Genomic DNA, 71,555 nt, shown 5'->3' with positions numbered 1-71,555 from the left:
ATAATTGAGCTGCTTTCAGGACAGTGGGTGGTGTTATTAGGCATGTGAGGAAGCTTTAATAGCACATGCAGTCAAAGTAAAAACCAACATACACGAGGAAAGAAGAGACATATTTGATAATGACGTTTAAAAGGGCAATGTCCCTACAAACCTTGTCATGTTTACCGAAAGAATTCAAAGAAAGTATGATTCATTCGATCATAGTCAGTAAGTTTCTGTTGCAAATGTGATGCACCGTATTGACAAAAGTACGAGGACATAAGAGAATTACAGTAGGGTTCAACACTAACTTTTAAAAAAGTCGTTGCCAAAACTGAAAATATGGTTTCCAGTTTTAGTCACCTTGCATTTGGAGAAATTAAGATACTACACAGTGATACATCATCAGTGTAATTGTGACAACAAGATTATTAAAGCTTTACTAGAGTAAACCAACAAGATTCTTTGTAGTTTGTGATACTTCACAGAATTTGAATCTTGCTAGTTATCACATTTCCATCGTTTTTTAAATTATTTTTTATAAGTTCGAAAGTAATTGCCACTGAAAGCAAAATGGTTGCCAACGTTGACCTGGCAATGGTTCCTGGCGAACTCTGTGTTAAATGGTTAAAGAAGTCATTTCAAAACCTCACTCATTAAATAAGGCTGCAACTAACAATGTTTAATATATAAAATATTAGGAAATAATGAAGGACAAATCTTTTGTTCTGCCTAAAACCCAAATATGAAAAGTTTTTCGGTGAATCTAGTACATTCTCTTTAAAGAAAAGCTTAATTTCTTAATCATTTATCAAAGTGAATGTCTGTTAATTTTCTTTTGATTAGTTAATCAGTTGAGAGGGTACCTTCCCCAACCTATTGCCACAAAGTTGGCAACAATTATTGTCTGAAAAACGAAAAGCTCCAGTGTGTAAGATTTAGGGAGCTCTATTTACACAATATGGCAGAAATATAATATAATATGTATGTGTCCAATAGTGTATAATCACCTAAAAATAAGAATTGTTTTGCTTTTGTTGCCTTAGAATGAGCTTTTTATATATCGACAGATGCCATGGGTCCTCTCCCGTGGTGTACCATCGTGTTCCTACAGTAGCCCAGATCATAAAAATGAACCGCTGCTTCATGTTTTTCGCACATTTCATGACCACCATAGATTATTCTCAGTGCTTGTAAATGGAGGGCAAGTGGAGGGTGTTGCAATCAGTAACTACACTGCTAGATGCCACTTAATATTACACACCGCTCCTTTCATTTTATAGCATTAAGACTGGAACTACGAAGCCCAAACCATGAAAACCAGCTCAAGAGGTTACTGTTACAACCAACACAAAAGCCAGTTTGTCCTTTTTCACTATTATATTCAGTTATGCAAGTGTAAGGCGGGGTGAATTCATGTTTGAATGATTAATACCCCTCCACACAGTGACTGAGAGCTTTAAGTGGGTCCGTGTATTTGAGTTGCCCATTGTAATGTTTACTCATAGACTGCCGGAGCTCAGCTGAGTCATCTATTCCACCCGCTCAGTCACACAGTGACAGGCTCTGCTTGGTTTGCCCTGCCTCAGTATGCCTCTTTGAAACTGGGTCAGACAGAAACATGTGTCACATACATGCTGATTGGCTTTATTATGCAACCCATCGAGGGATTTCCTTTTGATTCACTTGGGGGATTTCTACCTTTCTTCTGTCTTTCCTTCCTTCCTATCCCATTCTTCTTTCTTTTCTTTTGTGTTTGCTGTGTTATAATTACTTCACTTGATTTATCTTATCTTTCCTTCCCTTCTTCCTGGTTTCAAATAAGTTTGACCAAGCCTACTTTACCAGAAGCATTGTAAGTGGCGACACAAGGTCACTGTCTCTTGAAAGACTGTTTTGTTCTCTTTTTATGAAGAACAATTTACAAGATTTACAAGTGTGCACAGCACTTTGTACAGATTTGCAGTACTTCCTGGTTGTTCTGCCTTACAGTTATTGCCTTGTTATATAATACAGAAGGTCAGCGCAGTGTTTTATTTACTAGTTCAGTTCCTTTTAAGATAGTTTCTTAAATAAGCCAATAATACCTTTTTTATTTATTTATTTTTTCTATATTTTGGGTGTTTGCTAAAGTTGTCAGAAAGTGGACGTCATTCAATGTGCAGTATTTAAGTTAGTGTGTATGTGTGGAATGCAGCACACATACCAGCTCTGTTGTTGTTGATCAGAAAGGGAGGGAGCTATTCTTAAAACTCAAGATAAAACATGTTGAGCAACCAGTTCTCCCAGGCACCGACATATTCATCTTAGCAGGTCACTATCAATTTTTCTTTTTTTCTTCTCTTTTTACTTGATGAAGATCCTGGCAGCACTGAGTCATGCCTCAGCTTGTATCTCCCTACTGTTGTTGCCCTCACAGGTCCGCTCAGGATTTTTTTTCCTCAGTGGGTGGAAACAACAGGCCTTTTCTTCCTCACAGAGGAACATTTGTTGCAAATTTAAAGAGACATTTTTTTCCCATGACTTTGATTTCCAGGGAACAGTGGAACATATTACACGTTTCCTAAACAATTCTCCTCTGCTTGCACTGAACATGTTCCTACATGTTGGAAAGGATCATCTCACTCTTTTATTTTGATTTTCTTGCTCGCACAACTGTCATACGGACCTAACATGTCATTCCTGTCTGGACACTGTGACTTTCACCTCTAAACTTTGTTTAAATTGAGCTTTGCCTCGTAAGCTGCAGCTTTAAGAATTCCCTTTTTGGTCCGTCTGTCCATCCAACACTCTTTGAAACATTTACATTTAAATAGTTCATGGAGTGGTTAACAGCAAGTCATCTCACAGCAGGAAGGTTCCTGGATCGAACCTCGACCTAACATGTTTGCATGTACTTCCATGTTGCGTGTTCTCTGTCTGCGTGGATTCTCTCCAGGTTCTCCAGCCAGTCCAAAGAAATGCACTTAAAACCTCTAAATTGTCCGTAGGTGTGAATGTGAGTGTGAATGCTTGTTTGTCTCTATGTGCACTCGCCCAGAGTCAGCTGGGAAAGGCTCCAAGCTCCAGCCCCACCATGACCCTGATGTAGATAAGTGGTTACAGATAATGGAGAGCCAACTTCACTTGTTTTACCTGTTCTACATGTGTGTAATGACAGCTTTTGATCTTACTGATCTCGTGATGTTAGGATCGTTCTTTATCACTGAGCAGTCTGCCCTTTCTGTGGATATGCAGCTTACATATAGTATGTTTACAGAGGATAACCCACCATTACTGAGCTGATGTAGTGTTGTCTGCAATTAGTATTATCTATGCTACTGGTAAGGCAATGTTCAGGTCACTATGTTGTTTTTTTCCCCATCCAGTGTGTTTATATTGTTAGGTGTATTTAACATTTCTGCTTCTAGGGCTCCCTAATTTACCTCTAGACTTTAAACTTTCTGTTGATGAGCCCCATTTATTAGTTTATGCAGCATGATCAACAGAATAGACCAAAAACCTTTACATACACAGCGCAGTTGGCCGAACACAGTGGCTTTGACCCCCCCCGCACGCCATTGTAATGTCAGGAATTAGCTGTCATGTTTACAAGTCAAAAATAATTTGCCTACATACACAACTACTGGCTAAATTCCTTCATTTGGTAGAAGCAAAGTACAAACCTCTGCAAATTCCTATGCTCTGACAGAAGAGAAAGTGAAATCTGTATGCATTTGTTTCTTAAAAATTGCTCAACTGATCTCCTTTTGTTGTTGTCAAGCTGTCTCTATGATCTGTCAGCTTCCAAGGAATTCAGCGGAGAGATAATCCAGTTGTTTTTATCCACTGTTGCCAGATCAGCAGCTATGACTGATTTATGTGGCTTCACTGTGCCCTCAGGGTGAACGTATCACTGGGTGGCAGAGTGCTTCAGTTATAGACAGATTAGCCTCTGTTGGTTTCTTTGTTAATTGTCCAAAAAAGACATTCTGTCCATACGCTTTTTATTGATTTTATTTCTTACATTGATGAGAAAAAGAGCACTAAGCTGAGAGGTTACAAAAGAGTTTTTCATCCTGATACAACTTGGACAAAGATTTGTCTACAAAAGCAATAACATAACAAAACATAACATGAAGTATGAAGTGAACCGAATATTTTTTTTTGGTGCTGTGTCTACACTCCTGTTATTATGTGGTGTCCTGCATGTTTAATTGGTTTAAGTCTTGCTGTATAAACCTCATAACACCACAGTGTCTTAAGGAGCTCAGCACTTCCCTTGGCATGTTCCTTTTGAATTGTTGTTGCCTTTAAAATAAAAGAATTCAACCGTTTCTCTCGCAGGTGATAGCGATAGTGATGGACATGATCACAGACCCGCAGATCCTACAGGACCTGATGGATGCGGCATTCCGTCGCTCCGTGTCCATTTACATCCTGATGGATAACCAAGCTGTGCCGCACTTCCTGGATATGTGCTCCAGGCTGCAGATCGGCTCACAGCACCTTCGGGTAAGATGGCACTTTTACTCAGAAGCTGAACGTAGCGCAGACACATAGCAAAAGAATGAACCTGGACACATTTTTACAAACACAGGGCTGCGATCATAAAATCAAACGTTCAAACGTTTCTGATTGTTTTATGATTTGTATTGTCTGTATATCTTTTTAGAGCGTTTTTTTTTTTTTTATGTCTATAAGTTCCTGTTTTTTTATTGGACATTGCAAGATATACACTTGGTTGCCACAGTACCAGAATTTTAAACTTTGATACAACAACCTTCACGCAGTTCTTGTACAGAAAAAGTCACTGAACACAGTTGCAGTGTTTGCCGTAGAATGGCATTGTGGGTATTTATATTAAGTTATTTCTTATATCATCGATTTAACTCTCCACCTTACTTGAATGTTTACTCACAAACCACTTTAATTTGCTGACCTTGCTTTTCCGTCACTTTTTTCCCACACCCACAGACAACTTACTGCGCACACAAACACAGGCTTGCCCGACCTCTTTCTTTTTCTTTCTCTTCCCGTATCATACAGGAACAGCCGTATGGATTAAATGTTAACTCAGGCATGTCCAAAGTCCTGCCCGGGGGCCAATCACAGCCCGCGGTCAGATTTCATGTAGCACGGAGCTTTATTTTTATAATTTATTATTTATGGCCTGCTAGGATTGGCAGATACTGTATGGTGTTTGGCTGCTGGTGTTATGAACCTGTAGATGTGACACAAAATATTACTTTCTGAATGATCTTGTTAAAGAAAAGAACAAGAGTGAAACGTTTTAAACTTAAATGTTAACAGACTTTGCGTTACTCATAATAAGTCATGTTTAGAATGAACATGAGGTGAAGATTTGCATCAACTTCATGCAAGTTTAACGTATTGCATACAATTTATTCTTTGTTATCTGACTGCAAATGTGAAAGAAAGGAAGAACTGGTTTTTAGATTTGTTCACACCTGATTGGCTTAGATTTGGTGACATTGTCCTTTAAAAAAAAAGATAATTGTGACAATGAAAATAAAATAGTTACAGGACATTTGTATGTAACTTTTATTGTTCTTGTTTTTTTTTTTTTCAAATGTTTGTATTGGCCCCCGGGCATCTTCACATTTTCAAAGCTGGCACTCCTTAAAAAAAAGTTTGGATACCCCTGTGTTAACTGGTCATTTTGTGACTGGGTCAAATTCCTTCCCTAGGTAGCCAATAGAAGGTTTGGGAGCAGTGAACCTTGATTTTTAGGGGAGAGGTCTGAAAATTGTCTCCTGTTTAAAACTTTGGCATGTCACCTTGTCTTGGCTGTTGATTCCCTGTCCATCATCTGATTGTGATTCTCTGTGGCTTCAGAACATTCGAGCCAGATCACTTCAGGGAATCGGCTTCAATTTGTCCTTCGGCAGACTTCCTGGTTCACTCTGTTATAAATACATGCTGGTGGACGGGGATAAAGTCATGTTTGGCTCGTACAGGTGAGGTCTGAGTATGTGTGAAGGTGTCTGTTCATGTGTACAGAACAAAATCACGGATGATAACTGTTATTAAACCTGTCTCTATCCCAGTTTCTCCTGGTGTACGTCTCGAATGGACCGGAACATGATCACTGTGATGACCGGACAGGTGGTTGACTTCTTTGACCGGGACTTTCGTGAGCTTTACGCTATCTCCGAGAAGCTGGACCTCTACAAGGAATTCCACGTCAGCCAGCCTGCTCCGAACACGACAGGAACACTACGCTCCAAAGTGGGGCCCAAACGTCCACCTTTACCAGCGACCACATCCCGCTTCCAGGTTACCTTAGGAGATTCACGGAACGCTGACATCCAGGTGCCTGCACACAAATACTACAATCCCAAATACTCACTGGTATTTGGGGACCCCCCGCATCGACCAGGGTCTCTGCAGGAGCGTGGACGCACCAGAGAGTCAACTCTGCCTGAGACTCCTGAGGAGGTGGAACCGGGAAGGCAACGATTGTCTAGCAGTGAGAAGGTGGACCGACTTAGTCCTCTGCCTTCAGAAGCCCCGAACGAAATCTTCAAGAAGCCCAACGGAGTCACGCAGGTCAAGAAGAGGTGGCCTTGGAATAAAAAATCCTCCACTGTCAAATCCAACAGTAAGCTTTCAGTTAACAGCCTGGCGAACAGTATGTGCCCCTCAGCTCCAGAAACCAGTCGGACTGATGAGAACGAGGACAACTTTGAGGTTATTGTGAAAACTCCATCTAAATCAAAGAGTAAGAAGTCATCTAAAACGCACCAGAGGACAGACTCTGCGCAAACCGTCAACACTGCACAAGACAATGAGAGTAAGTCAGGAATAAAGTGAACCCCAACAAGAGGGTTAGAAAGTGCTAAATTTAACCTAATAGTTCATAGTTCAATAATAAAACACCATGCCAGTCTCTTTTTATAATCATGTTACTACTGTTTCTTTCTTACAGGTGTTAAGAATCGACGTCAAGCAAAAAAATGTAACGTGTCCTGAGATGAACCTGCCTGTCCTCTGACCACAGAGCGAAGTGACATCCTTGAAGTGGATTACAAAGTGTTTTCCTTTTAAAAAAACAAAAAAACAAAACAACTAATGTAATCTTCTAGTGTGCAATATTCTAAGTATTTTATTCAGTGCCTTACAGACAGACCGAATGAATGTGCAGTCCTTTGCATGCAGTTTTTCTATGTTTGTTCAAAGTGTCGTGGTGTGTCCGTTGCCCTTGTGGGGTGCAGAAAAGTTTGTTGGGGCTTGAGGGAGGCTGGACACAGAAGAGTGTATAGTTTATATTTGAGAGCACAAAATGTGCTCCTTTGGCGGGGTATAAAGAAAGCAGTTGTCTGAAGTTACAAAGGCAAACTTAATTTTCCCTGATTAGGAATTCTTTGGAACTCTGAGCCACGCCCGTCCTTTAAAGACTCTGACTCTGCTGCAAGATGGGTGAGAAACACTCCGATCATGAGCGACTTGAAACAGGTCATTATCAGACCTTTTTTTTTTATTACTTTTTTTTACATGGAGACATGTTTAAAAAAAGAAGAAAAGGTGAGGGTGACTTTGTGCTATCCCTCTAGCAATGTATTGAGGGCCGTTGTGTGTACAGGACTGGACTACGAACTTTCTTATTTTGCTATGTTGTTGTTTACCTGTTAAAAATCTTAACAAAGAACTTATGTTAATGTCCATTTGATGCACTAATAAATTTTGGGACCTCTTGTTCACTGTGCTTAATGGTGATGAAGATTTCTTTTATTTATCCATATATATATATATTATAGTAGATATATTATATATATATATATATCATTCTATCTATCTATATATATATATATATAGACTTTATTTGACTAAAGAACTACCTATTTAATACACGTAAATTGCCTCTAGGTGTGAATGTGTGTGAATGCGTGTTTGTCTCTATGTGCCCTATGATGAGCGGGCGACTTGTACCCCACCTCTTGCCCCGAAGGCAGCTGGGATAGGCCCCACCCTGACCCTGATGAGGATAAGCGGTTACACATTTTGGATGGATGGATAGACGTCTGTTAGGTTAGGAAGTTTACTGTCCACATTGTGGAAAATCCTCTGGCTTTACAACAATACAGCACAACTGATGAGTAGGAAAGAATCACAAAACCAAATATATATAATGTAAATAAAGTAAAATGAAATGGGAGAAGGGCAAAATGTTTGAAATCATAAGTAAGCTGTTTGCTTTAGACGTGAGGCATCACTTTGATCGCAGCCCCACCTAGTGGTGTCACACAGCAGTCCTCCCACACTTCAGATGGGAAAACTCATGATTGCACCGCACAAACTGAACACTAGCTGCCTCCCTTGTCCTCTTTCTGCTCATCTTTTTTCTGGGTGTTTGCTGACAGCTCAGACCCTAAAGAGGAACCGCAGGCCTGCGAGCGCCTCAGGGTCGAGTTGAGGGGGGTGGTTGCGGGTGGGGGATGTGGTGCAACACTGAAACAGGAAGTCAGAGCAGCAGCAGGAAGAGGCGTTCTCACACTGCTTGACAAACTAATTTTACTGACACATAGCAGGCATAAAAATATGTTGTTTCCTGTCAGCATTGCATCTTCAATGTTCATCCTAAAACACTGTGACTGTCTTAGTTTCACTGGAAAACAGGAGAATGGATCAGATCTTGTCAGTCAGTGAGAGGTAATCTCATTGCAAGATGAATTGTATTTAACAGGCAAGATGTCCTCAAGAGTTTCATTAATGCAAACACACATTACAGTTTAGGACACTATCTTTTTACTGTCACAGGTTGCTGCATGTTGTTTCCTCCTCACGTGATTATGCTGACGTGACGTGCCATGCAAAAAGAAAAAAAAAAAGCACGTTATTGTTGTAACTTTAACTTTTTCTCATTTTCATAGAGTATAGATGCAATTATGCTTTTTCAAAAGCAGCTTTTAATGAATGTTTGTTCATAATAAGGAAGTTAAAAGACACAATCACAATTGTGTTGTTACAGCATCATCCTTCGAAAGCTTTACTAGTGTAGAGTAATGAAAAAATGGCTGCTCATTACTTCAGTGAAGCATCACAGAGCGAATGTTTGGTCGTGTGTATGTTGAAAACTGGCAGGTTCGGTAACTTAGAGCTAGTTTTATTTGTGTATACTGTCTTTCTCAGACTAAATATTTTTAATTGAATGAAATATTGTAATGTTGTTTACTCTGACTTTTCAGAATTCAGGAGTTCACACCTGTGGTGTGCTATCTTCGGGAGTTTTTGACAGGTAACACATTTTGAGAGTGTTAATGAGGTCATCTTATTATTTGTATTTCACAGATGAGCTTCACAGTAATGACATAAGAAATATTTTTGGGGTCCCTCCATCCTATTGCCTTACAAGGCAATAAAAGAGGAGAACAAGTACGAGTACCATCGAATTTAAATTCAATCTTCCACTTAAGTCTGTTTTGTGTGTTGTTTCTTTCGTTCAGTGTTGGACTTTGTCATACAAAAGACAAGTATTTTTATGACTTTACCAAAACTCATTGTGCTTGAATGCTGAATGAAAATGATACCGCAATGTTCACAATAAATACACCATAAGAGACCTTTAATCCAAGACTGCTTCCAAAACTTCAGGTGAGGTAATGTGTTTGTAAGAAGACAGTTAGCATGAGTTCAGGTGAAGAGATGTTTAACAACACTGGTTAAAATGTTGCTATGACTGTGGTTTAATAGCAGATAAGGTAAAAGCTGTATCTTCTCAAACTAATTTATCTGGTTTCAACTGTGGCATCTTGTCAACACAGCATCAGGAACAAAGTGTAAAGTATGTGCGATACTGCATGAAACCACAAATGTGGTTTTAGGTGTTTCACCGTTCAAGAAGCACATACAAGGATGTGGACCGAGCATACCGGCATGCTCTCACATACAAACACGGAGACGGCAAATATGAGGAAGTGAGGTGTGGCCTGATGGTTTCTAAGTGCAGTCGACTGAAAACACAGCTGTTAGTTTGCTCTTTAAATCATAAACAGGATCCAGGCTAACATGTCAAGGTACCTTTTTTGTTTTTTTTTTTATTAAATAATTAATTCATGAGAATATAACAAATACAGTACATATGCCTACAGTGCGTACATTGCAGTTAAATCAAAGCAGATAGAATTCTTATTGCACGTATTGCACTGTGCTACTAAAGGTAGATAAATTATACAATTGTTCTATTGCTCTATAAAGTATGAGAAAATGTACAACAACAATAAAATGAATTCCTCAAAATGCTTGAAAATATATCTACTGTATATTTACAACATGAAGCAAAAACAATCATCTTCAGATGACACTTGACACACAATGGTGTGGAGCTCTCTTTACATCCAAGACCCTACAGACAAGAGTGAAGCTGTTTACTTGTTTTTTTGAGCCTTATGAGAACTGTTACGCAGCTGAGAAATGCCTCTTGCCTTTTATATAAAACTGCTGGGACATCACATGCTTAATTTGTCTTCCTGATCCTAGAAACTAAATCTCATGAAGCCAGAAGTTATTAAGTATTAGAAAGAAAAACACAACTATCCACACACAGCTGTATCCACAACATGTATGACAGAGATTCAGGTCCTACTAACACCATTTTGTCGATAGATTCTTTGAAGCTTGTCAGACTGACGGTGAGAGGAACTAAAGTGAGTCAATGTTTTCTCCTTTGACACAGTTTAGTCCAGCCTGTGAAAAGAGAAGTGGAAAGAGAATCCCTCTTTTAGCCTGAACAGCCACAGTCAGTGTCTAGTGTCCGCTGTCCTCGCTCAACTTAAAAGTGGGACTTGGTCCTACTGTGGCGCACTTCCATAGACGTCCATGGGAGGGACGTTAGACAGCTCAGTCCTGCGGAGCTTGGTTTATCACCTTCTTCTTACGGACTGAGACCAAGTCGTAGAATGGATCCTTGGTGATACTCGCTCTGTTTGAAGTAAAGAAGATCATCATCAGACTCTAGCTATGGCTACAATGCAGAAATATTAGTGTGTATATGTGTGGCCTTCTAGTGTTATCTTCTTGTAGTAACATTAGTAACATTATTTATGCGTTGTGAGGACGTTGTGGCTCGTCTTCACTATTTCAAAGGACTAATTCCAGGTTAAGACTAGGTTTTAAGGTTATGTGGGATTAGGTTGGGTTAAAATATGGTTAAACTACATCCCCAAGGATGTGGTTTGTGGTGCACGGGCAAATTCAATAATAAAATGATAAAACATCTTAAGGCTCAGGGTTAGGCATTTGTTTGTGATGGCTATAGAGGAATTTCACCGTTGGAAAGATGGCCTTGTCATAAATCTATGCAGTAGAAAGATGCAAATATTTTTGAAGTTGGTGGTACATGACCAGAGGAAACAGAAAAGGGGCTGTGGTATTACATTTTGCTCAAAAGGCAGAAATCCCCCATCAGAAGGCAATGGACCGATAAACGCTATGGCTGGTGGGTAAGGTAGTGCAAGTTGGGTGGTTCATCAATACTGCCTAGTTTGAAGGTTTGCTAAGACACATAACACCAAACAAATGCTAAGTTGCTCCATCTGTCATGGATGTGTAAATAGGCTAACATATTTGCAGTGTAGATTTCCAGCCGCTAATGAGTGACATGTTATTGTTATTATATGTTAACTATAATTACAAAAACAAAAAACTACACCTAAAGAGCAATGATAATTGCTGCACTGCCAAGTCGTGGTGACTGCATGCCCTTTCCACATCCTGTGTAGTACAGCACTCCAAAGCACAGTAAAATTCTAAATCTGATCATGACTGGATGTGGTCTTAAAAGCGGAACAGACCACACCTGGCTTCACCCAGCTGTGAGGTTGGGTGTGGACAGAAGTTTGACACACTGCAAAAAAGTACATTATGTTTTCCCCCCATACAGTATCTAGTTCAGTAAGACGTAAACATGTTTAGAAAATTACCAACTTAATAATTGTTCTCCTGAGTAAACTAAACAAACAGGACTGCGAGAACATGCAGGTAGATGTATGCGTGCATTGCTACACAACAGAAAGTCTTCTCATGTCTCTGGTTACATGTTGCTATTTGTGTGGACGCTTGCACAATCGCGTACATATTTATGTGTATATATTCTTTATATATATATATATAGTGCGTGTGGTCTGACCTGATGGCCTCGATCCAGGCGTCCCTCTCCTCTGCACTGGCAGCACAGATGGTGTAGGACTGGTGCTTCCCCTCCACAACTCTGCCGTCTGTCTCCGTTTTACATGCTTTGATCTTTTGCCCTCGACTGTTGGGGTTGTACAGCTCCAGACAGTACTAGATAACACCAGAACCACATGATAATCAATCTATAAATCTATCTCTTGACCTAACTTGAGTACTATGCATCCACAAACCCAGTTTGAAAGAAAAGCCAGTACGGTATCTTACTGGTTTTCGAGGATATGGCACTTCTCTCACACAGAGGTTTTCTAGAGGGATGATGCCTCTGGGCTCTTTATCCTGCAGACATGTTAAAAAGAGATGGAGTGAGTCACGGTAATGTATCAGGAGGACAAGAAGGAAGAGAGTAAAAATGTCATTGCCGTCACACAAGAAGAGAAGCAGAAGTGATACAGAATCACAAATTTCTGATTTATTGACACTTCAAACGCTATTTGATAGTAAATGCCTCACTGATAATAAAAGAATTATGACTAAGATTTTTTGATCACATCTAGAATTTCAGAAAATGTTTTAGGGTTGTTGTCAACTTTAATCCAGCCAACGTCTACAGTGTTGATGTTACACGCTGTGTAAACCAAAATGAGCTCTCTTCTTTAAGAGGCTTTGCAGCACCCGAGTGAATTATTGGAGGCTACAAGAGGTCATTCTAAGTGTCGGAACAAACAACCCATGCTGTTGTCTTTGAACATCTCTATGCAGCCGTGTGGGAGCCTTACAGTGGTGAACTCAAAGTAGTAGAGGCAGTTGTCAGTCAGGATGAACCATCGCCTCTTCCACGTCTTAACCCGGCCTCCTGAAATACACAGAAAGCAAAAAAAAATAAAGATCTGTGTATGCACAGTTGTTTACTGCGCTATCAGTTGTCAGTGGAAACTGACAAGCACTCAAATGGACTCACAAATATATATTTTTTATATATATTAACCTTCTGTATAGCCGAACACTGACGTAATGTGGTTCTACATGCAAACACATGAGTGTGTACTCCACTATGGGGTCAGTTTCCTCTGTTCTTTCCTGTTTTTAACCTTATGTAGCAACTTCACTAAATAATGTAGCGCAGCAGCACGCAAACCTCTTCCTGTTTGGTGTCATAATTTTGGTGTTTAAATTTGTTAAACTTTGTTAAATTATTCATATTCATCTTTTTGCTATTCTTCTGTCATTGTTGTGTCAGTTTTTGTTTGTAGTGACTGTGTCTGTTATTGTTCTTCTCTATGCTTGTATTAGAGGGTTGTATTTTGTGTTCTTTACAAAGCCAAAGCAGGGACAAGGACTGCAAATTAGCTACTACGACTAGACACCATATACTCCAGTGCTTACACGTATTGCTTCTCTCAAATAAAATAAAATAAAAAGAATATTTTCTAATGGTGTTTTACCAAGTTTGAGGAGCCAGCCTTCTCTGTCAGGGTTGAAGAAGGTGTGAGTCAGATCATTCCCATCATCCTCTGGGATTTTGAAAGGCTCATTGCGAATGCTCTCATACAGTTTCTGAGTAGAAAAAAAAAGAGAAAGGACTAAAGTTCAAATGAGGATACAAATTACCAGATAAAATAATCCCATTCAATTCTAACTGAGACACTAAAGCACGTAGGAGTGATACTGTTGTTCTCCATGAGATGTGTGAACACACTGGGGAGTTCACTAATCTTTAATCTAACACCAGCCCACAGTGTGTGACGATGGTTAACATCACCACCTTCAGAAGATTCCATTTCACTGTGACTGACCTGCAGGTGAAAACTGGGCCTGAGAAAAACTTGGCTGTGGTTACATGTGTGTTTCTGTTCTAGATGATCTTGTGACTGAGATTGATAGTGGTACTATATTTTGGCAGAGAAAGTACTGCATGCTTTCACAAATTTTCTCATTTTCTCTTTTTAATATGGATAGCATGTATAATTTCTCTTTGTAGTCCCGTATACTCCCTTAAAACTACATACTTGGAAAATGAAACCTATGCTTCCAGAAATGAAAGTGCCATTTTCTGGTTTGCTAAATCAAGAAGAAGGGATTCACTGTAATAACCTAAATAATTCTATTCAGTACATCTGGCATCCTAAATTAAACACACTTTACATTGCATCCTGTATGTGTAGGTGAGAAGTGCAAAAAGACTCCACCACAGTAAATCCACACAAATAGACTTTTTCAGCAGAAAGGCTACTTTTGGGGGACGTAAAGTACTTCTGCTATAAATACTGTCTATCATGCGTGAATAAAAGGTAAAGGGTGAATAAAGAAAGCAACAAGTGCACAATCTATAGCATGGTCATGGTCACAAGCTGATTTCAGTTGTATTAGTACTTGGGTTATTACTTCTTGGTGTCTAGTTTGGACACTGTGATTGGTCAGTGGTTCTCACCGAGAGCAGGTCATCAGGTAGATTCCCTCCATTGTTGATGCCTCTGTTCATGGAGATGAAACGCTCCAGAGTGGTCTTGTCCTTTACATTGGGGTTGTGAAGGCTGGTGTTGAGCATGATGATGGCAAACGACAGGATGTAGCATGTGTCTGGTGTTACAGAGGAAAATGCGCAACCCAGAAAGAATAAGAGCAACATAATGTTCATAAAGGGTCAAGTAATGTAGTCAAGATATGTCAGTGAAGTGATGAAAGGCAAAAAGACACACACACACACACACACACACACACACACACGTCTTCACACACAGTCCAGACAGGAAGTGGACAGAGTATATTTAGCGATGCTCACCGGTTGACTGGAAGACTTGAGTGTTACAGTCACAGTAGCGTGTGGCGAAGGCCTCCATCATGCGGTCGATCTTCTGGGCTTCACCGGGCAGACGGAAACTCCACAAGAACTGTCTGTCTCACACACGCACACACACAACAGAAGAATATTAATCTCTGTATGCATATTCATTTATTTCAGGTTTGTGACCGGTATGCAAACTGCAGCTGCACCAAACCACACATCTGTGTACCCGCTGGATTCCGAGTAACATGCATGACACAAATAATCGTGTGATTTTATGATAAACATTTACCAACAAAGAAATACATATAACCAATTTTTCTTTACATTCATTATCCATATTAGATAGTATTGGTTTGTGATTTGCTTCTTTTTTCATGGAAATACTCCTGACACACATGTACTTTCACTTACTTACGCTATTTTACTTTACGCAGCTGAATTTAGACAAAATGATTGTACTTTTTTGTACTAAGCAGGTATAATGTTTACTGTTTGATGATGATGTGCTGTTTTATGTGTCATGGTTGAAAAACTTTCGATACTATATTCCCATAATGCAATCAGTGGTAACTTTTCATCGCACTCCTTCTGCCTAGTAAATGCCCATGTTCCAATCTGCTATAGGTAAAACATGATGTGGCTTGTTTGTATTTCTCTAAACAAATTATAATCTAAATGAAATGTAATAGCTGATAACTTGTAAACTGTAACTGTAACTTGTTGTCTGTATCTTTAGCAAGATTGGGGTCATTTGCCATTTTCAGCTCTGAGGTTGTTGTCTTCTATAGAGAAGTAGATTTTGAAAATGATACCATGCAGGCAGCAGAAGGGTGGGAGAATGTCACATATGCAGCCAATGACAGGCTTCATCTGTTGAGTCAGACTAGTCTGTCTCCCACTGACGGAGCTGTCACAGTATTACTTTCCACTGATGATGCACAGCATCCCCTCACATACTCCCTGTGGAAACTAAAACTAAACTTTGTGGCCTTAAGTTGGGGCTGATGACTAGTATGACCAGTGCTGGTTAATAAGTGACTGTAATGTGGATTATGCAATCATGTTATACAGAAGTGGTGATGTAGAGTAGAGTAATTGCATATCATCTACTCTGCCCTTATTTAAGTAAGTAAGAGTACTTTGGGTTAGACAGAAATTAAGATGAAGGGAGCTGACCTGAGGGCTTGCACCAGGTTGAGGTCTGAGAACTCGTGCAGCTCCACAAAGGCCTTCAGGGTCTGGAGGTGGAGCTCCTCCCTGTTGGAGAGATGGGGAGGGAAAACACATGAAACCAGAGGAAGCTATTTGCTTTCCTTGTTGGAACCTGCCCTCAAATCTTTCTCTTGTCCTCCTGCTATAACTTGGATCCTCTTTCCTCCCTTTTCTTCCTCCTTCACCTTCTTATTTTTCCTCGTAAGTCTTCCCTGTCTACATCTTCCCACTCCCAATAGCTATGTCTCCTTCCTCCACCTTTCTTCTTGTCTGCCTCTCCCATGATTTTCACTCAAATCCTCAATGTCCTACTCACCAATTTTCCTCTCTTCCTACTTGCTGCTCGCCATCATTATCTACATCATTTCAATACCTCTTCACGTCCGTCTTCTATCCTCATCCTCTTTTTCCGACTTCCTACCCAGTCTCCCTTCCGCCTTCCCCTTTTCCTCACCTTTCTCCAAGAAATTCTCCAATAGCTGTCTTGTTGAGTCCCTCCTCCTTGTAAAGGAACTCAGCGATGGATTGAGCACTTCCATCCAGCAGCTTATTCTCCACCAGGTAATTGATACCCTGCGTGCAAACACACAATTGAATTTGTAATTTCCCCCTTATTTTCTATTTTATTTTGGGTTTTTTTAGTGTATGACATAGTTCTTGAGACACACACACACTAAAACACATGCACACAATGCTACTGTGCTTGAGTGTGGTAGTTTCATAATGATCTCATCACCGGTTGGTGATAACCAGCTTCTGTAAACCTGATTCCTTAAAATCGTTTTCTCTTCCTCTTTCTCATCCAACACAGGTTTGGAGAGGAAAAGGATGATTCAAAATACATTCCTATGGAAATTTAAGAATTCACAGACGATCTCTAAAAGTAGCAATTGCTGTGTCAGCGTATACAATAGGCAATAACACATCTGCAGCAATAAATAAAAAAGAGAGAGTTATATTTCAAGCAAAGAGGTTGTTTCATGTATATGAGGTTGTGATTCCTTCCTATAACACATATGATCAATGCAAACTTAAATATTAACTCAATTATTGAACAGAACGCGGAGTGCAGAAGCCAAATGTAGCAGAGCAGAACCAGATATCATCATACTGATTATAAAGCTTATCATTTGTGTCTAATGTTGATCTAAGAATCTAAACTCAACATAACAAAATATAAACTCGGGCCTAAAGTTAAACCCTAAAAACTGTCAAAAGGTTCATGTAACATAAATATGCAACTGCAGTTCAGCATAGCTATTCCAGAAAGTAAAAGTGATCATGCTTTTACTTTGTATTTGTTGTCACAAACGTTTATGTCCTTGCCAAAAACAAGTTGACGTCTTACTGAAACCACAGAAACTGCTGTGGACCTGCATCAGCGTTCACACACAGCTCCAGTGTGGTGAGAGGAAGTCCACGCAGTCACTCACTAAAGATGTTCAGTTAAAAAAGTTCAGAGACACACGGTCTGATGTACAAGGTATTTTTAAAACCATGAAATGTTTTAGCCAAAATAATTCAATTTGTTTTTTTTACTTTCGTCTTAAAAGACACATATGCACACATGTCTGAGCTCACCTTTTTGGGATCCATGTTGAATTTCTTTTTCCCATTTGAGGACCGTTTGCTCTTCTCTATGATCTTGCTGCAGGGAAAACAGCATCAAAGAAAGTATTTAAAAATGATTGTAATATAATAATGCTATATATACACATTTAAGTACAAGCAATTGAAGTAAGTAAGTAAGGGCCAAAGTCCTGCGCCCCTTTTCAAGTTACCATACAATGTGTTTTCTCTCTTGGGGGTTTCGTTTCGCAGTCATTATGAAAAGCAACGTGATACTGTTTTATGTCCATATTCTTGGTAACATTCTGATATACTGTGCTCGAGTAACAACAACTTCTTCATTTTGGGAAATATGCTTATTTACTTTCCTTCTGAGAGTTAAATGAGTATGAATATTAATATTGATACCACTTGTGTATTTTTCCACTACAGCTACCAGTCATTTAGCTAATTCTAGCATACAGACTGGAAACCGATTCAAAATTCACCTACACGCACCTCTTAAGCTCACTTAAACACATTATCTCACAACATTCTTGTTGAAATTGCACAAACACTGATAAAACAACTATTTACCAACCAAACCAATGGACTATTAGGTATTAAGCCACAGGCAGTTTGATTTGATAGGCCGGTCAGAACGTTGGGATTGTTAACAAATTTGTGATTAAATTATTGGATGGATCTTTTAATTATTAACACCACTAAAGACACATTGTTTCTCTGGAAACTCAAGTGCCTGTTTTAATGGTATCAATAGACCAAATGTCATTTTCCAAATGAAATTCAATGATATTCAACAATTTCTTTTCTCTGAGAGTAAATACATTGCAAACAACACTGTGGAACAACAGGGTGAAAACTGTGAAACAGATACATTCATGACATTAAAAATGCTTTGTGGGAGTTCTATAACAAGAATGATTGGTTTTTAAAGGTAGGTGAGGGGGTTTTCGCAAATTCAAACTCACTTTTCCTCTGCAGACTCAAAGCTGAGTATTTCCGCCATGACGTTGTCTATTTCCATCTTTAACTTCTGGACAGGGCAGAACAAATGAAAAGACTTTAATATTTGACTTCTCATTATCAAGAGCAGGACAAGTCACCTTTCCCTTTGAAGATGAAGACACACAAGAGTGTCTAACAAAGTGTGTATGTGTGCATGTACCTGGATATCTTCCAGAAGGTCTTTCTTATGCGACTTGATGTTCTCAATCTCCATCTTCTCATCTGCGGTAAAATCTGAGGAAACTGTACAAAAACAGATTCATATTCAATAACCATCCCACACTACTTCACATCACATGAAGATATAGTATTACATTTTGTAAACCAACGGAAATGTGTAAAGTGTCAAAGTTGTAAAGTCCTGTCCATGTCGGCTTTCATTGAGGAGTCACCTTCTTTCTGTCGATACAGCTGTGTAGCTGTATAATGCTTTGAATAAATCTACTTACAGTATCTATATATTTAAAAGCTTAACCGCAGCAAGAGAAAGAAACATTTTTCTGGAAGGTATACGAGACAGACAGGTGGTGTGGTTTTTATCTGAAAATCTGAGACCACAAAATAGAACCATGAATAGGTTTCTTGAAAAACACAGGCATGCAAATACATGGATACAGCCAACAGGCTCTGACTTTTTAATCACACTTCCACTCACCGTCAACCACCACCATCCCTCCCGACTTTCAGTGACATACAGAAGTGGTGTACAAGTGTGACTCACAAAAAAACTTAGTCATACAGAGAAAAGGTTTTCATCTAGGCTTTGTGGTTGATTAAGAGATTATTTGAAGGTTGCTAGGTAACATCTAATGTATCCATGACCGGCCATACGCTTTACACGTTCAGCTTCTACCATTATCAAGCCAATGCTGTCATTGCATAAATGGGGTGGGTGACCCCCTACAAAGCTGGGTTTAATTATTTGGGAAAACAAATATTATGCAAAAAGTAAAGGAAACAAGAGTCATCAGCCACACCAAACTCTGAAGGCAGATGCTGAAATCAGCATTCTAATATCATCTGCCATGCTGATGCAAAGGATGTACAAGGTACACAAAGTACAGCTTTTCGATAATGAGGGTGTGATCTGGTCATAAACAAAGTACAGCTTTTCGATAATGAGGGTGTGATCTGGTCATAAACCAAACTATCGAAAAAGTTTGGACAAACGAAATCCATATACTAAGATGGTAAAATTTGCAATGTTCTATTTTATACTTGGTTGCTTCTTAGCTCTCTTGCAAAGCTTTTATGTAGGAAAGGAGCTTCAAGGAAAGCTTTGAACTGCAGCAAGCAGTTCCCACAAGACAAAAACAGAAGTGATATAAATCGACTCATCGACATAGAACAATAAACACTGTTCTTTTGGTGAGAATACGCCTGAGTGCCCTTAGCAGAATAGCATTTGTTTAGCCAGACCAAGTAAAAGATGCATGTTGTATCATCACTGAGCAGCAACCCCTGTGTAATGTAAAGTTAACCAAATGTTAACTTCTACTTCCTGTAGAGATCAGTGAGCTGTTTTGGCGTTAATGATCAGAGCACAGGACTTCCACTTCCCCACCCTTCCTTTTCACATCTTGTGCAACAAAGCTGACAGGCTTAAGTCATCGAACACTTCATTTACATGATTTAGATTTTGTTTTTTATTGAAAAAATAAAAATAAAACAACTGTGGACATACAGTAAATCGCTTAGCGCTTAGATTTTTAAAGGTGGATTGTTTGAACATCAAACTAAAGATAGTAACTTCTGTTTTTAAATTATAATCAGTGGTGTGTGATCCTGTGATCGCAGTATGACGGCTTCTTCCCTATTTCAACTGAGAAGCACATTGTATCTTTTTACACAGGGTTCATGTGGTAAGCAGTATACCAAGAACTGTGCACCAATGGCCAATGACGTATTTAAGAACTACCATCACAGTGCACTAGAAAGAACGACATACATTTTTTTAATTTCTGATTCTAAAACTTGAGAAAATGTGTTTTACCAATGAGCTGAGACATTGTTTAGGATAAAAGTTTTACTGTTTTCTTGTCTGAATCCTAGTGTGTTGATAACCTCATATTAGAGCTCTCATATTACAAATATCACATTCATGAGTTAAATAGCTTATCATTTCTAGGAATAAAGGAAAAGATAGTTCAGGCCGGAAAACAGCACAGTTTCTATTGTCATAAAAGACTGCTACATACCTCTGGTTAAAACATGAAATACTCATTTTAGACCGTAAATCCAAAAATCTGAATGAAAAATCTTTGTGGATATCTAAAATAAAAATCACAATTAAGTAAACAGGTCTTACCCATTTGGCAATCAGTCATTTATATCCAAGAAAAAAGGGGAAAAAATGGCAACAAGTCAAGTCAAGATATCACGATATGCAGACTACCATAGCCCATAGAGCAGTAAAGCTTGAATGAAGTGTATCTTCTTTTTAACCCCACCTCTTCCCCATCTGTCAATGTCAGGCAAGCATCAGCACAGAAAGAATGAAAAGTAGGGCCACCTTCAAAATAAAACGATTACTTAGTCAATGAAGTGTAGCAATGAAAGGAAAGTTAGATCGTCTTTTTAAAAACATATATATATTCAAGGGGCTCCAATACTGCTACCATGGCAGAACTTTCAAATCTTAAACCTAAAGAGAAAAGAGGAGGCAGCATTTCACCATGAAAAAACAACAGCTTTGTAATTTGCTTTTGTAGCTTGAATATGACATTTTGTATGCCAGAGATTTCTTGCAACACCAGTAGCACATCCATCATTGCATAGTGAAGGTGACAGTGTTTTAAAATGCTGTTGGACAATAAAACCTCATTGTAAAACACATTTCAGGACAGGAAGTGGGTTTCAAATGTCAGAATATCGTCAGATGGTGAAGTAAGCGCTGAAACCTTGACACTACTGCTACTGATATCAACAGTAGTGTTGTTAGGTGCTCATTTGGTGCCATATAATAAAACATGAACTCATTTTAAGTTCATTCTTTTTTAGCAAATTAGACACTTTTATTTTGAGGGCGAGATCATCCTCCCTCTTGTCTTATTGTGACATACTAAGTCAGGCCTACTTGACAGTTGAAAGTGGTTAACAGGATGGTTTTGCAAGCAGCATCCTGATCGGTATCTGACTGTTAACTTCTTTTGGTTGTTGAAATTGATGTGTGAAACGTCTGATAATGAAATGAAATGACTAAAATATAAAGACAACCTTTATAAAACTGAATATTAGTAATATTGCAACACAATAAGGACATTAAAGTTACTATAGGAATAACAGAAAGTTTTAGGAAAACTAGAAGTTTTCCATGACTGACAAATGCATTAGTTACTTGCCTAAAAACCCAAAATATTGTTCCTACGTTTGAAAGATTGAACTAAAATGCAAATGTGAAAGATTCTAGTAATAGTTGAACAGACAGCTTCTCTGCTGCACATGTTCTGAGTATTGAACACGATAATTAATGATAAAAACGATGCAGAAGTGCCATCTAGTGGAACATCGCAGGTATTACTGTCTACTGTGAATGATGATGAGTGTGTGAAGATGTGTTTGCCTATTACTGTGCCTTTATTCTCCATTTATTTATATTACAATTTATCACTTTACAAATTAAAATCAAACCACCTAAACTAAATCTAAACCAAAAAAAGTGTGTGTCTTAACAGTAGTGGTTTATTTCCCATTATTTACCTTTGTTTATTACAACAAAATTAAATTCAAGCTCAGATATAATTTAAGCTTAAATACAAATGTGTGGTTGTGTCTCTCTGTGTGTCTGTCTGGGTGCAAATCCACGAGCAGACAAAAGAGGAAGTTTCAAATAAAGCCCAGTGTTATTGTTACTGCATCTTCCTCCTTTCAAAACACTCTTGACACGAACATTTCACAGCTCTTATTTATTGCAACAGTGCCTCTGTCCACATCATTTACCACATAAACACTGTATCATATACCATTTGTATACTGCTTGCATAAGGTCTGTTGTTTATAAAAAGAAAAAAGAAAAAAAAAAAAAAACAAGACCCGGAAAGAGAGATTGGTGCAAAAAAAAAAAAAAGTGAAGAGAGAGTGAGGAAGAAAAAAAGAAGCAGCTCAAGGGAGGGGAGTGAGGGAGGTGTGTAACAATTTCCTGTAGTTGCATGCTGATCTGCGTCTCTGAACCTTCCTCTCTAACTCCGTTTGTGTCAGAGTGAAGAACACAGACGAAGCGGAGCGGAACAGGATGCAGGCTATCAAATGTGTGGTCGTGGGAGATGGGTACGCCATTATTTTACTTTACCTATATTGTTATAACTTTAACTGCCTTTGGGTATCAAGAGGTGTTAAAGCAGCGGGTGCATGATAAGTTTGCCTTAGGGTTAAAAATTTTGAGGTATTTCACAGTCAACGATTTTCACATGGCTCAACAGTCTTGAGTAACAGTTTCAACTTCCGCAGTGATGTGGCTGTGTGATTTGATGTTCACTTAAACTTGAGGTTGCTCTACTTCAAATTGTTAAAGAACAGGCTGTCCAGTGTTAACATGTGAATCTCTAGGCGTGTGTTTGACAGCGCTGATTCAGAGTGAGGGTGCTGGACGGTGCAGGCCACAACATGCTGGAAAATGCTGTAATGCAGCAAGCTCAGGGCACAGGCTCCTGACTGTAGATAAGAGTCTAAGAAATGTCAAAAACAGTGGCTCATAAGAAAACAGATGAGAAAAGAAACAGGAAGATGCATAAAAGCTCTATTTTGTTACTGTTGGGCAATACTGCACTCTTTCGTATTGGAAATCTGGTGAATTTGTTCAGTCTAAAGGCTCAAATGTACTCTGCCAGAACAAGTTTGGACAATGTGTCATCTACCACATCAGAGAAACTAACTTCTGTATACCTCTTATGCCTGAAGGTGAGGCAAACAGGGCGAGTTGTCATGATGGCGGAAATTGTGAAGCGGAAGTCCTGTAGTTGCTGCAAGACGTCCGTTACACAAAATTAAACATTTACAGGTAGCACACAGTTACTGTGGCTCCATTTTCTTGTTTGGCTTTCTGGTGTGTGTTGAATGTGACACCGTGATTTTAAAACTGTGGAGTGGAGGAGTAGGGACACTGAAGTCTGTAAATACTTGAGTTGAATTTTGTTTTGTTTAGCGCACTACATTTAAAAGTCTGTTATGGTTATGCTGACTTTCACCTATGATTTGGAGGAGAACACACAGTAATGAGACTGTCTGCCTGCAGCAAAACAGGGAGGAGTGTGATACTCTTACAGAGCCACAAGTCCACAACAAGAGAGTAGAGGTCAAGGTGGATGAATAGGTCAAAAATATTGGACGTTAACTCGAAAGACAGCTGTTTATTTCCATTTAACTACAGACAGACAATGTTAGTTTAGCAACAACCACAATCATTCCCAAACGGTAACCAAGTGTTCATCATTGTAACCATGGCGACAGAGATGCCCTAATCATAATAAAGCCATAATTTTCTGTCTTAACCTAACCAGGTACTTTTTAATGCCTAGCCAAATCTCAACCATAGGGGCATCAGATCAGAAAACGCATAGGCAAATGGAGGTTTTGTCATTTAATCTGTTGACTCGTGATCAAAATCACTTAAAGCTGAAAGTCAGTACTTCTACAGTTTGTTTGTTTTTAAATGAAAGAGTGCTGGATTACCAAGATAAAAGCTAAAACAAGAGAAAATGTGTCCAAATGGGCCAGTCTCCATTTTTTGATTTCAAATGAGATTGTATCTACTTTGTTCATGGAAATCACAAGTTGTGTTTTGTTTTTTGTTTGTTTGTTTTAAAATGAAAAATAAAAGAAATAATTAATAATAATTATAACCTGATAATCTGACACAGGGTTGAAAAAAAACACAGACCCCTTTTGAAAAAGAGTTTTTTAGCGGCAAACACCTTTGTAACGACGACTTAAACCACTTGAGCTTGACTTCTTGTTTTGAAATTACAGCATGTGGCATGGCTGCTATTCAGAACTCACCCTGAATGCAGTAATCTGAAAAACACAAAACAATACAAAAGTGAAGCAAAGAACACAGAGAGTGGACAGGTAGTGTGAGGAATGTGAAAGAAAAGAATTTGGAAACAGCTTGGAGCTCTGCCCAGATTTATACCTGTGAACACCTGCAGGAAGTACTGATTTGTTCTTTTGAAGAAAAAAAAACAGCACTGGGTAAAAACAATTGGAACCCCCCTGCTGAAATATCTGCACTGAGTTTTACAGATTATCCAGACAGCACTTCTGAGGGAATTCTTGGTATATTTGCCTCATGAGAGCCGAGAAACGGTTGAAGCTGGTGGTGTGTGAGTAATTTCTGACACTATTTTTTAGTGTTTGATCGGCTCTGATCGGAGCTAACGTGGCATTATGCTGCAAACCTGTGCAGACATCCTTTGCTGTGCATAGTGGCAGTTTGAGTTTGTGGCTCCGCCAGTTTCACTGAACATGAACCCTGTACAGGTGGATCGCATGGAGACAAGAAATACAGCGGCACAATACAGTGACTGGGTGATGTGTGAACACGTGTTTTCTTGTCTATATATGTGACTAAACCAAGATGTCAAAAATGGGATTTAAAGCTTCCAGTAACAAAGAGAGAAGAGGAAGTTAGTCTCAGGTTGTAGGGAAGTTTCTGTGAAGCCTGCATACAAACTAGCATGCTGCTGATTTATGGCCCTATAGTGTTTGCCTGTTGGTTGGACAGTTTGAACAACAGTTATATATATGGCCATGGCTATGATCATGAACAAGAAAAGTAGAATATTTTCTTCCGGTGTAGCCAAACTGATTAGCAACTTGATGCGCAAGAATAACAAGAAAGACACATTTCGAACAAAAAGCTGAATCGCAGATTTAGCCAATGGGGTTCAAGATTACGATTCAGCCACTGTGCTCTTTTTCTCTTTTGCTTCCCACATTGATTGTTTACAACCAAAGCCTGCTCAAACGTGATAACACTTCAAGCACTAAAATCTTGGTCCCTTGCTTCGAGGTTCTGCATGAAGGTGAGAGTTGGAACAAGCGGGTAGAGTAAATGCATCTGCTACTGTGAGACAAAGTAGAATATTTTTATTCAAAACCTAAAAGGCCTAAAGTATAAACTGGTCCACAAATGAGGAAAGGTTTGGAGATAGTTATGAGAGTTGGTGGTAGGCCCACACATACATGTTTTATAAATAAACTGTATATAGCAATTGCTGTGACAGACTAGCACATTTCAGACTGGCTCACTTGCCAGCTACAGTATCCTACCAACTGGCCCATAGTTTTCTGTAATGTAGTTGTAGCCATTTCACTATTTACTGTGGCTTGTGCTTTTTGGACTGAGGCTAGTGGAAGGTGACAAGGATGTCTCAAACTAAGATGGAAGAAAGTTGGAGCTTTTGTGATTCGGGAGGAGAAGTAATAAAGAAGAGAGGAGAAAAATGAAATAAGATACAGTGGAAGAAATTTGAAAAAGGGGCAGAACATTGGAAAAAGGAGTATAAGAGTGAGGTCTACAAAGACAGAAAAGGAGAGATGATGTGGGATGGTGTAAACAGGGGACAGAAAAGCTGATGGAAAACCAGATTAAGAACAATGAGGCAGAGCGAGATCAGAGGTCGAAGTTTTCTTGATAGCTCACTTTGGCTGGTTCCTGTTTTCAGTGCTAACTGATGCTTCTGAAACAGATCAGTTCCTTTTTGACTCATACACGACCACAAAACATACACGCTTGTACTGCTATACCTCCGAGAGCCTTCACTGACATAGCAACTTATAATCCAAACCTTAACCATCAGAGTTAAATGCCTAAACCGTACCGTTACATTCCACCTAAACCTTACTCTTAACCGTAAAACCATGCCTGAAGCTCAAAACGCCATTTTGAGAAGGAACGACCTCACGACATGTCATCCAAATCAATGTCTAAAGCTCAGACGGGTCCTCACAAAGATAGAAGTAGTCACACACACACACACACACACACACATACACACACACACAGCTTTTAGATGACAGCTGGGCTGCTCACACCACTACTGACTCATCTTGTTCCTGTGCTGGCCTCTTTAAAAATGCCAACTTATATGAAGAGAGCCTTTATTTAGACAGCGGATCAGGTCATAGCTTGAAAAGTTAGTTCGTCGACTTCTCTTGCTTCTGACACTACCCTGAAACAATAGGGTGGAGGCTGTTTTATTTCTCTGTGCTCTAAGTCAGTCATTTAGGAAATTGGACACCTATAAAATGATCATTGTGTGCCAACTCACTGTAATTTTCACATTTATCTAAAGAACAAGCATTTGAATGTCTTATTTTAAAGAAACAGCAAACATGTCATTACACTACTTCTTGTGTATTTGAAAAAAAAATAAAAAATCAGCTGCCACATTACTTTTATACTACATTTTAACAGATAACACACACAAACACACACACGTTCCTTCTTTCATTGGGCTTTTTCCTATCAAAAATACAGAAAACTGTCCAAGTATGTATGACTTTTGAATGTTGCCCCCATTCCATGCACTTCCATTGCTGGGTATAGGTTGCAGAAGTTGTCAGAGGTAGACCAAGGTTCCAAGATTGTGTCTTGGAAAATAAAACTGAAACTATCCGCATGAGTAAATACCAGAAAGGGTAATTTTTCGTATGTGTGTCTGTGATATGCATGAAAGAAGCCCCAACCCCCAACGTCCTCTCTAAAAGTCACACCATTTTCTTGTTGCTGGGTACAGAAACATTTACTCAGGTGAACATTACTATTATTTATTTATTTATTTTTACAAATCAAAAATGTCAGTCATTTATTTATTTTATTCTAAATTTGTCTTTTCTTTTTTTAAAAGATTTTTTTTTGTGCCTTTTTTAAGCTTTATTTTTGACAGAGACAGCTGAAGAGTGACAGGAATGTGGGGAGAGAGAAATGGGGGACGACATGCAGCAAAGGGCCGCAGGTCGGATTCGAACCCTGGGCCACTGTTGAGCCTTTGAAGACCATTTCAGCTCTTAATAAGCGTACTGTGCAGACAAATAGCCTCCTGATCATGACTGTAGTTCCACACAAAGCATTTTTGAGCTCTACTAATCGACTAAATCTGTTGCTCTTGTACCTCTTTTATAGCTGAAGTCTTAGTCTAGGTGCTATCTTTATGATCTTTCTAAAATAAGCGTTGCGGTTAGGGGAAAACCTCTCTGCCTACATGCACAGATGATAATGATGATGATGCCTGAATCATGCATTAATAATAGCTGTGATTCTGAAAAGATGTGCAACATTTTGATCTCACCTTTCATAAGTTCGTACACGTGCTGATATGAAAGCACTTGAAAACAAATCTCTAGTATCTGTTGGACTGTGGGTTATCTCAACACCTGACACCTGTTAAAATAACTAAAGAGCACACTGATGACGACTGTTAGATCACTGACAGCTTAAATAAAACAGCTAGCAAATGGACCTAAGTTATATTTTGTCAAATTAATAATTTGTCTTTAAAAACAAATATTTGAGACCAACTAGTTACAGATTGACGTTAGTTAGGAGTTAGTTATGTATAAGAATTTATAAATCAAATTTGCTTGCTCAGAACTGTTTTGATCCGGTTTGATCAGATTCGACTGACAGCGGGGTCTTATGAGAACAAGTACCCCGTGAACTGTGATCAGATTAATCCATTGTTATATTCTGATATGACAAGAGCACTCATGTGATACACTGTATGTGGTTTGTTCTAACTCTCTTGGATATTTGCATGTTCATATATGGAGCTGTGGCTTACAGTCGTTACACGTTTAAAAGGGCGGTGGTGGTTATGATAATTGTGAGTGATGAGCTGATGGGTTTCTAGAAAATTGGGCACAATCTGAATTTGCTAGGGCATGCCTGCTTACAGCCAATTTTAAAGTGAAAGAGTGAGATGTACTTGTAATTATAGGATTACAATTGATGCAAAGAAGCTGCATACTACATCACCGATAAATACAGAACAACCTGCACATAAATGTCAAACCACAGGTAGAACATTTGAGCCAGGGGCTGTAGATTACCTGGTTTGAAGACAGGCACTTTCTCTATTGTGCAACTTCTGTTTGAGTAAAGTGGTCAGGCCATTGCTTACCAAGCAGATTTCTACAGAATGGCCTTGGTAAAGATGAGTTCTGTTATTGTTGAAATGCTGACAGAAAAAAAACTCTGGAACAAAATAAGAGCAGGGCTAGTTAATACTTGTTCAATCATCTCCTGCATACAGCCGTGCGGTTTCATCACTGTGGATGTTGAGACAAGCTGCCAGACGTGCTCCAAAAGTCCTTGGGTCTTAAACTAATACTGTATAGAACTTGTGATACTGTACACGTGTTGACTCTACTGAGATAAATCTGCCGGTTCGCCCATCTTTCATCTGCTTCTTTTCAATAGATCTGTCTATTTTACTCACAAAATCTAACCAGGTTTTGAGTTCACACTGAATTTCAGTTATTCTTGTGTGTGGTGATGATGTACAGTTGTCCCACAAATCTCCCTTTGTGAAATTTAATTGCACATCTTTCATCATTTACAGTACAAAATGGAAAAGTATGCTAATTTCTCGTGTAACACCAAAAAAGTATACCATGGAAATTATCTCTACTGTCTAGCCCTGCCCACCTTTCACACTCATAGCCTCAAACGCTGTTTTTTGTCTGTTCATAATGTCTCACTGTATGTGTTTTTACTTGTGTGATTTAGAGCTGTGGGAAAAACATGTCTTCTCATCAGCTACACAACCAATGCCTTCCCCGGGGAGTACATTCCTACTGTGTGAGTATGACGCACACAGACACACACTCTCTCACTCTGTCTCTGAAGGTACAGGAAAAACATATAGTTCATTTCAAATGTACAGACAAACATGTTGCACATACCTGTATGAGCATCAGCTAATTGTAATATGTTGTCGTTTGCATGCATTAACGTACACTAGACATATGGCTGACACACACACACACACACACACACACACACACACACACACAGAAGCACATCTGCAGCTATGTGACAGTGTTAACACTGACAGGTTTGGGCTGGCAGCAGCCTACAGGTTAGGAAAATGCACCTGAGTTGAGAGGTAAATAAAGAAGAAAAATGAAATGATAACAAACTCTCCTCTGCTTTAGCAATTATAGTAATGTTGCAATGCTTGTACTGCTTATGGGTTTGTGCCACAAAACCTTATTTTATGTTTACCCCCCAGCAACCATTTAAAAAATAATAAACAATATTAATATATAGTAATTTTACACACTTACTGACATCACATTGGTAAGTGATCTAGATGTCCAGTGCAGACAGTAAAATAATAAAATAAAATATAAACCTGACTGGTAATGTATGATATTATCGCTGTTGGCAGCTGTTTTTTTTAACTGAAAGCATGAGATGACTGTGAATATGAACAAATGCATGCACGAAAGCAGGATGTTGCTTAAACAGAGTTGCGTGTGTCCATCAGAGTTGCGTAAAAGAAAAGTGATCAATAAGATGACCCAAGTCTGTACTATTTTTTTTTCTTCCTCTTTAGTATTAACACTAGCTGGTATAAGTGTATATGTAGTTTTATGTGTAGTAACTAAAGGTACGATAGTTAACTAAAACTAAACTAAAAGTAGGTGTGAAACAAATTTAAACTAATAGAAATGATAATGTGCACTAATATAAATAAATAATAATATACAGGAAATATCTTCAGTCTTTATCAATTTGGTTAAATGTATCAACACAACAAAAGGCATCGGCTCATACGTTTAATGAGACTGGGATGTCTACGGGACTGTGAGTCCATTGTAATTGTAATACCTATTCTGAACTTCTGAAATCAACAAAAAAAACTAAATAATAAAATAATCTAAACTGAAAGGAGAAAACCCACTCTGGAAACAAATAAAATAGAAATTATATAAAATAATGAAAAATAAAAAATCTATAGTAACTCTGATAGGATCAAGTGTACATAGAGGAAGTTCAGAAAAATAACCCACAAAGCAGATAGATGAGACTGCAATATTTGTAAGTGACCACATGGGGGCAGTGCTGCTTAAATATTGTAATGTAGAACATTGCAGTGGATCTTTCAGTGATTGAAGCAGTACTGATATACTTTTATTTAAGTAGAAGTAGCAATACCATAGTATCTGAAGTAAAAGTACTCGTTTAACAGAGCCCCTTTGAGAGTTATGAGAATAACTGTAATATTACTATCGTTGCATTGCCACAAAAACAGAATTTTGGTTGACAAATAGAATAAAAATTCCATTTTTATTTTTCAGTGGAGTAGGAAGTATTGGTAGCATAAAATAGAAATACTCAAGTAAAGTCCCTCAAAGGCCCTCAGCATTGTACTTAAGTACAGTACTTGTAAACATGCAGATGTTTTAATATGTTATGTATTTAAATGGCCAACAAACACAGCAAAGAAATAAAAAGACCTGTAATTCTCTGGATTAGTATAGTGCTAATTGAAATTAGATCGATATATTAAATATACTTTTGTTTATAGCCTTTTTTTCTGTAATAAAAGCTGGGTTTTTTCAGATCTCAGATTTACTGGTGCCTAATTATGAGACCCTACTGATTGATTATTTAAATGATCAGTTAAATGAATGACCGCCTCACTGACTAATTGATTGACACCCCCACCCCCTCAACCCAAAATGCTCCCCACAGATTTGACAACTATTCAGCTAATGTGATGGTGGACAGCAAGCCGGTCAACCTGGGCCTCTGGGATACAGCTGGACAGGAAGACTACGACAGGCTCCGCCCATTGTCCTACCCACAGACGGTATATCATCACACACACACATATACACTTCATTAGAAAAGATAAAATCCACTTTGTCTCCTGCTGTGAAACCCGGGAGAGTTCAGATTGCAAATGCCAGATCCATACACAAATACTGCATCGTGTTTGAGCTCCATCTCATTAAATTAACAGGCACAAGAGGAAGGAAAAAGAAAGGAGACGTCAATGCTGCTTAATGTGTGAAAACAAATTTTAACCTGATAATGTAAGGCTTTACTGCAATTGAGTACAAATACTAAACAGAAAAGGAACAAAACAACATTATATAACCATTTAAATATAAAAACTATGAGAGTTTAACTGGATTTGGAGTGGGGTGTTCCTTTTTGTGAGACCAAAGAACGCAAGGAATAAATGTTCATCTTGTCCTAAACACATGTAGACTAGGTCTAGGCTGTTATATTTTTAGTTTAATTTATGGATACTGAGTACTGAGCAAACAGTTCATCTCACATTTGAAACTAATGCAACCAAAATACTTCACGCACACCCCAGGATCTGGTATAACACTTTGCACCCAACATTATCATTTTGTCACCCATAATACAATGACCTAACAAAACACCAACAAACAGTAGCATTACAACACTGTATTTGATAAAACTAAACGCCATTACAACAAAAAGAATGCCACCACTTTACTTTGTGGATTGTGCTACATCACAGCAACAACATAATCAGAAATGCTGCTGTATGCTTCAGTAGGCTTCATTTTCCTAAAATAAACTCATTTCCAGTAATGTAGTTCCTAACAAACATGTATAGAGTCACTATACGTACATTATCAGATAGCTACAAACACAGAAATACAGCAGTGCTACTCAAACTTGTCTTCTGCATTTGGACATAGATTCTTGTCCAGATAAAAAGAAATTTCATGTAATACACCTGGGAACAAATCTCTCTTGCATGTTTGATCTAACCCTGGCAATCTTGATATGTCTTGACATTCATGGCATCAAAGAGGGACATTTGACAGTGACATTTGATCATGTGACTGGTGGTTATGAACTACCTCCAAGAGGAAAAGAATATTCCTTTGTGGGGTTCAGGACCCTATAGAGCCTCTCCATAGAGTCTCGCTATCTGGCTTTGCACATATTTACTGAGATAAAACTCATTCCAGAGATTTGACCTTGTAGAAGAAGATGTTGGTCATTTTGTGTCAAAGCGATGAAAAATAAAAAAAATCACAATTCAGTCTACATTGACTTCTGTTGTGCTTACTGTGTATGTTACTTGTATTATAAGAATATAACTTTATATAAAACAATACTAATTTTATTAATAAACAAACAAAATCATCATTCTTGATCATGGAAATAGTGAATATTGTGGAGGTTTTAACCACGTCCTATGGCCTTTATCAGCAGGTAAATGTTATTATATGACCAAAATATGGAATTTCAGTCATGTGAAAACAGATATAAACACTTGAGATGTGGCTGAGAACTCATGTATAAGTGGATGTTGTTGTAAGATGCTTTTGTCAAATAAGCTTTTGAGCTCATTTTGAATTTTGAAAGTATACTTGTTTCATCAAAATAACACACAGTTAAAACAAAGCAAGCTTCTTCTCGGTAGAAAAGAGTAATAGTGCTCTTAGCATAAAGTAAGTCAATCTGTTATCGTTCTGTTACAGCCTTAAATGACATTTTTTTACCGTAAACTAAACTTTTAATAGACACAATCACAGCCACAGTGTGGTTAAATCTACCATCCAATCTACCCTCTCACCAACATTATTGTCTATCTTTTTAGGATGTTTTCCTGATCTGTTTCTCCCTGGTGAGCCCAGCATCCTATGAGAACGTCAGAGCTAAGGTAAGTCCTGTCTCTGTGGTATTACTTGAAGCTTTTAATGTTCCCAAATAAACAGTTGCACACTCACTACTCATACAGTCTTAAAATAATAATAATGAAAAAAACAACAACAGTGTTTATAATGTATACTGATAGAAACAATGAAATTTAGTCACTATCTCTTCTACTTGGTCTGCTTGGTTAGCTGAATCAAACAGTGGGAGGTGATTTTCACAGTTAGAAAGGATCAGGGACAGCAGAAATTATTCCTGTGTGAAATAGACTGAGTGCATGTGCGTGCATTACATTGATTATGTCTCCTTTCTGATATTCCTCAACACAACAGCTTTAGGCAATCTGTGTCTATTTATAAATGCAAATATTTCTTACATTACATTTTCATTCTCATTCAAAGACATTTTTCAATTATCTTTTAGAGCCCGGACTCTTAATTGTCATTTGTCAGACAAAATGTCAAATAATCACATTTTTACATTTTCGCTGCAGTGACTGGTTTCCATTCCGTTCACATAGACAATCAATTTGTCTTCTTTGTGTCTTTTTTGAAATAATATAGCCACTAATGCACATTGTTCAGAAAATAATATACAGTAATGAAACTGCTAAATAAAACATGCAGTGTATAAAACGCCTATTAAGGCTTGGAGGTAAAACTAATAGGAACGGTTTGGTTGTAAACCATCAGAAAATGGAAAATAGTAAAAGAAATGTGCATGTCCATCATGGTTTCTTTAAGCCCATGATGTCTTGTTTTGTCCAACCAACTGTCCACAATCTAAAGCTATTAAATATACAATCATATACACAGAGAAAAACTGTACCTTCTCACAAAGGAGAAGCTGGAAGTCTTTTTTTTAGATTTCCATCCATCCATTCCTCCATTCATATTCTATTCCTGCTTATTTCTGTTCAGGGCCATGTGGGTTAAATCATTCAGTCCTTCAATCTCAACACATTGAAAAGAGAACCAGGCTGCACGTACAGCATTGTAGTATAAAACCTTTCATGTACAGCACACTCATCTCTAGTGCTTTCTCTGTTTTTCATGTATTTTCCATTTCCTGTGCTACAGTGACATAAGGATGAGTAGTGCAACAAAAACTGAGACTCCAGAAGAGCTTTCCAAGTACAGCCTCAAAACCACTCACTGCTCTTCAATCCAAATCTCCCATCCTATCCTGTCAGACAAGCATAAGGGAGATAACAACAAGAATATTGATTAGGTTAATTTTAGTATGTTTCACCTCTGCTTAGTTTTTCGTTTTGAATTATATGCGAGTCGCCATAGTAACAGGACTTGGGTGTTATCATGAAAGTGGTTCCTGCTAAAAGATAATGGTCTAAGAAAATATTTGAGAATTATATAAAGTGAAATTTCAGGAAGTAAAAGCTTGAGTTATAATTTCACCACCCAGAAAACAGCTGTAAGCTGTATTTGGCCGGGTACGAATAATTCTCTGTATGTGGTTAGGATAATGTGTGTGTGTGTGTGTGTGTGTGTGTGTGTGTGTGTAGCAGTGTACAATCATTGGCAGCAAGGCACCTGATCAGCTAAATGTCAAACAAATCAAACCATAATGACATGCTGGAGTATAGATTGACTCAAAGAAGCAGCAGTAGAAGATGTCCATCCATCACCAATCAGATAGTATTCACTCTGTGCTACATTACAAGACTCACAATGAAAAGGAGAGAAAGGTCAGAAAGATTAGTGTAGGGGTTAAAAACTGTGTTACGGAATTCTAAGGAAAATAGATCCTTAATCCCATGACTCTGACATTACTGAAGAAATGCAGATATAAAGTTAAAACAAACATGTCTTAATCACTCAAGAAGTTCGTGAATTTGTATTACACAGTGGTGTGAAATTTCTGCTAAACACGGCAAAGACATTTAAAAAAGAATTGACTCAGAGAAGCAGCAGTAGAATTCATCAGGTAATACCCATAATGCTCACGTCATCCACCTGGCTTTCGAGCACTCCACTAAGCAGGTTGGATTTATCAAGTCAAAAATGACAATTCTTACTGGGTTGTGGGCGCTGAAAGAATACGCTTAATTCTTAGAGCAGATAGCATTTCCCATTTCCTTACTGAAGAAAATGGATGGAGAGAATAAAAGAGGCAAAGAGAGAGCAAGAGGAAGAAGTTTAACAGGGAAAGGGAGCTATGAGGTGAGATGGGAGATGCAAATGAGCGATCAGAGGACAGGGTGTGAAAATAGTTCACACCTGGGTGAGAGAACAAGGAAAAGCAATCATTTTGGGAGAAATAGTAGAAGAGAAAAGAGGAGATTGGAGGCAGCGAGGAACTGTCCGAAAATGAAAAGCTCACTTATGTTATTAAGTTATTTGGAAGTTGGGGTTCAAACTTAGATTGAATTGAGCAGAAAAAAAGCAATTGTGGAGCCTAATTTTCCATATGTACAGGATACAATTTGCTTCATGATAATTTAAGAAACCAGGTTGACTGACTTCTTCATCCACCTTTTTTGCACCTCCTGGCATCCAGCTTTCTCCTCTGATCTCCTTCACGACCAATCACCGCATACCTTTAATTTGTGCCTTCTCCTTCCTCTCTCTCGCCTTGAATTGTCCTATACCAGTGGTACCCTGAGGTTCGCCACCACTGCCCCTCCACACCCATCATCCTGGTAGGCACCAAGCTCGATCTGAGGGATGAGAAGGACACCATTGAGAAGCTGAAGGAAAAGAAGCTTGCACCAATCACCTACCCTCAGGGCCTGGCTCTGGCTAAGGAGATAGGTGAGTCATGCTCGTGGGGTTCTTTCAGATCTTTTATCACAGACATTTCAAGCTTCCTTGGATGATGACAGATTTGTATTAACCAGCTGGGCAACTAATTAAGGTTTGCCTATGATGTCGGCTGATTTATAAGTGTGCTTTTGCTGCCATTACTGCGGTGCTATATTAAGTTCACTGACAGGGAAAATATGAGAGTTTGATTCATCATGATCAACAACCATTCTCTCTGACAGGTGAAAGTAGCATAAAACATTAATGTCATGACATCAGTTTAGAGAAAAAAGTAAACCTTTAACCCTTTTGACCAAGCATAGTTGCTAAAGTCGCCCCGGCCTGTAATTAGATTTATTTTAAAGATGCACAAATCAATATTTTTATATTACCAATTGATTAAATGACCACATGTTATATGAAGGGGGTTGTTCACGGTGACAAACCCACAGATAATTATTATCCGACTCCCTTACAAAGCATTTTAGCATTGTTCAGCTTGTTTTTGGTTGTTTCCTGTCACAGCAGGCAGCTGTTCTGTCCTTGAAAAAGCTTGGTTAGTTACCAATAACAGCTTTAGAAACTAAACAGCCTGATACGTTTTCTCCTGTAGACCAAAAGAGAGCTAAAAAGCAGAGTAAATATTGAACTAATATTAGACAGGTGCACGGAAACATAATTCCAAATGAATGCTAATGTTTGTCTGAGACTAATGCTGACTGCTTTTATCACAGTTGAAAAACACAATAGAACTCCAATGAACAACGCAGGAGCCAAATTAAAGACAAATTACTAGCAAAGACACAAAATCCAGACAGGTAAACACTAGACTGAGGCAGAATCTAAACAGTAAAGACAGGTAAACACTAGACTGAGGCAGAATCTAAACAGTAAAGGCTTGGTCAAAAACAGGCAGGAAAATGTTGGATGCCTGAAAGTTAGAGCACGACTACTGTGAAAACTAACAGCTATGGTCCAGTATATATACTAGGTTGAGAGTTTATGAGGGAATGAAACAGGTGAGTAATGAGTTAGCACACAAACAAATGAAAAAAAGGATTAATGAAAGTAAGATACCAAAATCATAACAGCTCTGACAAAGGATTAATGAAAGTAAGATACCAAAATCATAACAGCTCTGACATAACTAACATAATTGCAATCCACGATTTGTTCTCAGATGAATTACACGGTGTGATACAAATATAAAAGGGGAATTATCTTCTTTGCAGCCAGAAAACCTATGCAGAGAATGTGTCTTAGATGTGGCATTAATGTTTAATGATGTTGAAATCCATCAGAAAAAGATGAAAACGTTGCCTCTGTCGCCGGAATGACTCATAACAGCACAGCCAGACATTCATGGTTTTGTTGCTTTAATGACAAAATTATGTCTAGGAGTAGCTTTACATAGCTTTTCCATTACTTCTATTATTTTTACTGTTTCAACATGCAGGTTATATTGGATGTATTGCACACAGTATTAAATTAGTATGTAGTAAAGTGCTCTTTATATAGACTGGATACATACACAGCAGTAATGCACAGATGTATGATTCCAGCTTTTTTACTTTCTACTTGTTTCTATTATTTATTGACGTTCGTTATTCTGTGTCTCTGTGCTTGTATGTATAGATGCAGTGAAGTACCTGGAATGCTCAGCCTTAACCCAGCGTGGTCTGAAGACTGTGTTCGATGAGGCCATTCGAGCCGTGCTCTGCCCTCAGCCCACCAAGGTCAAGAAGAAGCCATGCTCACTGCTGTAAATGGTAAGACTGTAGTAAACACAGAGGGAGAGGAGGAGAAGGGTCAGATATTGAGAAGAAGATAGGAAGAATTGAAAGCTATAGTGAACAAGTGAGGGAGAATATTAGACAGGAGTATAAAGACAGAGTCTCCTGATGATGTGAAAAGTTTCTATTACTGTTGGTAATTATTTCCAAGCCTTCAGAGCAGGTCTCCAATTTGCCAGGAGGAGGACAGACGCATAATGTGAGGGAGATACATTAACAAGTGAAAAACACTAAACCCAAAGAAAAAGAATAAGGAGCTAATTTTAAGCTCATGTCTTTTTTTTAAATTACCATAATAATTGCAAAACTGAAAAGATCCCGCTGGCAATTCAATATGCCAAGGTAGAGAGAGAAGTTAAAGACATGTTACAGAGAAAATCTCTTTTCAAAAATTGTTACGTCTTTGCTAAGAGGAAGAAATGTTTTTGTTCTTAATGTTGAAGCGGAAATGACATTTCTTGAACGTCTTACAAGCACTGCCATTTCAATCTGCGTGTGTCTCGGTGTGTTAATGAAGTTGCTACAGATTCATGTCGTCTTCATTGTTTTAGATTCTTGCTGCATGAGAAAGAAGAGAGAAAGACTTCAGACTGCTGCCCCCGGGTAAAAAGAAGACAATATGAAAGTTCTGTTTTTGTTTCTAATTTTAGAAAAAACTAGATTCCCACTAGTTTAAAACAAATAATGCATTTGCAGGTATAATAAAATGATAGCAAACTTTCTGTACAGCATACTTTGTGACTGACTTTTAAAAGTGCACCAGGATGCTGCACCAGGCATAATGTCTCTGTAAAATATACTGTTTTATTACAATGTATCACTAAATGTGCATGCAATAGACTGCTCCACTTCACATTTCATACACTTATCCTGTTAACAGCAGCATGATAGTTTTTAGCCAGTGTACCAAAAGACCTGCACACCACACAACATCTCACTGCCCTTTAATGGTCAACAAAATATAGTTTCAAATAATACTTGATAATGAGTGCAAACATGGTGTTGCAAAGATTAGTTCATAATGTCTTATGGCTGTTGTTAAGAGTAACGAACAATGATAAAAACATAAGGGTCAGGATTGTATTTGTTGTATCAGCAGGGAGCTGAACAATGTTGTATCAGAACATTATTAAAAACGTATTATTTGTTGTGATATTAAATAAAAAAAACATTTGATCGACTGAAATATCCGCAGAGAAAATCTTATTTCTTTAGTTAACATGACTATTTCGGTAAAACAGGTGGCTGTTATGAGGATCAAACGTGTATTCCTGGAAGCATCATCAGACATGCAGAATCGTCTCATTGAAATGAATGAGCACCGTGTGGAGGGGCTACGGTAACGCTGATATATGACTGCGTTTCGTTTCGGCCATCTGCTACATCATCATCTGTCTCACTTTGCTTTGCTAGAGGGCAAAACATCAGGACAGCGATATCAATCCGATTGCTTTGTGCTTATTAACAGTGCCTAACAGATTTATGGTGTAAAAGGGAGAGAGGGTATAGTCATCTCCTTACCAGGTGGGGAACATCACTCATTTCTTTAAGTGTGTATAAACTTTAGCAAAGGGTAAATGGATCGTAGAGTTTAGTCTGAGGCATCACTGGGCAAGGCAAGAACAAACATTTTTTCATAATGCAAGACACCAAGCGGTTTGAAGATTTGCTCAAATCTCTCACTCTGTGGTCTCCAGTACCTTTTTCTGTGGTGTAAGCCGGTCTTGTAGAAGTTATGTCTAGCTTTGAGGGTAAGGTAATTGCTACATGGATTATATTCTGTGGGAACATTTTTAGTACAGCGCAGAAATCCTGAGGGGACGGTCAGGGTAAATACAAAGTACAAGACACAGGAGACCATGGTCTTGTCTGTGCACGTTTAGGCAACAAAAGAACTTGGGTGATGGTTAGGGAAAGACGGTGCGGTGTAAGTTAAATGCAATCAATGTAAACACAAAGCATCTCCTGCTCTGGGCCGACGAGGAAGGAACCCATGAGATGTACACACACACTTGCAATAGAATGGAATTCACATCATGCTGATATTTGTTTGCTACATTTATCACAACAATTTAACCATGTATTTTCAGGAACTTACAACAGTAGACAAAGGGGTGTCTCTATTTTAGTAAACAAACAGAATCTCTTTAAGTCACCACTCCACAAGTGCTAACTCTGAAGGTCGATACATCATAATTACTGCATCCATCCAAGACAAAATAAATAAATAAATAAATAAAATAAAATTGCCTAAATATATGGCCCGAATAGCAATAATCCACCTTTCTTTCACAGTTTCTTTAAATCAAATATTTTAATCATAAATAATCAGCAGGGACTTTAACACGGTAATCAAGTCCACAATAGATCAGTCACAGCTGCCAAGTTAAACTGGAACACTACAGTATTATTAAAACAATGTATACTTGATTTTGGTATTAATCCCCACTTCAACAATCATTCTCCTGATTCAAGATATCTGTGAGCAAACCATCATTTGTGACCATGCACCAGTGTCCCCCAGCTTGAAAATAAACATGCCTCACTTCTTTAAAGATCCTGGTTTTACTACTTTTGTACAGAGAGATGGTGCATCATTTATAGAACTGAACAACTCCCCAGACATCTTTATCAGTACTATGGGAAACAAAACAAAAAACACACACACACCCATGGCATATTGTACTCATGCACACACCCACAAACACAACGACAGCCTCCACATACACACTACTCATTTTCCTGCAGCAGGACAGGCGGACGTAAGGCCTACAGCCTAACTAACAGCCCAGGGTGTGGACTAAGGGTTAGCATTAGGGATGCAAATTATCGATTAATTCATTAATCGTTAGTTGATTGACCTTAACGATCGATTAACGATTAACTGATAAGTGGCTTTTTTCCTGAGAACATACATTTCTCACGGTGTCTTTTAACATAAAGCAAAATATTGGTTATATACTGAATAAAAAAATGCATGTTATATTCCTCAACTAATGTTTTATCGTACCAGTTGGGATATGGTACAGATATGGCATTTAACCAAAATAAATTCTGCACAGAAAATTGAAATGCATAAAAAAAATAATTGTGCACTGGCTCACCTGTTGCATGTGAAACATTAAGCAACATGCTATACAATATGGGCTTAGCCTACACAATATTAAGCCTACATTATCTGGTAAAGTACTTAGCTCAGTGGTTCTTAACCTGGGTTCGATCGAACCCTAGGGGTTCGGTGAGTCGGTCTCAGGGGTTCGGTGGAGCCTCCGCCCTGGAATTTTTTATACCATTTGTTACAACATATCTTTGTGAGCAATCGTTTTCGAGGATGCTGGACATAAAAACTAAGAAAAGGAACAGACTTTGCTGTGAAAATGACATGAGACTGGCACTTGCCAAGGTGAAGCCACGCATATCTGAACTGGTCTCTCAAAGGCAACAGCAGAAGTCACACTGAGGTAAGTTGTTGTGAGTTCATGCACTGTGTTGGTTTTGTTATTTGAACAAGGTGATGTTAATGCACGGTTCATTTTGTGCACCAGTAAAAAAATCATATTTTATTTTTTACTAAAGAAGGGTTCGGTGAATGAGCATATGAAACTGGTGGGGTTCGGTACCTCCAACAAAGTTAAGAACCACTGACTTAGATGAAAAACTTGAAACATTAGCAGCACTAATTATAATCTCCCTTGTTCTGAGAAAGGTAACAGTAAGATTACTAGCCCTTGAAATTTACAGTAACATGTAGTACTGAACACAGATTCAATCATCCCTGAGGAAGGTGACAGTAAAATTAGAGGGCCTCTATTAAACAATTTCCATCAGAAATGTTGAGAGTGACGAGCGGGCTGAGCATGTTTATTTACACACAGGAGCAGACAGCGATGACGCGCTATCAATTAGCATTAGCATGTTAGCAATCAGCATGTATTTCATTATTAGTGGCTAATGCTAATTGGTTTTGAAGGTGTTATCTTAGCGAACTCGTAGAGCTGCTGAACTTAAAAGTAGCAGTGCAGAGTTTACACTCAGCGTCTTTGTCATCATTACTTAGTTTGAAATGCTCCAGACTCCACTCCGGGTCTGTCGCCGCGTTACGTTCAGGTACGTTCAGGTGTGGCCTAAATTAAACAATGGCGCCCTCAACTGGCGACACCATGAAATCTCACTGAAAAAAACTCCTGTGGAAAATGGCCCTAGATTCAGATAACCCGATTAATTCAATTTAATCGATTAAATTCTTTTCAGCGATTAACCGATTAATCGATTAACTGTTCACATCCCTAGTTAGCATACTGTTGGCTATCAGGTTGGGAATTAACAGACGGTAAATAAATCTCAATTCATTAACTAACTTGCAAAAAACGCAAAGGACACTAGATTCATACAAACGTCCAGCTTAGACTAACTGTGAACAGACCTGTGATCCAGCGAGGACTGACAGGGCTCTTATCTGCAGGGGTGATGACTAATTGGCAGACAGGTGTGTAGGCCACGCCCACACAAACACAATTACTACACTGTGACAGACAGAGACACAGGTGAGGAGGGAAACATTAAAAACACGTCCTCACATTTCAAATGTTAGTGTGGAGCGAGTTTACTGACAGCAGTTCCCCTGTGACCTGTTAATGAGTAGAAATTACGACATGTTTCCAAAGAACTCTCTAGCAATGCATTGCTAAACTTCTGCAATCTGACATCAAAGAATGCATTCAAGCTTAATGCAGCAGAAGGTGTCTTTTAATAGAAGAACTTTTTGGTATATTTGCTGATAGTAGAACACAAATGGTTTTTATACAACAGACGGAAATTCAACATTTGTGCCTCAGGCACGCTCATGTAAGTGTTTGTGGGTGTCTAAAAAGGTCCAGCCATCACATTTGTGAAAATGACAAAAGATTAAAATGTTCTTTTTTTTAATTATTATTCTTATCAAAGATAAGAAATAAACAGGCTCTCTGTGCCCACCGAAGGAGTAATGCAGTACAGCAAGTCTGGTTCTGTTGTGTTTTCGGTCTGTGGTGCTCAGACTATCGGAAGATTAAACACAAGGTTTTGAGAGGTGTAAGTCAGTAAAATTGACTTCTAGTAGTAGTAAAAATAGATGAAGCATGATAGTTGGTAAATTCACATTTGAGTTTTTATGGCTTTATGGTGTGATAGTACATCACATTTAAATACTCTTGTGTATGCAGTGACTTTATCCAAATGTCAATTTAAATCTCACTACCTCAGTATAAATATACATATAAGGCTCTTTGTGTTCACTGATATTTTATGATTGGGTGTCATCAAACATAAACGTATGAATGTCTTATTATAGGATATTTCCCTTGTGTTTCTGTATAATATATCAGGTATTGTTCTTTGTCGGTGGGATAATGTTTGATCAGTCCAAAGTAGTCCAAACCAGAACAAAGACACAAGGTTAATACAGGATTTACTTTCTATCTGAACAACTTAAAAAGTCCAGTAAAATGTCATCTGGGTCCTCCTAATGCTCCTAACAGTATTTGTTGAGTTCGCTCGTAGCCCCTTTCTCCCAGCTGAGCATTGTCACTCAGTCAAGCTCAATATCCAAAGGCTTCAGGAGGAGCTTTAATCAATGCTGAAGGAGCATCTTTGAAAAGACGAGTCACGGGAGAGGGGACCAGGGTTGTGCACATTGTGCAAATTAGCAGAACAGTTCTAAGACATACTACCTGGCATTTAAACTGCAACAGTATTATAGTGTGAGACCCATGGGGGTGATACTGTGTGTCTGTGGTTGCAGAGAGGATCTACAGAGACTCATTTACAAAACAATGTGCACGAGGAGTAGATAGAAATTTCCCTGATTGCTGAAAAACACATCCTCACATTCCAAAGGTTATTGCGGCGCAAGTTCAGTCAAGAGTATCTCTATGATCTTTATTCAATTAGATATTACAAAAGGCCTTAAATGAAGAACGAAAATGCATAGAGAGAACCTACGTGGAAGAGCAAATTGAGAAATGATCAAACCTAACAGAGAAATTATATTAATTGAGGCTTAAAGTGAACAACACATTCAGTCTCAGTCATTTTGTCTACAAACTGCAGACTGAAACATACAGTGTATGTATATAGCTTTTTGTGCGTCTGAGAAATCAAATCAAATTTTCTTTCTTTTCAAAAGCCAGAGGCTTAGAGATTTGTCAGACAGCAGCAATTAAAAGGGGGTTTGGTCTGCAGCAGTGAGGTGCGCAGCCTTGTCAAAGCAGATTATCCTTGACTTGATGATCACAGAGAACTTGGGCCTGACAGCTAGGATTAGGATCAACAGAGAACACTCTTTACTTGAAATGAATGTGTACTACCATGGAAGGCTTCCCTTTAAATGGGCAGTCAACAATGGACTGCTCTGGACAATAGTTCACAAAGAATGATATTAAATAGCTTTATGTCAGGATTTTCAAAACAAACTGCATAAAAATGACGCAAATGTTTTTTTATTTATTACTTTTGCTTTTTGAATATAGCTTGCAAACCTCTATCTTAGCCTTGTGAGCACCAGAACAGTGTTGTTTCTATATCTTTCTCAAATTAATGACACAGTCATAGATCTTTTTCACGACAGACATTGTTCCTCATCATAGCAGTAAAAGCACAGGTGAGACTGACATTAAGGATGAAGTTCCGGATGTAATTGCAAAGCATTGCAGCAATTAATATCAGTTATGTAATAGTCTCATAAGGTCTATCAAATTTACTTGGACACTGCCTTTCACACTCTAGCACCACCCAGTTGGGAATGGGAAATAGTTTCACGGATCCATGAAAAATATTTTTCATTGCAGACGTCCATGTAAGCACTTGCTTTTGCACAAACATTTTGAGCATTGCCAAGAAAAGAAATAACACCGTAAATCTTGTTTTTGTACACCACTCCTCCACCAGAATCTCCCTGTAAGAGAGAAAGATATTGAGCTTATACACTTCGAAACACTTATCTTAAAATGGTGAAAAACTTCAACGTGAAGATTTGCAATTTATAGGAAAGCACATATAAAAAACCATGGCAACCCACATAACATATATCCATCCCAGGTGTTTGGCCGCAGAACCAGTGTTGATACACCTTGACTTTGTAGACATGTGGGTATTTTTGCTGCAAAGTTTTATTGAGGTTTTCACAGTTGACAACCTTAAAGTCTGCACAGTGGAGAGTAGGTGATTCACTGGGTTCTGGAGAACAAAACAATAAAAAGTTTCTACAAATTATGAACTTGTATTCTTGTATACTTATGAACTTCATTGTATTTACAAAATAAAGTATTTTTGGTTATATATTTAATTTGATGCAGAACTGCAACAGAATAAAAACGAAACTTTCTCAGCGCACTGGCAAATATTTGGTTCTTTATAAGTAGATATTTTAGTACATAGGAGAAATTGTTTTGCTGTGTATATGCCTGTACTGTAACAAACTGCAATACAATTAACAGACTTAAAAGAACTGCATCAAAAAAATCATCTCACTTCTTTCATCATTAGGGCCTCCTTTAGTAGCACCTTGACCTGCAATCTGAATTGTTTTACCTCTGAAAAATAAAATAAGATGAATTAATTTGAACCAAGTGGTTATGCTGTAGCAACATAAAACATCTGATGCATGCATTCATGTTGTTATAGCTATGCTACAATTATTCTTGAATAATTAATGTTGGCTTAAGGGGGATTTGTGATTTCTTTTTACTATTTACAATGGCATGGATACATTAGACTCAGAATTAAAATGGATTAAGGCATTAAAAACAACATACAAACTGATGCCTGGAATCAATGACTTTAAAGGCAAAACCAACATTTTATTGTTCATCTAACCTTTGAATGTGTGACTCTCAGAAGGGGTCTTCACTTGGTCTGATAAGATATGATCTTTCTGATGTTATAAAGCATAAAGCGACATGACAGAGTGACTGATGTAACATGCTCAGTGACAGCTGGTCCTCTATCAAACTTCTTGATTATTTGGACTTAATCAAAAAAAATCAAGAAAACTTCACATGGAGGCTCAGAGGTGATTTGCTGTGACTTAACTCAGTTAAGCTTCTTCTTAGCTGCTATGCTGGACAAATCTGGAACAAATTCCAATACTCCAAAGGCCACAAACTGTTAGCCATCCTTAAATCACCTTTTAATGATTAGAAAAACACACAAAACTCACATCTTAAGACAAAGTTTGCTGTCAAGACTGTCAGGGAGAGCTACAGGTTGAATGTCAATGGAATTAGGTAGCTGCAGCAGCATGATATCATGGGGCCTGTTGTTGTCGTCTGTATCACCGGTTTTGCTGTTATTTTCACTTCTTGTGCTGCATTGACACTTGCATACATAGTCCTACATGTGGGAAGAGGTTAAAGATGAATATTGCACAAAAAAGTTAAATTACATTAATAAAATATATATTAGTTTGTTTGTTATACCCTGTATTAGTTTAGTGTTAAATGTTACAGTATCTTAAGCAGTACATCTTTTCTCACCTTCCTGTCTTAAAACAGTGAGCTGCCGTCAAGATCCATTTGTCACTGATTAGAGAGCCACCACACAACTTGTAAGATCCACGAGCAGCAACTGCTCTCAGTTTGACATGATACGGACGCTCACATGGTTCACCCCCAATGATTCTCTTCTGCAGATCCACTGCTGCCCTCACCGTGACACCTGTAAGAAAAAAAAAAATCGCCATCAGGTGACTGTAGGTTAAAACAGTGGCCGTTTGCATGACACCTTATCTGCTCTTAGTATGATAGACAAAGGAGAATCCGATTAGGAGACCAAGCAAGTCTCTAACCAGGCAAATGTCTTTGATAAATTAGTTAATCCATAATAAACTTGTTCTGAATAATGTAACTGAGACACTCTCAACTCTCTTGTAAAGGCATTTATGGAGCTGGGTTTATGCTTCATGTGATGTATCATACCTGATCAGGCTATAGAGCTGGAGTTACATCCAGGTTACCTATATTTTACCTCTCATTGTCACTAAATAGAAGGCTACTGCCATACAATCAATGTGTCTAAATTCTTAGCATTAACAGAAACACAAGCAAGCACTAAAATGCAAGCAGCCCAGATGACCAATAACAGTTCTTGAGGTTTCCGTGCGGTATCTTTGTAGCTGTGATGGTTAGACTCACAGCTGAGGCAGACTGAATGAAGCCTGTGCGCTCACAAAAGCCGCCTGTAATGACAACCACCTGTCCATTAAAGCAAAGTTAATTATGCATAACTTTAAGTCTAATATAATTTGAATGGGTGAGTTATATAGAAATTCAGCCTCAGTACAGTTTTTGTGAATGGGGATATTACGTATAAACCAAAACCGTTTTTTGTATCAGGCTGTAAACATTAAGCGTTGTGAAGGTGAACATTTAGATATGGGTTCTTAACTGCACTTCCGCATAGGCTTCACTTCACAGCCACGGAGGTTGCAAACACCACAACTCATTGCTTTTATCCCACAATGAAAATAAAGCTTGACAAATGTGTTTTGTCTTTTTCTTTTATGTGATTTAGATTTTGTACTTTTAGGTTTTTCCATTCCTAAAGCAGACAAATCCCATTTTCTTTAATTACTTATGATGCAGCACAGATTCTTTTAAATGCTTGAAAATACATCACACTTCACTTAGCACCAATAACGATAACTTCTGACGCAGCATAGTATGAGTTCTTACTACAGGTGAATGTTGAGATGTGTTAATAGATGAATAATATATGTAGTCATAATGTATTACAAAACCCCACTGGTAAACCAGTAGTTTATAACTAGTCAAGAGCATCTATAAGACACTTGAAGTTATTATCCATTATAAATTACATCTGTCATTTCTTATGACCATATATATATATATATATATATGCACATTGTTCTTGTTGGCCAGACCTCCAGATGGTTAATTAATGGCATTATATGTAAATAAAGAGAAAACTGCTTCAAAACTATTCGTGGGGTTATTGGATTGTCTTTATACATTGCTGGTCACAAGGTTGAGTCAAAATGTTCTGGTTGTGGCCATAACATGGACAAAAACTTGATGCAACTGAAGTAACTTTCATAATTATCTACCATACATAAGAATACACACATTAAGGACACCATGGGAAACGGATAGTGAAAAGCACAATAACAGCGAATGTAATGGATAAGTAAGCATCAGATGCAGATAATGTTTTTTAATACTCACCGACCAACATCAAAAAGAAAAGCATCACACGAGGCAGCGCTGCTGTTCACCGTCTAATGACTGCCTTTGTGTCACAACAGCAGAAGCTACTAACCCCTGATAAAGTCTTTACAACACTTCCCACTGGCTGCAAAGCTCCACACATTTATGCAAAGTTTTGTTCACTTATTAACAGCTTCTGCTTTTTTCTTCCATAAAATGACAGCAAGGAAACAACACTGAAATAAAACTATGATCTACAGATGCACTTGCAGGTTATTGTCCTTTGAGACTCACAGACTTTAATCATATAGTGAAACTCTTACTCTTTACTGTATATGTCAGTCAGATGACTTGTATGATTTTTATACAGAGAAATATGTGCCGGGTTGTAGATTCATGAAATGAGAACAGCTCTGGATCTTTATGAATTATGTTCACGTTGTTCATTGCCACTGTACTTGAGTTGTGTGCACTTACTAGAGCAGAGTAGAAACTAAGAGGGTGGAGGTTAGTATGGTGGATGAGAGAAAGCAATCGGAAAGGTAAAAGACTCCCCTACGTCTCTAATAAACAGGCTCTTACAGTTCGCTGTGCCCACAGAAGGAGCTCTGTAGTGCAATACTTCACAAGTCATGTTTTCTGTCTGTGGTCCTCAGACTATTGGACGATTGAACACAAGGTTTTTAGGGAAGTGTATGTCAGTTACGCAGTAAAATTGATCATTTTTATGGCTTTATGGTGTGATAGTGCATCCCATTTAAATAAACCCACTACAGCTACTCTTGTGTATGCAGTGACTTTATCCAAACGTCAATTTCAATCTTACAACCTAAGAATAAATATACACAAGGCTCTTTGTGTTTACGGACATTTCATGATTGGGTGTCATCAAACATAAACTTATGTATGGCTTATTATAGGATATTGTCCTATTATCATTGTCATTGTATATTGTCCATAATATATAAGGTATTGTTCTGTGTTGATGGGATAATTTTTGATCTGGCCAGCAGTACGAAGACACAAGATTGCTTTTTGTCTGAACACTTTAAAAAAGTCCACTGTTTCATCTTTCACAACCTCCGCATCTTTTTTTCTTCCATTTTTTAAAAATCTAAGTAAAGCCAGCTAAACCACTGATCATCTTTTTTGGGGGAGGGCTATTTATTTTATAATAAGGCATTCATAGGTTTTCCCAAAGGTGGACATAAACATAAACATAAAGAAGTTCCAAGGGGAGGAACTGTGTGGACTCTGGACTATTTATTGTAACTGAAATGTCAGTAATTGGGATGAAATCTTTGGCGGAAAAAAAGTGATATGATATATATGATATATGATATATATAAGTGTAAAGTGATATAGCTCGGTTCATGGCCTATATTAACTAACTAACATCAATAACATTAGAATTGCATTTGAGTATGTGTGTGTGTGTGTGTGTGTGTGTGTGTGTGTGTGTGTGTGTGTGTGTGTGTGTGTGTGTGTGTGTGTGTGTGTGTGGGTGTACGGGCGTTTGAGGGTTTGTTCCTGCAGCTCTCTGTGCCCACAGACAGAGCTCTGTAACGCGACAGTTAACAGGTCATATTTAGAAGACTTGAACCCCATTTGGAGTCGACAATGCGGCTCCGATACAAAATCAGCAAAGACCAGGTGGATTGTGGTAAGTGTTTTTACTTATTTCATTTTTTTTTAAGTGATCGCTGCCTCCCTAGTTTGTTTCTTTGTTTTTTGTCTTTGGCGCTCGGACTTTTTTCATGTGTCACCGTTAAACTGTCCTCGGAAGATCATACACGAGGTTTTTCATGAGTTTATGCCAGTTACAAGTAGTAGTAGTAAAAATAGATAAAGCAAACATCGTTTGTGGATTGACACGTCGTGAGGTTTTATTGGCTTCATGATGTGATAGTCCATCATATTGTAATAAAAAAGAAACTTAGCAATATGTGCTCTTCTAAATATGCAAATGTCAATTTAATTATCTTTATCTCAGTGCAACTACACACAAGGATCTTTGTGTTCGCTGACATTTTAGTCCGTGGTCATTAGAACAGAAATAAGTATTAGACTATAAATAAATATTATATCTAAAAATTGTTGCACACATTTGTTTTAGTTTGGCTTTTTAATTGCTTTTGTCTTGTGAACTACTGGACACTTTAACCTGCAAACAGTCTGAGAAGGAGGAGAAAAAAACAGTTGAACTGCTTACAGCCTATGTCCACAATAAGCCCTTAAGGGGGTCTGAGGGGTAGTGGTGGGTAATGAGGAGAGGTTTTATATTTTATTCCTGTTTATACTTATCCACTACATTTTGATGGCAATTGTTTACTCTTTACTTCAATATTTGGACAGCTTTTTATTATTCTGCACAATGAGTACTTTTACTTTTGGTCCTTTAAGTAGATTTTGATGCTCATACTTTAACGTACTATACAGAAGTTATAGATCTGAATACCTCTCTGACTGCTGCTTGCAAGTACACATTGATTTGTTTTGGGGAGTCAGAAGCCAAAAAGGTTTGAAACCATTGGAATACCAGAAGACAGAAAAAAAGTTAATAATAAATAAATAAATAATAATAATAAAAAAGAGTAGAGAAGAGTAAAGAAAATGGGAAAGAAAGGGAGATTTGAATAGATTCAGAGGAGATGTGATTAAAAAAAGAGGAGAGGAAACAATAGATTCAGAGGAGATGTGATTAAAAAAAGAGGAGAGGAAACAGAGAGAGGAGAGCTGACAGAGAGAGGAGGTGACATAAGAAATAAAAGGGGAGACGAGAAGAAGAGAGGAAAAGAGAGGAAAGAAGAAGAGATGGGAGGGGAGCGTGGAGAGGGAAAATGGTTGTCAAATGACAAGAAGAAAATACTGAATATATACCATATATCCAGGATCTTATTTTTTCTCTTCTTTCCATCAGTTTGCACCTGTTAGTGAAGTCCCACTGCTTGAATTAATGGAGTCAAATGAAGAAAATCATCAACACAGAAACACAAGAGCTTTTTATTTCATTAGTAAACATCCACTGTACTAATGTAGCTTTTAAGGCTTTTTATTATATTCCGTTCATCTGGCCAATTTGGCCTTTAATTACATGCATTTGTTTGAACTACATGTGTGCTGCACGCTGTGTGGGTAGAGGAGTTAATTATAGCTAACATTTGAAGAACTGGGACATCGCATGGCAACAAAACATAAATACACTCAAACTTATACGGGCATATTTGACCTTCCCCAGAAATCCACTTTAGGTTCTGTGTGGGTGCAAACTTCACAACTTCTACGTGATGGCTTCTTTGTTACCTCTGATCCCTCACTCACAGCAAATTGATTCACTCCAATGTGTCTATGTGAGCACACCTCTGTATGTTTATATGTGTGTTTATGCGTATGTGTGGTTTGAGAAACACACTCAAAAACCTTTGAGTGTTTTGTGCACGTGCATGACAAGCGTGGGAGTATTGACCAAACTAAAGCTAATCTCTGAGCTCTTGTCAGTCTTTCTAATGAAAAGTGTGGAGGCAGCGACGTGGCGGGGATGTAGACCTGATCCAGCCCTGCAAATCCGTTAATTGAACAGCGGCAGAGGAAGTAGACTCCCCCTGGGGAATAAGACTGATGGATCGCCAATTAGCTGATGGTGTGTCTCTCTTCCACTTATAATTTCTTGTTCTAAAGTGAGAACATATGAAAAAAAAGTATGTCAATCATCTGTCAGTTAAATGACCTGTAAGTCCACTGTGCAACTGAAGACAGGCATCTTCTGCATGTGTCATTTAAGTGTCTTTAAGCCTACATACTCTAATGAGTCCGTGGAGCCATTGATGTCAAGGCTTTTTTTTTTTTTTTACAATTTCTTTACTTTTACAACAGACACCACTTTCTAATAAATCACAAAGAGTCTAAAGCCATGCTACACCTCTGTGAGGGTATGCTTGACCTATATGTCATGATAATGTTCACCTGTTGTTAGCATTCTAAGGTATTTTGCAGGTATTTGGTCATAAACCAAAGTAGTAGACAAAAGGACAAAATCAATTTTGACTTCACGGTGGCGCCATGAAAAGCTAATGGATCACCAAAGATATAATTTATGCTCATGGGGACATGAATCCAATGCATGCAGTTTTTGCTGTAGGAGCTGTAGCTTTGCAGGATTCATTCTCCGTGGATATATCTATACCTAATTTTGTGCCGATCAATTTAGTAGATGTTGAGATATTTCACTGGATAATTAAAACTCTGACCTGCTGGTGGCACTAGAGGAAAAATCAGAGGATCACCAAAATCATTGGGATTTATCGGCTAGAAACCTTGAATATTTGTACAGAAATTCCACAATCCACATAATAGTTGTCAACATACACAGAGAATGTGTTTCTGTGTAACTGAATCTTGCAAAGGCTCCCGGAAAGCATATGTTCAGTAGTGCAACTTTTGTGTCTCCATGGTCTTTGTTTTAGCAGAGAAGGATATCTAGGAGCATTAGGTTCAAACAACATGGAATCAAAACAACAAACCAAATGGTCAAAGCACACAGACAGTTTGTTTATTTCATAATGGATTTTTATTCAACCGAGTCATTTTCTGAGGTTGAAAACTCATTTTGTTCATATTCATTTCCTGTGTAGTTCTGGTCTGATAAAACAAACAAAAAAAACAAAAACATTATTGCCTTTTCGTGCAAGCATAAACGTGTTACGTTATTAGCAGACACCAGCAGTATCTGAGCTCTTATGGACATATATTTGGAAAGGCTGCAATGCATGAATGCATATTCTGTATGCGTGTGTGTTTTTGGAGAATAGGGGGGCAGTCGTGTGTGGAGGTGGTGGTTTTTTTCGTCCTACGTATAATATCAGATATGGTTGATCAGGTGTGTGTATGGAGTTATCACCGTGTGAAGCATGTGAAGTAAAAGTGCAGAGATCTCCATTATGTAAAGTCCTCCAGGCTCGGTGAATTTAAGGTGGAAAAGCACTTAACGGCTACAAAATGTTTGCCATGCAAATTCATTCTCAGTGTCAAGAAAGGTCTCCAAAAGTGACTAACTTTTAATTACAGACAGAGAGAGTGTACAGGTAACAATGGAAATGCCCTAAAATGTACTTATTGAAAGTAATGATAATGATTTATATTTGAGCAATTAGCACGAGTGACTAAATATGTACCAGCAGATATATTTGTTTTAATGGTGACCTTGTCATCTCTCCATCACGCCAACAGGCTGTTTTTACTTAACTGTGGCTCGAATAATTATGATGTTATTACACTTGCATCAATAGAGTTTTCAGCGAGGAGGAAGCGGCGCTTCACCCTCAGTGTGAACCATATAATCATGAAGAGGCCTCTCATTTGCACAGAGTCAACAATAATGTCAGTATAACAGTACTGACTGCTTTCAGATAATTCAGCTGTTGAAATTCATTCAAAGGCTACGTGTTTGCTTATGAAAGATTCATGCGTCCGTGCTCATTTATCTGTATGAAAGGTTTACCGGTACCCAACCTGTTAAAGCTGAGCATATGCATGGTAGATCAATACTCTTGACAGAAATGGCAACTGCAAATGTGTAATAACTGTAAAATTACATCCGTAGCCATGTGGAAACTGCTGTTAAATGAATGTTCCACTCAAAATGTATTGGAAAATAGTTGCTGAAACATGTGAAAAGACGATATACTACTGAAATGTGGAGTTAGAGGTTATCCAGTCCACGATTTTTTGGGCGGCTCAGACAGCGTTGGAAGAAGTATTCAGATCCTTTGCTAAAGTAAAAGTACTAATACAGCAGTGTGTAGATATCCCATTACAAGTAAAAGCCCTTCATCATCTTTAAGTAAAAGTCAAGAAGTGTTATCAGCAAAATGTACTTCAAGTCCCTGTGACTGATGCGTTATTTTGATTATTGATCGTTAATACTGATGCATAAATGCATAGTTAGAGTTTTACTTTGTGTAGCAGACACCGTTGTAGTGTAAAAAAAAAAAACACTTTAAACTTTAACAATGCGTCCACAAAGCCTGCTCTAATATACACTGTGGCTGCAGTCACACAGACCTTTCACCCCTTTCATTTCAGTGTGGAACGAGGTCAGACATATTCCTTGCTGGTTGTTAACTGACCCAGTGCTGTCACTTGTTTGCTTGGCTTGCTTTGTTTGCTGATATCAGTCGCCTGTTGCAGCTAGGAAATGGTTTTATGAGACAACAAACAAAACATACACAACATGTCATAACAAGCGACCCCTTTTTACATTACATATTCATTTGACCCATTGTTACATTACAAATGTCAGTTATTAACCCTTTAAAGTGATGTAATCTCGTTTAGGAGTTCTGGAAATGTTGACTTAGAATAATGAGACCTTTAAAATTGTGGGGCATCCATTAGATCAGATATTAGTTTCATATTTTCCCCTCCTACACCTTCAGAAATGGCACCCGAGCTGCTCAGGTACAAACTCACACTCTGTGGGCGAGTGACATAAAAGTTTCACTGATATCTCTGAACCTATCTGTGCTCAGCAGATGTACAAAGGAAACAGTTTGCATACACACATGCACAAATGCACACACACACACACACACAGACACAATGCGCAATAAATATCATTGTTGCCTTTGTATGTGAATGTAAAGAGCACTGTCTCTTCAATCAGCATTCATTTTGAATCTCTTGTCTTGTCTCTTTTATTTGCTCGGTACAGGGGCCTTTTGGGCCTTGTCTTGACCTCTCTTGATCGCCATAGCAACATTTCCCAGGAAGGGTTTCTTAAAGCCAACAAAAGAGGCGATGCCCTCTGGGAAAGCAGATTGTCTGTCTGCTCTTATTGTGTATGTAAGAGATTAGAATGGGTGTTGCGCTGTTCAACCTGGAAATCAGAAGCACATAGAGAAGTACATTTGTGATTGCGTGACCGTTCTGATGTTTAAGGCAGGTCTTGTCTTCAGTAGGAAATGAACTGACTATATGTACAATTTGCGTAAAAAGCCTTCTGTACATGTACATGTAATCACATATATTTGAAGAAAGATACAAATGTCTGGCAATCCAGCATGTAACCATTTAAGGTGGTTATTTTCTCCTTCCAGATTAGACCAGCTGTTTCAGGGATTCGGGGGTCTTTTGGTGATAAGCCTGTGTAGCTTACCTCCAGGCTGGCATTGTTATGATTTATGATCCACAGCTTGCTTTGCATTTTTCATTTTGTTCCTGTACCTTTTATGCTACTTATTTAATCTGTTCCAATTTATATGTTAATGTTTTGTTTTTTTTCTGTATTTTCACTTCAGGACTGAGTTCAAGCATACATATAGTTTTCAGTTCAACTTAACCAAAAGTATACATCATTTTTATATGTAGCTGGGAAGTTTTTTTTTTTTTTTTGGGAAATACAAAACTATTGTACAAGTCTATTGGTAAAATATGGTATAATAGTAAAAGTTTATCAACTATTTTTTTTTCTCATTAAATTTTTATTAATTTTTGATTTTTACAACCCCGGTGCATTGTCAATTACATTCATACCTTAATTAAAGCATCCATGCCCCCCACCCACCCACCCCACCCCACCACCCAATCCGCAACAACAGTACAAGCACAGATACAAGTATCTCTCTCCTATCCCAGTAGTAGATCCGTTATATCAGATATCAAATTTGTCCATATTAAGATTGTGTTTTGTCCTGCATTGTTGACTCTTGCCGATGACAGTTCCAGGTAAACAATGTCCAAAAAGCTCCGAAGCCAATGAGTTTTTGATATATCATGAGGAGGTTTCCAGCGTTGAACCACGATTTTCTTGGCCGCAGTCATACCTGCCAGCCAAACCTTACGTGTCTTTTCCGTTAGAGAGAGGTTGGATTCATCATTCAGTAGATGTACAAACAGGGTCCATAGGTAACTGAACTCCAGTCAGTTCTGTGATGGTACCAATCACCTTCTCCCAAAAATCAAAAATCCCTGGACATTCCCATACAACAACAAGTTTATCAACTATTTTGAATAATTTCCTGTGTCTGGATCGCATATTTTATACAGATTAGTAGATAGTTTTGACATAGTGTGGTTTAAGGGAGACACTACAGGTGAACAGGGTACACATTTTAACTAAATTTAACCAGATATCATCATGAAACTTCCCCACCTGAAGAAAATATATTTTTTTGTATTACACGTTTTGTGAAATGTATATAACATGTCATGATAACATGAGGTATATATGCAAATCAGACATTTAAAATGTGCTCATTTCCGGACATTTTCAAAGCAGATATCTTGAAATTAGACAAAAACAAGTTCACATTTCTTGTTTCATTTTGTTGACATATTAGAGTCAAAGATTTTTACAGAGTGAATTGTAGATATCTACGTGGATCACTGCATAAATCAGAAAACTCATGGCGATAGGAATATAGCTGCAAAGTTTGTTTTGGAGTAGGAGAACAAACTCATTTTGACAAAATGACTGTATTGTAATATTTCATACGTTTTGCAAACCCTGAAAATCACAGAATCACCTTGTCAGATCCTACAGCAGTTTGAGTGAATGACATTTCCAAAATTCTGTAGTATAAATGTAACAAATTACATTACCTCACAAAAAAGCAAATATTGAACTGTTAATTTACTGGATTATATGTGTGTGTGTGTGTGTGTGTGTGTGTGTGGGAGGGGGGGGTTTGCTCTGGTCATCTCACACCTGCACAGCATATACTGTCCTCTGGCATTTACATTAAGTAATTGAGGCCACGACCTCTGGCGACTGGCTCCTATTCAGCCTAGAAAGTAAATCTCAGAGGAAATAAAGAAGAAAGATTCATGTGCACCAATATTTCAACATGTGGCTTTTTATGGTGGGGGTGTTTCTTCCTTAGTTGACCTTTAGATTTAAACAAAACCAAGACAATGAAATCATTTTCATTCATGTTTATTGCAATATTAAAACATATACTGTGCAAGAAGAAGAAAGAAAAAAACACACAAACTGGTTATTTAACTGAATGCTGAACACTTGACTTTATTTTATTTTATCCCTCACAATTTCTGCCTGCATCCTGCAGCTAAGCTATATTATTATCATTGTTGTTGTTGTTGTTGTTGTTGTTGTTAGTAGTATTATTAGTATTATTATTATTCACATCCGCATTAATGCATTTGAGTCAAGGTTGTGGAGGACATGCTTCTGTTATTTTTTTCTCCATAGGTCAGTGCAGTTTGTTTCTAGCAGAACACCAATTATTAGCCATCGCTGTGAGGGATGAGGGTGTGCCTGTGTGCAGCATGGTAGTTATTAAGAAGCCAGGACGGCTTCATAAACAAGTCTGTTACTAATGGATCTAAATACGTTATGTTTTTGCTCCTGTGCAGGCTTGTTTTTGCTATGATGGAAGGAGGGTTGTTAAATTGATTAGTAGTTTAGTATTCTGAAAGCCCTTGGTCTGCGATTGGACCAAAGTTTTTACTTAAACATTTGAACACACATACCCTGTTTTATTTTTTTTCTGATAATAGATAATAGATCTAAAAAGATCTATACCACTCTCACATCTGTTTGTCAAGTATGGAGCTGGAGCCAGGCGATCATTAGCTTAGCATAAAAGCCGGGGAAAACAGTTAGTCTGGCTGTGTCCGAAGTAAAAATATCTTTCAACTAACTCCTCTAAAGCTCACTAATTAACATTTATTGTTTAATAAAGACAGAAATGTAAAAAGGACAATTTATGATCATAGGCGAATGAGTCAATTAGCTTAATTGAGCTTTGAAGAGGGTATTGCAGTGAAACATTTTTCAGTTTATCCATCCACAGAGCAGTTTTTTTGGCCCTTATCAAAGAGGTGACAGAAGAGAGATGACAGGTGGGAAGCATACAACAATGGTTACAATCTGGGTACATCATACTTTGGAACTTTGGACTTTTCCACTGCTTTCTGCCTTTATACTATGATAACTGCCTCTTGACTCCAGTCCCCTGCCTATCTAACTCTTGGCAATAAAGTGCATATGTGTATAACAAAACATCAGACTGCATTATAAGCCTTCCAGATTGTCTTTGTGTATGAAATGTGCTAAATTAACTACTTTTGTATTTTTTTTTAGGGCTGACCTGTCACTGATGGGATCTTATCAACTTCTACTGCCTCATATTCCTTAGCACCTCCATGGAGCTCATCCAGGCCACCCAGGTTTCCTTGCTGTCTCAGGAGGCCCCTACATCTATCTGGAGCAACAACTCCATTCACCCCAACTTCAATTCCCTGTTCCTCTCCACTCCTGAACAGCCTTTCAACTTTACCCATAATGATGGCTCCCCCCAGAACTCCACCACACCTGCACCTGGATCAGTCCCTGGTTTGACTGGAATCTTCATCCCACTTATCTATGGGATAGTGTGTGTTGTTGGCCTTGTGGGCAACACTCTGGTCATCCACGTTATTGTCAACTACACCAAGAATGAGTCAGTCACCAACATCTACATCCTCAACTTAGCCATTGCAGACGAGCTTTTCATGCTGGGCCTGCCCTTCTTGGCGGTGCAGAACGCTCTGCTTTCTTGGCCCTTTGGCTCTCTAATGTGCCGTGTGGTCATGACAGTGGACGCCATCAACCAGTTTACCAGCATCTTCTGCTTGACTGTGATGTCAGTAGACCGCTACCTTGCTGTGGTTCACCCCATTCGCTCCTTCTGGTGGCGGCGCCCCCGTGTAGCCAAGGCTATCAGTGCCACAGTTTGGGCGGGGTCCTTTGTGGTGGTGCTGCCAGTGGTGGTGTTTGCTGACGTGTTGAAGGATGATGGGAACTGCAGCATTGTGTGGCCTGAGCCAGCAGAAGTGTGGAAGACATCTTTCATAGTGTACACGTGCACAGTAGGCTTCTTCTGCCCCCTGTTGGTCATCTGTTTGTGCTACCTGCTAATAGTCATCAAGGTACATTTATAGACACTTCAATATGGATGGATGGATGGATGGATGGATGGATGGATGGATGGATGGATAGATAGATAGATAGATAGATAGATAGATAGATAGATAGATAGATAGATAGATAGATAGATAGGTAATATGGCTTATTAAGATAGTAGATGTTTTTTCCCCATCATGCATTCCCATTTTTAAAATTTCCTTAATGGTTTCATAGGAATATGGGACTGCTGTATAATGTACTGATCATAGTTATATAAATCAGGGTGGTGGCGAATTTTAAATGTTCTCATTGAATTTGTGACCAAAAACATGGTGCTATCCGCCATATGCTGAATTAATATAAAATTGACCCAGAAACCCAACATAAATTGATATAAGCTACAGTGTCTTTTCGGTTTTCTCAACACCATAACATTCACCACCTGCCATTAGAAAAGCATGTCACAGAAGTTTAGGTTTTACGTGAATGTTTCTTGCTAAAATGAACCTTGGGAGACATAGTTAACTTCTCCCCTGAAGTGACACAGGCTTGTACCCTCGACTTTTTCATCAAAGAACCAGATATTTTCTAACAGCGCTCCAACTGTGAATCCTGTAACACATCTATGGGAAACATAAATTGGACGTTTCCTTGCAAGCCCACGGGTGCCTGAAATAGCTCTTCCCAGTTTACAAATCTGTTGCATTATATTATTTTTAGGAAGATAGATTAAGATTCAGATAAAACTGCAGTGCAGAGAAGTAGCTGCACAAACACATTGGTACATACTAATATCTGTAATAATCCTATAATTGGGCTGTTTTCTGTTGATATTACTAACGATGTTTGAGGGCACATGTAGGGAAGCAATATTTGCACAGAAATAACGGAGAAACATACTGCGCCAGAGTTCATATGATTCTGTGAAAAAACAGAGAGAAATTATCCAACACAATATATAACATAAAAAGGCGACACTCCTTTTGTTGCTCGTGTTGATGCTTTTAATAATGATGTATGAAAATCATGTGCTGCTCTGAAACTAATTTTAATATCTAAAGGTCCAATTAACCAAAAGCATAACACTCAAATAGTGTTGGTTATTTGTCTTGTTACATACTGAATCATTTCACTATTCCAGTCATATCTTTTCTGTATTGACCTCATAAATTGTATATTAAATTTGATATGATATAGCAGAACATGAAACCCCACTTTTGCTACAGTAAAACACAGTAACATGTTTTGGGGTATTTGGGTGAGCTGACCTTTTACAATACAGTGTGTTTCAATAAAAATTCTGTCTTTTCTTTCAAAGGTGCGCAGTGTTGGGAAACGGGCGCAGGCCACGTCTTCTCGGCGCAGGAAGTCGGAGCGTAAAATCACCAGGATGGTGGTTGTTGTGGTGGCAGTGTTCGTCCTTTGCTGGCTACCTTTCTATGTTCTGAATATCGTCAACCTCTTGGTGGTCCTGCCTGGGGACTTCAGAGGGCTTTACGTTTTTGTTGTTGTGCTGTCATATGCGAACAGCTGTGCCAACCCCATACTGTACGGCTTTTTGTCTGACAACTTCAAGAGAGGCTTCAGGAAGGCCCTGTGCGGCACTTCACGGAGGGTGAATAACAGGGGAGGCATTGAGGTACAGCGGCCAACAGAGGAGTGGGGTGGCATTGGGCTCCAAGCACAAAAAGTCGTAAATTTGCAGAATAAAGATTGTGATGAGAAAGAAGAGGAGGAGGAAATCAATAGTACAGAGGCTGCCATAGAGATGGGTGAAATATGTAAAACGTCACAGAACGGAAATCACAGTGGAGTAATGGATGGCTCAAGGACACAGGTCGTGCAGAGGGGTAAGCCTGAGGCGGAGCACTCTGATCAAAGTGTCAAAGAGGAAGAACTGGATAGGAAAGACCAAGGCTCTGATCCTGCTGATCCAGCAGTGTCTTCTAGAGCCAGCAGAAGTAGAAACAGCAGGTCACATTCAGAAGAATCCCTGAACAAAAACTCTGTGCTTGAAATCAGCTATCTGTAACAGACGCTGACATGTTTTCTGTTGATTTTGGTGATTTTTCAAATACCCGTTTCTCACAGGTATTTGAAAAAAAGCTGTAGCTGTTACAAACAAATGCTGAAAACAGATTACACACTCAGTGTTAGATGCGCAAATCTTTGAAGTTGAGGTCCGATCTTTTTTTTTTCTTGTTGGAAATACCAGTTTGCATGATGTAATGGTCTGCAAATCAATGCAGTTGTTCCTCATGGCATGAGGATGCTGTAAAAATAATGAATGCTTTTACAGAATCTGGTAATGAGTAAGTAGTGATGATGTCAACCATGTTGGATTAAAGCCAATTCAAAGGTAAGAACAAGTTAAATAGCTACAACTTGATGCCTGTGAACATGACTGCAAGTATTAGACTTACAGAAGCATTTCAATAGTCAAGACTGACTATTTTATTATTTATTTATTTATTATTTATTTATTAGATTCATAATTGTTTTGTGCAAAAGCCAAGAAGGTCAAAGATGTATGTAACCCCTGTATATTTGGCTGCTTGGTGTACAGCCACTTTGGTAAATGATCTACTACATCAAATACCCAGTGGGATATAACACAAGTGACCTCAAAAACACATTTCGGTCTGTTGTTTAGTGTGTTTAGTGCTTGAGTTTTTGTGTAACAACATCCATACTGTGAATCCCTGAGCACACATACATGGAGCTGGGCATCAGTCACTTGATTTCTTCAAAGCGACCAAGTGACAACAAATTGCTTAAGCTGGGATGTGCAATAAAAAATAGTGCCAGACTACTTCTTTCTAAACACAGCAGATTACAAGAAGCACGTTTAAAGTTTGTTTTCGGCGCGAGTCACACTAAACTGGATTTGGGGGAGGTGTTTGTTTCAGTATGGATGCGCTCGGAAATCCATCAAATCTAAAACACGACATTACAAACCATGTTTGTATTGACTTATTAAATCCAACTTTAAACTTTAGTCATCCTTGAACATCCATGTTATTTTCATTTCTAGCAAAAAATCTTTCATCTTGAAGGATTCTCTGCTTCCAACGTTTCGTCACACACTATGCCGATAGTCAATGTGACCAAAACTGATTGGTGATGATGGTTGAAATAGTAAGGATGTGTTTTCATAGTGTATTGTGAACTATATTTCATGTTATATTTAAGTCCCAGATCAGCAGGTTACATTACATGGCCAACATGCCACATAATTGCTCAGTCTCTTGTCTATGACCACGAGTACAGTGTTTGCATTAAGATGTTGTATTATCAGCAATGTTGTCAGAACTTTGGTAAAGTACTAAAGCCAAGTGTAATGTGGTCGAGTGAGCTAAAAAAAAAAAATGTTTACAGATTATATAGATATGTAGATATTTCTGTCCTGAACTTGTTGTGTGTACACCATCATTTCACTCGAACTACTGCACATAGTGTGTACATGAATACAGTATGTAATATGTGATGATCTAAATTTTACTGTATGTTGTTCGCCAAGAAAGACTTAAAACCAATAAAAAATAATCCTCCGCTTTATTGAGAAAAACAAAAGTTCTTTTACAAACAAAATCAAGAATCAAACTGATGTCTGTTCACTTTTAACACTTTAGTTGCAGCTTCAAACAAGTCGAAGCTGTAACACAGTTTATTCTGCCCTCTAGTGTTAAAAATACTAAAAAGGGAAAATATTAACTACCACTTTGTCTTGTCTTTTTAGGTTGTTGTGTTAACATTACAGATTTGGATGTGTCTTTGAGGGAAATAGTAAATGTAACCTCATGTGTTTTTTAGATTCATTTCTACATCCATTAAATCAGCTGATCCACTCCGTCAGTTCATCTTTACTCAGGGACAATGTCTCCAATCCACTTGAGGTAGGGCGGGTTGCCCTGGTCAATAGGCAGGCTGATGACCTCGGCCACTTCATAAGGATGGTTAGAGCTGGAGGAGACAGGGCATAGAGTCATAGAGGCCGGATCTCTCCAACAGGATGGACAAACATGCAAGTAAAAAAAAAAAAAAAAACATACTCTTTGACAGTTTGAGTCATAGCAGGTAATGGAGTACATGTTCAACACAGTGTTCCTGTGAGTGCTAGGTTGAATTAAGGCATTTTCTGTGTTGGGTGTTCAAAAATAAACCTACCGGACATATTGAGCAAGAGCAGGCACCTTGGAGCTTCTTGTTTTAATCATCTACACAGGACAGAAACAGTCAGCTTGACCTCATCAAACACAGACTATTTGCAGAGTTTAATATTGCAAAAACAACCTATTCTGAGTCTAGAACGGACCTCTATGAACTAGTATGACAAAGTCTATGAAATTATCATGTTTTTTTTCTTTTTATATTGCTTATGCGTCTCTGTCTCTACTGCCTTGGCAAGTGATGCAGGCCATGAAAGAGCAAAGGCTAACACAGGCAACTCTTTTCCAGAGATAACTTTCTACGACGTTTTCAGTGATGATCAAGCTGGTATGACAGATGGAGATTGTGCCATTTACTAATATATTCCTGTTTGTAGGGGTCTGATTTAAACTTATACTTATGTCTTCCTGACATTCAGACACTCACTCATGTAATTAGAGGACAAGTGTCATTTCATTTCAGTGTAGACATAACTTTAACATGTTGTTAATGTCATGTTTAGCCTGAGTTGTAGAAATAGGATTTAGATGAACTGACAGTGAAATAATAAATTTAAAAAAATAAAAAACTTATTTAACACTCACCAGCAGCACCTCATTGTCCTCTTCAATCTTACCCTGCCATTCATATCTAGGGGAATAAGGCAAACATAAGTCTTGTTTTAAGGTAACATCACTTATTCATTTCTGACATATCTGTAAATACAGCCTTATAAATCTTACACACGGGACCTTTAAGGACACAATCATTTATTTCAAATGCTGTCTGAGAAAACCCTTCATTCCTAACTTGTCTTCAAGCAAAGATATATATTGAAAACACAGCCGACTCCGTCCAGCATGACACTAAAAAAAGAAACCGTCTCAAAACTTACATAGATTTAATTGCTGGGACAATGTTGACACATGCGGCGAGCTTCTGTTCCACAATACCTCTGTGAGATAAGAGAATAAAATGAATCAGCTACAAATGAACACGCAGGGAAAAAAAACTGGTGGGAATGATCAATCACGAATGACAGAAACTAAAATCTAAGTTTGTCTTGATGAGCTTAAATTATTTACAATCAAACAGGACGTGCCATTTTTTTAAATTATATTCAGTCAGTAACAGAGAAAGGAGACATCAAAAATAGATTTTCACAACTTTTTTTCCATCCTTTAAACATATTAATAGGACAAAAAAAACTAAGACGTTGCCGAATCTATCACCTGGCCAAGTCTCTAGCCACTGTGTCGTTAGGACAAGTGACAAAGGCGGCAGAGTGTGTGCCTGATGTGTACGTCTCAGATGCCATGGAGAACGCCCTCAGTCCGACAGTCCTCAACAGCTGGAACATAAACGCACTCAGAAGCACCGTCTAAGAAAAAAAAGGCAGGAGGAGGATGAGGAGTAAATGGTGGAGTTGAACAAACATGAACAGATCATAAACAAGTGCTCAGTAAATAACAGTTATGTTAAGTCGGTGAGCTTGCTTACAGTCCATCGTCTGTGTGGGATTGCTATGCATTATGTTTGATTAACGCCAAACTACAGCTCAGAAAAGATCACTGTAGTGCACGTGGACACAAGCTGAAACTCACATTTTCCTAAAAGCAACCTCTGTGAAAACCAGTCTAGAGAATATGTGAGTGTGATGGCACTCCTCACAGGCGCACATCTTTTTAAGACAAGACAATGACGATTCAGTCTCTCTGTAAATGTTGAGTTAGGACTCCCGATTAATGCAAGATTGGAGGCAGTGACTAAAATGTTGATTATCAGGTCACACTGGGAAATATGAGAGCAAATCCTCCTGTAAATAAGTCTAATAGATAGATAGATAGATAGATAGAGATACTTTATTGATCCCGAAGGAAATTAAGGTGTCCAGCAGCATATACATGTAACACATTACACAAAATCAACATATCAAAAAAAAACGCATAGCACATACAAGAAAACACATAGCACATATACACACTGCACAAAAACAACACATCCAGCCTATCAGTCATTGCACGTGCCCTGCATACATACATACATTCACTCAACTGTCTTTCAAAACATCAGGTAGTAAAATGTCATAAAAATAGAAAAAATGTCATACTGGTAAAATGCGTGACCTGGTAATGAATAAATAAATAAATATTAGTGCAATATTAGTGCAAAACAAGGTCATGATTGGGGGTGGGATGTGGTGCACGGTTTTGAGAAAGAGAAGGAGAGAGAGGTAGGAGTAGAGTTATTGCACAGTAATAGTTCAGTTATTGTCTGATGAATTAATTTTGCACGTCAGCTATGTAGTCAGTGTGTGTGTAGCACTTTTTGTGAGGCGTTGAAAATATTAATTAAGTATATTGTGAGTGAAAGATTTTATTGTCACCTAGGATGTCTCTGATTAGTGTTTTAGTGTTCAGACATGCAGTGTGGAGCATCAAGGAAACAAACAACACACACACACACACTCACCACAATCAGAGTTTTCAAGGATCCACCGTGCAGTGTCTCTCCAATGCGCATTGCCTGAGCAGGTCAAACACACGTTATGTGAGTCAGCCAACAGACAGTCTTCACACCACGGAAAGTCTGACAAGCTTTGTTCAATAGTTTGTCTCCACAACACGTTCACATGGCAAAGTGTTTATGCTTGGTAGAGAAACGCCGCTATCCATGTACACTTTACGCACTGTGTGCGTAATGTGTGCGTAAAGTTAGCCGTGTCCTTTGCTTTATTTGAGGAAAACAAACAAACTGTAGAAACCATGCAACGATGCTGACAAGAATAATACAGACGTGACTTCGTGTGAGCCTTTTAAACAGTTTAAAGTGTGTTTAAAGACGAGGTGTGTGTTTAAAGACGAGGTGTGTGTGTTTGGCTGGTAGCACGTGTGAGCGCTCGGTGACGTTAGTTGTTGTTAGTCGGGAGCAAACGCGACTTTATGAACTGCAAGAAAAAAAAGCATGAAGCAGAAAATCTGGCATTTATTATGTTATTATATAAAAATGTTTTGTTACCTTCTGACAGCTGCCTCACCCTGCGACACACTGCCGTAAAGTGTGACGTCTGTATGTTTGTGAAACTGTCGTAAATCAGCACCGCGGTCTCTTCGACCTTTTTTTTTCTTTTCTTTAAATGTTATTTTAATTATCTCAAGTTTTCAGTGGATGTTATTAAAAAAAAAGACAAACACACATTATGAATATATAAAATACCGTATATGATTAAGATGGTCCATCGATCATGAGCAATCTTAAGGACTTCATCATCGATCATGTGTTTTCCTTCCTCCAGGTCGTTACATGCATAAACATGCATACAAAGTATATCAGGTAAAGTGTCCTGCACTTTGTTCTCATTGCAATTCGAAGGTACATCATGAAAAACCTTTTAAAATAATAGATTTAAAGACATTAAATCAAACGCTGGCATGTCATCAGGTCATTCCCACACAACATCAACTTATTTGACTGATTTTACTGAAACTGGATCAGATTTTATGCAGAAAAAATGTTTTCTGGAAACTTTTAAGCTAAGCTTTACTTTTTTTTTTCCACCAGCAATCAACTAGAGGGCGGCAAAGTGCAGAGCAATCCGGTTAATATGTGGCTTTATTGCAATACAGTAGTAAACCTATGGAGGGCCCTCCAGACCTCTTAGAACATCCTTTCATTTCTGGTTCAATGTTTAGGAGGAAGGGTTCGATTCCCGTCCACGCTACGTTTTAACTCTAGACCTCATTTTGTGAGCAGAAAAGATGTTTTTACATCTAAACACTGTGACTTTTATGAATGACGTGGTTATCCTTAACTGTGCTCCGATCAACTCATTTATGGGGAGATGTTTGAAAATCCTTTTTTATTTTTATTCTGGTTTATTCTCTTGCAAGACTTTAAATGCTCAAAGCAATCTGAAACAGACTCCAATACTCGTGATCACATGCGTGTAACATACACGCAAACTCCACTGATCGTCAGCGGTGCTTTGGAGTTATTAAACATGCAGTGATCGTTAGAGATGATGGCAGCATCTGTACAGCAGACGAGATAAGAATATGCTTTATGCTCAGCGTTGGTACCTGCAATGACTGTGACTGTCTGTGTGCACACAAATGATGTCTGCCCTCTGTGTGTGTGTGTGTGTGTGTGTGTGTGTGTGTGTGTGTGCATAAGACAGAAAGCCACTTTGTTTGATAACATATACACCTCTCTCACACTCTCTTCACCCTCATCCTTGATTAAAGAATAAGGCAAGCATGTCACGCACTAATATGCACATGCACGCACGCACACACACACACACACACACACACACACTTTCTTAGAGGCCGTGACACGTGCATTCTCGACAAGACAGATTGAGCTGTAGCTGATGTGAGAGCTCTACCAGGAATGCGCGGACATGCATAAAGACGCAGCGAGACGTATTAGCGGAGCTTGTCAAGCTCTTGCAAGAGCAATGAGGAGCGATGGAAGGAGGAGGGTTGGTGGGGGGGGTGGTGGTGGTGGAGGAGGAGGTCGGGTGGGTGGGTGGGCCTGTTCCCATGGAAACTGTGCAGTCAGCACATCTGTACGTGTTATGCGCTGTCCTCTCTCATCGGCATCCCGCGGCCTCTCCCCACCACAGCTGGACATGACAGCATGCGCTCACATGCAGAAGACGCGCACACTCACGCAAATACGCACAAACCACTGCCCTGACCCCGTTACCATGGCGACTATAGAGCCCCCACCCACCCCCAACCCATGGGATGCTATCTTAGTTTATGGAGGAAAAAAAAAAAATGCACATGTGCGTCTTTGCTTGTGTGTAACACAGAGACCAGACATCCTTACAAGTTGCTACTGGGAGTGGGCAACTGTCTTGCCCTCTCTCTGTTTCATCACCAGATTTTATCCTCCCTCTCTCTCTCTCTCTCTCTCTCTCTCTCTCTCTCTCTCTGTCCCCCCCTCTTGTCTTTTTTTTTCCTTCTCTCCCTCTGTCTCTCGCCCCCTCTCCCTCCAAGCATGAGGAGAATCAATATGTTTTCAATTTGCAGCAGAGCCTTCCTCCTCTGCATCCTAATCAGGCTCCACTGGCCCTTTAACTTCCACAGAGAGAGAGAGAGAGAGAGAGAGAGGAAGAGAAAGGGAGAGAGAAGAAGAAGAAGGACCTCAACCAAAGCACATTTCTAATATGCAGCTAAGATGTTCAAGTCAGGATCAGTGGAGCATGTGTTGAAGAATAGTTTTCTGCTCTTTCACTACAGGCTATATGGAGCTTAGACAGAGCCCTGACATCACATCTGGGCTATCCATTGTTTCCCTAACTTCTGTGTGACAGAGTAAAACATGCTATAAGTGTTACTTCAGCTACGAGTGATGAAGTTGTGAGTTTTCAAAAATAACTACAGATCCCATATAGTGTTACCAACACGCATGGTGCAGTGGTGTATAATGTGCCACATGACATGAATGTGATAAAGGCTACGTACAAGGGATTTTTAGTCAATCATGTCTAGTCAATGTTTAGTCAATATCAGTCATGAACAAGATATCCATTTACTTTTGGAACAGATCCTGAAATGTCTAGTTTCACGTCTGCCTTCCATAGATATACACTGTCCATCTGAATACAGTGAACATGCCAGCGACACCTCCAACACTTACACATATAGTGTAATTCATGTCCAAAGGTGCACTGTGTTTTCACAAACATAATAAGAGAGAGGATGTACTTATTTCACACACTTTTTTGTACATTCATAAATTCTTTTGTGTCATTGTGGTATTAAAGTTGGCGGGTGCATTACAGCTTAACAGCCCACATGACATTTTGTTTTATGTATTATATTCTTTATTAGCTCCTGTTGCTTTCGGATGCTGTAATGACTACATTTCTCCGCAGGGATCAGTCATTATCATCGTATCCTCTTGTGCTCATAAGGCAAATAAAGTCATGCTGATTCATTAATTCATATTGTGTCTGAATTGCTTTTAATAATACTCTAATCTGGCTTTTTCATTATACTCTAGTCTTTCTACATTCCTCCTTCCTACAAGGAGGTCAAACATCAGTGTCAGCTACACACCAGTGATCCTGGTTCTGGTCAGGATACAATGTTTGGCTCAAGGACACTTCAGCAGGGCTGATACTTGCAGGCATGTTGGCTTGAACCGGAGTCTTTTGGTTGGAACACAGACTTTAGGTAGCGCTGATGTCAGCCTTAAGGTCTTTTCACGCTGTAAGCAACTTAGCTGGCATATTGCTCTACAAAGGGTTGATGTCACTTTTTCTTGTGATACCAAACCTTCTATCCAGAACTGAGTGTCAAAGCTGCTATAAATGATGAGTGCTGTGTTGGTGGAAGAAATACAAATATATGTAAAGCCCATTTGAATGGTGAAAGAAGCCACTGGTGCGTCTTGGAGTGACTGGATGTCTCTTCACATGCAAAATTAAATAACCAAAAGGCCTGCGAGATTATGAGATATAATCTTTAATGAGTTACTGATCAATTGTACTGATGATTCCATTGTGAGAGTTTCATGCTCGACTAGGCTGTGAGTGTGCTCCAAGTATCAGTCGCCTAACATTATCTATGCAGAAGATGAATTCATGAACTGATTTTTTTGATTTCCTGAACCAAGTAATCCCTAAATAAGTAATCCCACTTCACAACTCTATGTGAAACTGATGGTGCTATTTGCTATTTACAGCATGATAACTGCACTAATACAGAATAAAGACAAACAGGTGACAGAAGATAAGGTGGGCTCTGTGTGGGCTGGCGTTCTTGGATGAGTGTGTCATCCTAGTATCATCCACATCGTGAGCGCCAGCCAACGAAAAACCACAGAAAGAGTCGGAAAGACACGGCAGAGAGAATCTTCAACAGGAAGTCAGGATATAAAGTGAATAATCAGAAGATAGACAGCGAGAGAGAGAGAGAGAGAGAGAGAGAAAATGGAAAAAGCTGAAGGTGAATAAAAAAGTAAAAGGAATCTTGATTGAGCTCCCTTTTTTTCTCCTCCTCTGTTCTCCTCTGCCCCCATTAAGGCTGACTTCTGAGGAGGGAGGACCGCCTTGGGACCTCCCTCGTTCACCCAGGAGACGAGAGAAGAGAGAAGTTCACCTCTGTAACAGCAGGGTCTGGGAGACAATACCTCGGAGGACTGAAAATCCACAGCAATTAGCCCGTCTCTCCCTTTTTCGTACTCATGACTTAAGGATGGAGGCATACATGTTGTCTGGTGATTATCTCTTTGACCTACAGTCTTGACCTTGAATATGAGGCTTTTTATAGGCGACTCGTCACTCTTTATCCGTAAGACCGATGATCACACAGTTACACAGTGTTTTTCAGCCTAGGAGTCAAGAGGGTGAGCAAGCTTTTGCAAAAGAAAGTCTTGAATATATACACAATGTACAAAATTTAACTTGATTAGCTGTTTCTGGAGTCATATCACACATAGGTTTATGTCACGGCCCAATAAGAAACATGAAAGGGAACATGACCACTCATTATCAGCATTATTTTTGTCAGTAGGTTGGCCTGTTTTTTTTGTTTCTGTTGTTTCTGTGAACCCTGTGAATACTGTTGACCACTCGGTGGAAGCTAACGGGGATCCAAATAAATGATCTTGCTTGTTAGGACTGTTATTCTAATGAAATTCATAAAGGTACATTTTCTGTTGATTCCCCTTCTTCTTCCTCTCTGTTTGCATGTGTTCATCAGAACAGACAGAAAGAATGTAAGTTTGTAGGATTAAATCACAGGAGGTGTCTGAGGACACATAGTGCAAATACCTGTTCGGAGAATGACCAAAAGTTAAGTAACCAAAACATGATGCATGATGCATGGACAGAGAGGGGTTGATATATTATTTATTTCAAGCAAATTAATCCTGAAAGGAGGTCAGCGCAACAATATTTGACCAAAATTATCGCCAGCTTGCCAGTTCAGATACCATTATTTGTAGAAAATAGAAATGACACATTATAAATTGATACAGATAGCTAATTTGTGTGTGTGTGTGTGTGTTGTGGGTTTGGGTGAAATAATGCTTCAAAGAGCTTTGCATATTCTCTAATAAACACTTACATTTTGATTCCCAAAAGCTGTACTGCAGCATATTTTTGGTCTTTAACAAAGACCGTATTTCTCATACTCTCATGTTTGTGAGTACAGTGAACATGTTGCTGTTTACCCCTCTGGTAACAGCTTTTGATAACAGTGAAAATTTATTCTGACGGGGTCAGCAAATGTGAAGACCAAATTGGAATAAAGTAGACTTAAGAATAAAGCTGCAGCATGTATGTAAGCATAAGACTGCAAAATAAAAAGCGTTTCAGTTTTGTGCTACAACACAAACTCTGACCAATTTTATTTCAGTGTACAGGCTGCCCGTTGTCTCAGTGACAG

General features: G+C 38.6%; 6 protein-coding genes across 7 annotated transcripts in view; 3 read left to right on the top strand and 3 right to left on the bottom strand.

Annotated features, from left to right (window-relative positions):
* fam83fb (family with sequence similarity 83 member Fb) overlaps positions 1-7,676 on the top strand; it is an 8,676-nt gene extending 1,000 nt beyond the window's left edge. Inside the window, exons 2-5 of the mRNA XM_010739738.3 lie at positions 4,306-4,473; positions 5,818-5,939; positions 6,030-6,775; positions 6,911-7,676. Of these exons, the coding sequence (XP_010738040.3) occupies positions 4,306-4,473; positions 5,818-5,939; positions 6,030-6,775; positions 6,911-6,954 (1,080 nt within the window). The 3' untranslated portion in view covers positions 6,955-7,676. The remainder of the gene's footprint in view (positions 1-4,305; positions 4,474-5,817; positions 5,940-6,029; positions 6,776-6,910) is intronic.
* A 2,324-nt stretch (positions 7,677-10,000) lies between these two features.
* On the bottom strand, positions 10,001-21,149 carry cyth4b (cytohesin 4b). The gene is made up of 13 exons (XM_019255037.2): positions 20,994-21,149; positions 18,846-18,928; positions 18,649-18,713; positions 17,690-17,756; positions 16,563-16,681; positions 16,073-16,153; positions 14,891-15,003; positions 14,540-14,688; positions 13,554-13,665; positions 12,888-12,964; positions 12,376-12,447; positions 12,107-12,261; positions 10,001-10,900 (listed from the first exon to the last, which is right to left on the bottom strand). Exons 1-13 carry the CDS (start codon positions 21,010-21,012, stop codon positions 10,819-10,821), a joined length of 1,194 nt encoding a protein of 397 aa, XP_019110582.1. The 5' UTR covers positions 21,013-21,149; the 3' UTR covers positions 10,001-10,818.
* A 1,739-nt stretch (positions 21,150-22,888) lies between these two features.
* rac2 (Rac family small GTPase 2) lies at positions 22,889-39,064 on the top strand. Its single transcript, NM_001303398.1, is given in 7 exon segments — positions 22,889-22,951; positions 29,412-29,483; positions 31,386-31,503; positions 33,286-33,348; positions 35,953-36,112; positions 37,739-37,872; positions 38,448-39,064. Coding segments are annotated over 6 exon segments (579 nt in total). The 5' UTR covers positions 22,889-22,916; the 3' UTR covers positions 37,870-37,872; positions 38,448-39,064.
* A 5,583-nt stretch (positions 39,065-44,647) lies between these two features.
* Positions 44,648-51,273, bottom strand: LOC113746561 (trypsin-like). The gene is made up of 5 exons (XM_027282656.1): positions 51,255-51,273; positions 50,260-50,310; positions 46,407-46,587; positions 46,209-46,263; positions 44,648-44,827 (listed from the first exon to the last, which is right to left on the bottom strand). Exons 1-5 carry the CDS (start codon positions 51,271-51,273, stop codon positions 44,648-44,650), a joined length of 486 nt encoding a protein of 161 aa, XP_027138457.1.
* Positions 49,542-62,086, top strand: LOC104925456 (somatostatin receptor 3). Its single transcript, XM_027283015.1, has 3 exons — positions 49,542-49,758; positions 58,198-59,024; positions 60,320-62,086. The coding sequence occupies exons 2-3, from the start codon at positions 58,260-58,262 to the stop codon at positions 61,031-61,033; spliced, it is 1,479 nt and encodes a 492-aa protein (XP_027138816.1). The 5' UTR covers positions 49,542-49,758; positions 58,198-58,259; the 3' UTR covers positions 61,034-62,086.
* Positions 62,087-62,537: 451 nt separating this feature from the next.
* LOC104925435 (protein CutA homolog) lies at positions 62,538-66,247 on the bottom strand. Of its 2 annotated transcripts, XM_027283016.1 has the most exons (7): positions 66,169-66,247; positions 65,623-65,676; positions 64,383-64,531; positions 64,046-64,105; positions 63,756-63,801; positions 63,169-63,218; positions 62,538-62,964 (listed from the first exon to the last, which is right to left on the bottom strand). In XM_027283016.1, the coding sequence occupies exons 2-7, from the start codon at positions 65,671-65,673 to the stop codon at positions 62,865-62,867; spliced, it is 456 nt and encodes a 151-aa protein (XP_027138817.1). In that variant the 5' UTR covers positions 65,674-65,676; positions 66,169-66,247; the 3' UTR covers positions 62,538-62,864. The 2 variants fall into 2 exon arrangements, with proteins under 2 accessions (XP_027138817.1, XP_010737361.1); XM_010739059.3 differs by lacking the exon at positions 65,623-65,676 and having other exon boundaries at positions 66,169-66,244.
* Positions 66,248-71,555: the final 5,308 nt, after the last annotated feature.

Source organism: Larimichthys crocea, chromosome X (genome assembly GCF_000972845.2).
Source record: "Larimichthys crocea isolate SSNF chromosome X, L_crocea_2.0, whole genome shotgun sequence".
NCBI lineage: Eukaryota > Metazoa > Chordata > Actinopteri > Sciaenidae > Larimichthys > Larimichthys crocea.
Note: the sequence above shows the minus strand (reverse complement) of the source record. Positions and strands in the feature narration are given on the sequence as shown.

What these genes read in the sequence shown, in the direction of transcription:
- cyth4b (XM_019255037.2), bottom strand. An exon ending in ACCTTCTGGAAGATATCCAG is followed by an intron (nt 18,714 to 18,845) that starts GTACATGCACAC and finishes TGCCCTGTCCAG; the next exon opens with AAGTTAAAGATGGAAATAGA. An exon ending in TCAAGTCTTCCAGTCAACCG is followed by an intron (nt 14,689 to 14,890) that starts GTGAGCATCGCT and finishes CTGTAACACCAG; the next exon opens with ACACATGCTACATCCTGTCG.
- LOC113746561 (XM_027282656.1), bottom strand. An exon ending in CACTGTTTTAAGACAGGAAG is followed by an intron (nt 46,264 to 46,406) that starts GTGAGAAAAGAT and finishes TCCCACATGTAG; the next exon opens with GACTATGTATGCAAGTGTCA. An exon ending in TGAAAATAACAGCAAAACCG is followed by an intron (nt 44,828 to 46,208) that starts GTGATACAGACG and finishes TCTCTCTTACAG; the next exon opens with GGAGATTCTGGTGGAGGAGT.
- LOC104925456 (XM_027283015.1), top strand. Translation starts at nt 58,260, where the DNA reads ATGGAGCTCATCCAGGCCACCCAGGTTTCCTTGCTGTCTCAGGAGGCC. An exon ending in ACCTGCTAATAGTCATCAAG is followed by an intron (nt 59,025 to 60,319) that starts GTACATTTATAG and finishes TTTCTTTCAAAG; the next exon opens with GTGCGCAGTGTTGGGAAACG.
- LOC104925435 (XM_027283016.1), bottom strand. Translation starts at nt 65,673, where the DNA reads ATGCGCATTGGAGAGACACTGCACGGTGGATCCTTGAAAACTCTGATT. An exon ending in AGGACAATGAGGTGCTGCTG is followed by an intron (nt 63,219 to 63,755) that starts GTGAGTGTTAAA and finishes TGTCCTGTGTAG; the next exon opens with ATGATTAAAACAAGAAGCTC. An exon ending in GCTCTTGCTCAATATGTCCG is followed by an intron (nt 62,965 to 63,168) that starts GTAGGTTTATTT and finishes TGTCTCCTCCAG; the next exon opens with CTCTAACCATCCTTATGAAG.